At 44.9% G+C, this 70,436-nt stretch overlaps 1 protein-coding gene across 2 annotated transcripts; it reads left to right on the top strand.

Moving 5' to 3' along the window:
- Positions 1-11,518: 11,518 nt before the first annotated feature.
- bcam (basal cell adhesion molecule (Lutheran blood group)) lies at positions 11,519-63,375 on the top strand. 2 transcript variants are annotated; one of them, XM_071535532.1, is made up of 16 exons: positions 11,520-11,776; positions 47,059-47,186; positions 47,770-47,983; positions 50,110-50,183; positions 50,297-50,393; positions 51,247-51,429; positions 52,508-52,629; positions 52,947-53,091; positions 53,668-53,783; positions 55,224-55,365; positions 56,188-56,312; positions 57,779-57,920; positions 58,233-58,259; positions 60,079-60,220; positions 60,877-60,976; positions 63,214-63,375. In XM_071535532.1, the coding sequence occupies exons 1-16, from the start codon at positions 11,713-11,715 to the stop codon at positions 63,214-63,216; spliced, it is 1,824 nt and encodes a 607-aa protein (XP_071391633.1). In that variant the 5' UTR covers positions 11,520-11,712; the 3' UTR covers positions 63,217-63,375. The 2 variants fall into 2 exon arrangements, with proteins under 2 accessions (XP_071391634.1, XP_071391633.1); XM_071535533.1 differs by lacking the exon at positions 58,233-58,259 and having other exon boundaries at positions 11,519-11,776.
- Positions 63,376-70,436: the final 7,061 nt, after the last annotated feature.

Below are 70,436 nucleotides of genomic sequence, written 5' to 3'. Positions count from 1 at the left end.
GTGTCCCCCCTCCACCTTTTTCCCTAAGCTTTGGCATATCGCTCTCTTGTTCTTTATCTTCCCCCTCTTCAAGCGCTTCTATGTTTCTTCCTCCTGATTGTTTCTTCTTTCTCCAGCCTCCCTCCTACTGTTTGCGTGTGTCTATTTATCCTCCTCTCCACTCATTCCATTGACACAGTTGTTTACAGATTATGCATCCTTGAGCTCAGGAAACCTTCAGTGTGTCAGTGGCCCCCTGTTAGTCCTATCTTACCTCCCCGAAAAGATAGATAAATCTGCCTATCCCTCACTCTTGTCAATGGACTACTGTTCCTGTCTTGGCATGTGGTTGTGTGTGTGTGTGAGAGAGAGAGAGAGAGAGACAGAGACAGGGAAGAGATTCTGAGAGAGAAAGTGGAAATAGAAATTCCTATAAATTGCCTGTGTAAATGTGTGCGTGCAAACACAGTGTGACAGGGAGGTGAGGTCGTGTTAGCGGAAATCATATTAACCGCTGAGCTGCTTTCAAAGCTTCCTCTCCTCTCCTCTTTTTTACCCACAGTTCTCTGTCAAAACATCTGCTGAGAAACTTCTCTCACTCTGCGCCGCGCTCTCTCTTACCATGAATAAATATTTTCACAGCCAATGCAAATCCATTTTTTCACCAGCCTTTCATCTGCCAAACACTGATTGTATACATTTATGTCACCTTTAGGAAAGCTAAACTTGTGATATATTCCAGTGTCACATGTAATACCGTCAGATAGGCTATATTGCAGTGGCTGTGGAGTATTTTGAGTCTTGATTGGGTGCCATTTGGGACCCATTGGGAGCGTGACTTGAGGGCATGAGAGGCGCTGAGCCCAAAACGCTACATTTGACCGCTGACAGCAATCACGGGACCCGCGCGTTCCTCCGTGAAAACTCAAGGCGAACCGCGGGGATCCATCTTCCAAGAGTGCATTTAATTTGACTCTCCCGTGTGGCTGTGGCAGAGGTTTGGTGCAGCATTAGGCTAACATTATGCGTTAGCCTCAGGGGCTGCCGAAGACAGGCAGGGAGCAAAGCACAGGGTCACGCTTTCCCGGCCCCCTGATAGAGAAATTGTTCTCCTGGTTTCACTCTCTCTCGTTATTTCATTTTTTTCCCATTTTCCATCACACAGTTTCTCTCTCTCTCTCTCTCTCTCTCTCTCTCCCCATCACGCTGTTACAGCTGAGGCCAGTGCCACCACTCCGTTCTCACCATCTAGCACCAGGACACAGGAATCTCATGAATAGCAATGTACCGAAGTGGCAACCCCCAAGACATTAGGAGAAAGTGTGTGTGTGTGTGTGTAGTGTGTGTAGTGTGGACTGTGTGAGTACATGAACATGCTTGTAAAACTGTGAGCAAATGTGGCATACATTCAAGTGTCCTTGAATGTATGCCTAGATCAGAAATCCCAATGTCTGCATCCAGTCCTCCCAATCAATGAAAAGTGAATTTCCAAAACATTATGTAGCAATTTTGTAAAATAATAATTACCTTAAGTTCTATGGAAGTTGAGAAGTGACATAATTCAAATGAAATCATGAAATAGAATTGCAATTTCAATTCCCATTGACAGCATAATATACGACAAAATGAAAATGAAAATTAAATAATCCAAATTTCATTTTCATTACATGTATGAAAAAGCATTATTACTGCCAAAAAGAAAATGAAAACTCCATTGACATAAAATTTTCCATGCACTCCTAAAATACATAGGATCCAGTGAAAGTTTTATCATTTTGTCAATGAAGAGCTTAGGAGCTACTACAATTATTTGTTATAATTTTGCTATCAAGTCACTTTGTGAAAGCTGGCAGGTGTGGTGGATTTCTCATTTTGAAGTGAAAATCTTCCAATATTTTTTTAGCGCCACTGCGATATCTCACTGACACGTCTCTTTTTCAGCGTAATGAAACAATACGGCTAGTGTCCTCCTTTTATTTTGCACATATCATTCAGATAAAACTCATCTATCAGAGGGACGTCACATCCCGGTGGATTGTGTAGCGCAACGTACAATGCTGCACACACAGTCATTTATCTCTCTGCCAGTGTCTGTCTGCCTTTCCAAAGCAGCTGCCGAGGTTCAAGGTCCGGCCATGGAGCAGGTCGGCCCGAGTTTAATCACATGAAACCTGTCTAGCCTATTAAAGCGTGTGTGTGTGTGTGTGTGTGTGTGTGTGTGTGTGTGTGTGTGTGTGTGTGTGTGTTTGTGTGCGTGCACCTTTGTGTCCCTGCCTTTGTGAGGGAAAAACATATGCTGTTTTTGAGACAGTCTTGATGTAGCTGTGTTGCATGTGTTGCAACACAGCTACACACACTGCTTTTACAGTAGAATATTCAAATGCTCGGCCATGTCTTCCCTCTAAATTGCCCATACTTAATTTGTTTACTCTCTTTCTCTTCCTCATGTCTCTCTCTGTCTCTCCCCACTTACTCTCACTGTGTGCTTCTGTCTAACTGCTTCCTATGTTTTCTCTCTTAGCCCCCCGCCATCTCACCCATACCCACCTACCCATTTCCCTTTTCCTCTCTCTCTACTCAGCTGGTGGGCCAGCCAGGAGGCAGAGTGTGTGTTTGAGGAGCGTAATCTGCTCTTTCACTCCTTCCCATTTCCATTTCAATCCCCCGTTCACAGCTGGAACCAAGGCGCTCTGCATGCAGATGAGCAGAGAGTTGACTCTCTCTAGAAAACAGTGGCAGACAAGAGACGGGCAGGAGATGAGGAGGAGGAGGAAGAGGAGGAGTAGGAGGATGAGAGGGGCAGCGGAGGTGAGATGAATGAGAGATTATGTTATGAAGTACAGGAACAGTTGATGACAGAGGGAATCCATTCAACTTTATTGTCAGTCAACCTTACACAAGTACACCGCGAAATGTGGAACTTTTTCATGGGTCACGGCGCCTTCCAAACAAGAGTGAAAACAAAACAGTACAAAAGACAACAAAGTCCAACAATCCAATAGTAGGTCATGCCACATTCAGAGTAAAAATAAAACAATACAAAACAGTGCAACAAGGAAACATAAAGGTAGGTCTTGACACATTAAAGTAATCAGAATTGTTATTATTGCAACAATAACAGTAATGGTGTAAGTGACTGATATTCAGCATAACAGAATCACAGAACTGGAGTATTTGTCAGCAGGGATTGCAAGGTGCACGGCAGCACAGAATGTAAGTATAAAGTTAAAAGTATCTCTTAGAATTAAAAACATTATGAAGAGGATGGAGGACATTTTTGATGCCGCCCTCTTAGAAATTCAAATCACTTTAAGGCGAGAAAACTTTCAATGTGACCTCTTTTGAAATAGTGCTCCGATTCCGACTCAGATGGGATTAAAGAAATCTCTAAGAATTCAAAATGTTGTGAAGAGGATGGAGGGCATTTTTCAGCCCTATGTTCTTAGTGTTTCAAAGCACTTTGAGGGTAGCAGCTTTCAACATGACTCCTTTTGAATAATCAGTGCTGCGCAGAATTACACAATCCATAGAGACTCCGAAGCTGACTCACTCCCTCTACAACCTAAATCAATGCACCGGGATTCAGTTTCATATGCTTCCCGGCCAAACCATACGACACGATATGATCAGAGGCAATCTCTGTTCATCTATGCCCACAGTCAAGTGCTTTGTCACCCCTCCAGATCCTGACAGTGATGACAAATGACCGCGAGGTCATCACCAAGCACATGACTTAACAGCCAGGCCAGTGTTGATGACATCAGCGTTCTGGCAAACGGAAGAAGAGACGTCAGACTGGAGTGGTGACCGGTGAATAGGGAGGTTTGTAGTCGGCTGACAGAACACAGAGGGCTTTTGGCTGTCATACAATCTGTCAGCAGCGTCCATTGTAAGGGGGCAGATATTAACACACATACACATACACACACACACACACTAATTGATGTTATTGTTGTGGGACGGGACCCCTAATGCATTATGCTCATGTACCGTACAGCCAGGCACTCAAGTTTCAGTCGAATCCCATTTGTAGCAAAAACCATCTGCTGCCGATTGATTACAATAACAGATATTGATTTGAATGGGCACACTCAGAAGAGCAAGTAATTCACTCATAAGGAGGCAATGAGGCGTGACAAAATACGCTGACCACTTCATCTGGCTGTTTAATCATTAATGCCGTTACCCACTCCTTGAATTACCACGTGTTCCACAAATGCTTTGTCCATGTTTATATTTTCCCCAAATTACAAGTACTAAGAGAGGCATGCTCCATATCTGTGTGGGTGAATCAGCTAGAAGTAAATGTGATTAAAACTTCTGTGCCTCTCTCTCTCTCTCTCTCTTGCCACACGTGGCTGGCACCTCTTGCTCTGCCACAGCGGTGTGATAAACGGCCCGGTTCCCCTTGGCAGCTCACCACAGAGATGCATTAAATCTCCTCATGCCAAGCGGTCTGCCCGGCCCAGCAGGCCAAGCTAGACAAACTGCGCGGTCGGCCAGAGGGGGCCCACCGACTCGCAGCGCTCACTGCCGGTTTTATCAACAGCCGCCTACTCGCTCTGCCTCTCTTTCCTCTTTTCCTCGCTCTCCATCTCCTGCCCTGAGCAGATTTACAGCGGTCTCAAACACATCGGTCTCTCCCTCTCTTCCCCTTCTCTCCATCACTTTCTTTTGATCCTTGTCCATTTGCCGCACTCACCACCCCCCCCCCCCTCCATCTTTCGTTTTCTCTCTCTTGCTGCAACACTCCCAATCCTTTAGGCATCTAAGCCGCCCACTCTCTCCCTCCTTCTTCTCCGCTCCTTTCCTTTTCTCCCTCCTTACCACCAACAGCCACCTACTGCTCTCTCTTTTTACCCCATCCTCTCTTATTCTTGAACCTCTCCTTTTTCCTTCCTCTTCCCCCCCTCCCACCCCATGGCCCCCCTGTGGATTCACAGAGGACTGTATTGATGCCAACACTTGGTCATTGTGCGTGAGCGTGTGTCACGGTTCCTCAGCCCCCACTGCACAGTCATTGTGGCTATAATGCCATAATTACCCCCCATTATGGGCAAGAGAGGGAGAGAGAGAGGTAAGTTAAAAGAAAGAGAGCGAGGGTGGATGATAGACATGTGAGGAGAGACAAGGGGGGGGGGGGGGGGCGATCAGTCAGACGGCGAGATGAGAGAGGGAGAAACAGGAGGGGAAAGGATGTTGGGGTCTGACAGAAAGAGGGAGGGAAGGAGGGAAAGAGAGAAGATGTTTGAGGATTAGCCTGCTGGTCAGGAGATCAATAGGAAAGAGAGGACGGACGGATGGTGGGCGTCTGGTTGTGTGCGCATGCTTGTGTGCATGTGTGACTGTGTGTGTGTGTGTGTGTGTGTGTGTGTGTGACCGTCTGGGGCCGTGTGTCTCGGGGGAGGCCCTGCCCTTGGCCCCACTCATGGGGGGCCACATCAGTAGAGATGTAATGGTTCAGGCTTCACTAGACACACACAGATGGGTCCCCCGCTCAGAATACTGTAGACACACACACACACTCACACACACACACACACACACACACAGGTGGACAAACAGAAATCAGGCTGCACTAAAGAGACATGGAGACAGAAAGTTGGAGCTCAGTGAACAATCTGGCTGTCGACTTGATTCTGATTGAAAGTAACTCCAGACTTGTGTCCAAACTGCTGGACACCAAACCCACAACATATCCCACCTACTAACAAGCTGGCAAAATGCTAAACCATGCTGAATGCCTTGTTTTGTCCTCTGTGTCTGACTAGTATTTACATTTTTACATTTGGATGGAAAGAAACATCCATTTCATACATTTAGAAGGAAGTATCCATTTTTGAAAAAATCTGAGTTTCAGCAGTCAGTCACTTTAGACGATTTATAACTTGAATAGCATCCGAAAATGTGCTTTACTATCATGCCAGAAATCATTTCATCAGAGTAGGTATCACTTTTTTTCTAATACGTGATGTCTCACGTTGGATAGAAACATATTATTCTTGTTATGCTCAAAATAAACAATCTGGATGCCTGGTTCCACAAGCGCTTGCGTGTTTATTTGGAGAATGTCCACAGTGGAATAGCATTTGAATTACAGAGCAACATTGCTCTGGGTCACATCAGGAAACCCACCAGGACAGTGTAAACATGCAAATAAGGATGCGCTCATACATGTAACCACAGCATTTAAGTTGGGCGTTCACTCTTTGGTATTCCTGCTGTAACCTCGGGGCAGACACACAGGATGCAAGCGCCTGCAGTTCATTTAGTGGTGATGGATGATTAATATTCTATAAAATGGTTTATGTATTCATATACTAAGCCTGAGGGGTTGAATGCAGAGGCGAAGCCAGCGTTGAGTTAGTGTAGGCATGATGAAGTCCACACCGCCCAGCAGGCATGGAAGATAGTGTGTGTGTGTGTGTGTGTGTGTGTGTGTAGGCAGTAGAAAGTATAGTGCAGGGAAGTTAGAGTTTGGAGGCAAAGAGCTGATTCCTAATTAATTTTCCTCTGAAACCTACATTTACATGCATTACAGAATAAGACGTCTGAAGAAAAGCCAAGTAGTTCATCTTGGCCTGCAGGAGGGTATAAAAACACATGAATTTATAGCTTTGTTAGGAAACTCATACTTCATAGTCTTGCACTTGAAATTCTCATTAAACACGTCAATGTTCCTTTTCCTTTTTACAGGCTGAGTTCATTTATTTAAGTAGATAAGTTTCCATGTGTAATTTTATATCAGATTACTACTAGTGCAAGATACTGTAGCAAGCAGAAGTGACTATTGTGAGTTTATGTAAGGAATTAAACAAGAATCTCAGGTTGCATTTCTACACTTCTTCAATTAGGGATTAGGATTTAATCCAAATTAATTATAGCTGCTCAAAGTAAAAGCCATGCTTGAAATTGTCTGTTCCTTCATGATGCTCTGTCGTTACTGCAGTTATTGATCATTTCTCTCATTTGAATGCCTATGACCAGCCAACGTTAAAGCCATGTAAACCGGAGTGGATAAATGGGATTTGTCTCATGCTGGGTATGATCCAGTTCTTGTTAAACGTACTACCGGCAGTTGACCACAGATAACCTTCCTGACACAGTGACCTGCTCTGTAGGCACAGGGCCCGGGTGTGTGACTGTCCATATTGTTCATCAGCATTTCCTGTAGCTCGGCCCTGCCCCTGTGCATCGTGGGTATGACAGACTTCCCTCCCGCAGAGTTACTGTCAGAGTGGGTGGTACATTATGCCTGGCATTCAGTCAGGCTGAGCCCACTGTGATAGACGAACACACACACACACACTGAAGACACCGCCCCAGTGAAACTCTGAAGGAGCCATAAACAAAGCTGCTGCTCGGTTTATCCTGCATGTGGCAGGACCGGCAAATCTCCCCTGCCTGGAGGACACAACTCTCAGTGTTTGGCCCGAGGAGCGATATCATAAATCTCAAAAGGCGGGTAAGGCAACTGGGATGGAAAAAGAGAAAGTGATGTTAGGATGAGTCATGACTGATGACTGATTTCAGTGACCCAATTGGCGGTCCTATTGATCATCGGGGCCAATTGGCAGCAAGTGACAGTGCTCAACATTACATAGTGTTGAATTCTCAGAGAATGGCTACAGCGTTATGCGCAAATCGTGAACTGTGACTCACGCTCGACTGACTCTATATCACTGCCTGGAAAACAGCTGAGTGATCCTCTGTAATCCTGCCAAGAAGAGAGAGACAGTCAGAACGAGAGCTGGAGCAAAGTGGAGAAAAAAAAAAGGGGGGGGGGGGGGGGGGGTTGCAATAGAGACATAGAGAGCGAGATTAGAGTGGACAGATTTGGAGGGCACACAGAAAGAGAGATAGGCGTATAAACAAGAGAGTAAGAGAGAGGATGAAACAAAGGGACAGATCAAAGAATGATGGAGGGAATTGGAGGATGGCGTTTCAGCTCGTCTGTCATTCATCCTCCCCTCCAATACCGCTACCAGACGATGAGAATTCATTAGAGATTACAGCTTCCTTCTCTCTCTATCTCTCCCTCTCTTTCTTCTCTTAGCCCATGTATTCCTGTTATTCCCCGCGGCGATATGTTACCCATCCCCTGACTTTGGAATTAAAGTCCACCCCTCCTCCTCCACTTCTAATCTGCTCTCTTCATTATTCTTTCATTACACTTCTCTGTTCCCTTTGTAGTGCTTCCCTGTCTCTGCCTCTCCTTATCCCCTTTGCTTTAGGCTGACGTGTCAAATATTCTCTCTGTCAGGTAACCCGCTTTTGACACGGAGCGGAGACTGTAAATTGTGTAAGAACAAGAGGATATACAGTATAAGCTGCAGTGTCTTATGTGACTAAGTGATAATTGAAGAGATTCATTCCAAAATGGATGTCCACCTTTTGAAAAAAATAACACCTCCTCTTACAAAATGATTAATAACACATCATAGAAAAACTTTTACTTTTTAGAGGGTAGTAGGGAACTTAAATCCTTGTTTGACATATTGATAACACTTTTACAGACACAATATTTTATATATTTCTCTTTGCCTCCATATTTTAGAGATATTGAATGATGAATAATAGGTAGGCAATTTTTAGAGGCAACAGAAATGGTCAATATTGCCATCAGTAGGGACTGGGATCGGCTACTGGGACAAAATCCATTCAGCTGAAACACTTTGGCTGTAAGGCTTCATGAAAAATACTCAGTTATTGACAAAATTGCCCATCTATTGCCTCAGAATGTTGCCCATGTGCCATTGCCTTTAAACCAAGAGAGTGTTGGTGATATTTGGCATGTTTTTCACAATAGTACCTTAACAGTGTGATATCAACACAATATTTGAACGAATATAACATTGGGGCCAAGTTGCTTTTGGGAAACAGGGCGCTGAAATAGTGTGGTAGTTACGTGAAGATTGCTCTGCATTGGGTGGATTATGGAAAAGTGCACAAAAAACCCAGTCTTTCTGAAGAGAGGCTGAATACCCTGTCATTTTAAAACTACTCTTGTCTGACAACACTTGTTCAAATCTATTCCAGAGCTGCCTCTTTGTGACAAAAGGTTCACCCACCTACACTCCACTGTGACAACAAGTGCTGCCATTTGTCACCGAGGCTGACCTCAGAAAACTCTGTCAACTTGGAGTGCGTTCAGTCAGAGGACTGGAGGACCTGGTGCTCTCCTCTCCCCACCTCCTCTCTCTACTCCACTTCTCCTTTCCTCACCCCCTTCCTGCATCTCCTCCCTTATTCTCTTTCATCCTCCTCCTCTCCCTGTCTGCTCCTGTCCTCTTCCGTCCTCTCCTTTCCTCTCTTTTCATATTCCGGTCCACCTCCTCCTCTCCTATTCCCTTCATTCATCATCTCTTCTCTGTTCCTCTCCTTGTCCAATCTCTCCTCTCCTCTTCTCATCCCTCCCCTATCCTCTTCCATCCTCTTTTCTCTCATCTTCTCCTATTCGTTTCCATTCTCTCCTCTCCCCACTTCTTCCATCCTTGCTTGTCCTCTCCTCTCCTCTCCTCTCCTCTCCCCTCCTCTCCCCTCCTCTCCTCTCCTCTCCTGTAGCTCCATTAGGTAATGAGCCTGTACAGTAAATCACAGCCACAGCTATGACTAAGGTCTTACGTAAGGCTACCCTACGCTCTGCTAAATCACTGTTAGCCGCAGCTAAGGTTATGCCTGCGCTAAGTCCTTCTCCACGGGGGGGATGACTTGTTATAGTGGATCTCATGTCTCTCCTGCGTGGAGAGATGATTATGACTGGGTCGATATGTGGGATGAGTGGCTGTATGGATGTTAGATAGCCAGTGGGAAGGCGCTTTCCCCCCTGCCGTCACGGATGGGAAGAGAGAGAGAGAGAGAGAGAGAGAGGAAGAGAGAGAGGGTGTAAGAGCAAACTAGCTGCCTCAACCCCCCATCAACCTCCAAGCACCTTCTGCCAGTTCCCTCAGTGTGTGTGCAAGTGTGTGTAATGTGCATGTGTGTATTCCAGGGGCAGCTCAACTATCAGACCCCCTCCTCATTGGGGGGGTGACTGCTGTGTGTGTACTGTAGCGGAGCAGGTTGGTAGTATCGCTTCTCCACTTCCAACGGGGGCAGAAAAAATATTAACCAGCTGTTTTGGAGCAGCTATGCCTGGAATGTGTATGTTTAAAGGCAACTGGTCTGCAAGGGACTATTATTACCTTCAGGGTGTGCCGATTATTTAGTGCTGCCCCACAGCCAACCAGTCTCCGGGAGAGGAATACTACAAAGAATACATGTTCATATTGTGTACTTAGAAGGGCAATGCTACGATTAAGCCATCTTATAGCTGACTGACTCGTGTTTATGCTTCCCAACTTCCCAGCTTATGGGATTTGGCCCGAATCAACTCCATAGGTCACAGAATAGCCACTCCAAACTCTCAGTCTGGTATTATAGTGTTTTGAATAAGCCACTTAGCCCCCCATGATAACTGCATATTGGGTCTGTAAATACCCAAATAGCCTGTACCATATACCCAAATAGACTCTAAAGGGATTACATGTCTAGGAATGAATGGTATGTCTGTCACTGACGCACAGCTTATCCTGCTCCCAAGAAACGACCCACTGTTGAAAAAGAAAATCATTATTTGTCGCATACACAAGTTGAGGTGCACCCATGTTAAAGATCTGCCCAGGACAGGAAATTTGTCTACTGCTCATAGTGGCTGAAGAGCAGCAAAATTCATCAGCCACTTTGACTATTTTACCTGTCAATTAGATGTTTCAGTGAGAACAAGACCTCTAAATGGTGACTGGCCACCTGCCAAAGTGTCTGGTAGATCAGACTAATTTACAAGCCACTAACCAACACTAGTGGCTAGTGCTAATTTCGCACCAATGGAAAAATATCTTGAGTTTCCCAATTAATTACCAGTTAACTGTCCTATTGCCTATTTAATTTAGGCTATTATGGCTTTTGAATGTGATGCTGTTACTCACACAGAATCAGTAAGTCTGCTGTGTTGATATAATTTGATAAAGAAAAATCACAAACATATTCCTATTGGGACTTATTGCATAGTCAGTGCTCAATAGTCAGTTTACAGTGACCTATGGTATCACTGTAATATACTCCTAGATAGGCCTACTTGTAGTTTTGCTGTGAAATTGTAAATGTTATAACGTTATTATAGAATTACTGTAGTAATTCTATAATAAAATGACTGTAGTAATTCTATATTGGGGAAAGTTTTTGGGGTTGATGAGTCAGATAGCCTGATGTTGGACAAAAAAAATCTCACTTTTAAACTCTTTTTTTTTTTTTTTTAATCCAGCCGGCCCCCACAGACATACGCGATTAGTCAAGCAGGTCTTTTCATTGCAAGTGAGGTGGAGAGAGAGAGAGAGAGAGAGAGAGAGAGAGAGAGAGAGAGAGAGAGAGAGAGAGAGAGAGAGAGAGAAAGAGAGAAAGAGAGAGAGAGAGGAGGGTGTGTGTAGTTGGGAGGGGGGGGGTCACCTTTTGTGCAAATATATCAACCAAGACTGCCACCAGCATCAGATTTCTCTGTGTGTGAGTGTGTGTGTGTGAGAGAGAGAAGGGGGCACTCAGAGAGAGAGAGAGAGAGAGAGAGAGAGAGAGAGAGAGAGAGAGAGCAAGAGAGCAAGCTGTGGAACATTGAAAGAAGACTTGCCGCTGCCAGATTTACACACTCTACACCTAAACACAGACCGAAGAGATTTACTTAAAAAAGTTAGAAAAGGAGCCATGGACGGGATAACATTTGGACGCGCGTCGCTCTTGTGCACCTTGCTGCTTTGGGCATTGCAAGGTAAGTCGCTTTGATTCTTTCCGCCCTGTTTTTCAGTTTACACCCCCATAAAAAAAGTAACTTTATCATGCTTCACCCGCCGTGCTGGTTAGTTTTACGTGGCTCCAGGCTGTAGATTTCCTCCTTAGGCTACTTTCCTCTTTCACCGACAGTTTGAGAGGTCCGGTGTTTGAGGATCAACCTGTCTGTAGGCTACATGCCTCAGATAGCCGCAGCTCACCAGGCTTTACCTTACTTTTTATTTTATTACACGCTTTGCAGTTATGTGTAGCCTACTGCTTTCTTGACTGATGTGAAACAACCTGTTTGTGGTTACTTAAACAAGTCGGCACAAATGCCAATAGCAGGTGGAAGAAACGCATTTCTCCGAAAACATCGGCACTTATTTGATAAGTAAATGTGTTTCGGTCATTTATCGTTAAGCAGACTGACTCTTTGCCACCAGCTTGCTCAGAGCAGACACAATATACCTCCGTTGGTGGGATGTTTCAAGGGTTAATCCTGGCTCTTTGTAGTTGTGCGGGAAGCCTCTGCTCCGCACTTGAGTGCACTTCTGAGCGCACAGACTGCTGCGGTGCACCGCTACTTCCCTCTGGACACCTCTGCCATCCACACAGGGTGAAAAATAAGATTAAAAACTGCCACAATAAAGCCCTGATTGACCAACATATGTCGAAGTGAAAATAAAACATAGATATCTACTGTAAAAGCTTCCAAAATGATCTGTAGGCTATACCCTGATACATAAGTAGCATTTTTCCCCTCAATAGTGCAAATGTATAGCTTTTATTTTGAAGGCTATAGGCTGCTGCCCATATTCCGGTCTCATTCTGGCTATCTCTGGCTGCCTTGATGCAGTTGCCAGCGCTTTGATCTCTGATCTGCGGGACTGTGTCTCCTATGCTGGCAGTGCGCCTCACCCTCAACACCCCTGGGTGCCACTGCTAGAGAGACTGTTTCAAATGCACATTTGAGTTTGGTATTATACGGCTGAAGTCATTGAAGTTTTGCTTTAGTTTGGGCCCCTCCCTGACCAAAAACCTTAACATTCCTATAATATACAGTGTGACTGTACTCAATAATGAGTTTATTAGTGACGTAGGCTATACAGTATATGGTGTGACTATAATATTCCTATAATATAATATCCTTCTACAATTTATTATAGGATTACTAAAGTAGTTTTTCATGAGGTGCTCACATTTGTGTCTTATGTGAAATGCACTTGTGTTTGCCTGTCTGCAGCCTGCAATGGTTTGAAAAAGGCTGTGCTGATGGGTGGGGCTGGGGGGGGCTGGGCGACTCCCCTTGCTCTATTTTCTCTTCCTCTTTTTCTCTCTCAACCCCACTCACTGCACCACTCTATCCCTTTCTCATCACTTTTGTGCCCCTTCATCATGCAACAATCTTTTTTTTTTTTCCGTCTCATAAAAACTTATCTTCCTCTATCTCAACCTCCACCTCCCTGAGTTTACCTGGTTTAGGGTTTCTCCCTCTCTCCCTCTGTCCCCCCTCCTCTGCCCTTTCTTTCCCCTCCCTCTTTCTTTTAACCTCTTCCTTACATCACTTCATCCCTCAGATCTCCTCTTACACTTTTTTTTTTACCTCCCTTTCTTCCCTCCTCCATCCCTCCCTCCCTCCTCCCTCCCTCCAGACCTCACCTAGTCTCGGAGACAGTTGTTGTGCTCCGCTGTCTGTCTGCTGGACGAGCAAAAAGCCCTTCATGGAGCCTTTTAACAGGTGCCCACTAAAAAGCGCCCTGTAATTGGAGGACGCAGTATACATCACACATCCCTCCATACAGCTGTGGTGCATTGATTTAAAGGCTGAGCTCATCCCCCTCCCCCCATATAAATGAGCTCTGCTAAAGATGTCAGCTGTTGAATAACGATGAGGAGAATGAAAGTCATCTTTTCACTTTGGTGCGACGCACTTTGATTACTGCGGAGAAAAAGTTGGACAAATCCCTCTGTTTCTCAACTCTCTCCCTCCCTCTCTTCCTCTTTTTAGCCCAGTTTAGTCTAATAATAGCAGCTCTCTGTGGGTCTCAGTGGGATTCAGTCACACAGACCCACATTCTCACAATGACGGGTCACACACTTGCAACTTCCAACTATGTCACGGTGCACTAAATAGCACCGCGGGACACATAACACCCAGATGTATTTGTGTGGTTATCTGTCTTTGCCTGCAGGCGTGTCTTTACCTTTTTGTATGCCTCTATACTTGTAGCCGTAGAGATGTGACTCACAGACATGAGGTGCATGGCAACCCAGGGCGCCCCAGGGTGCTCGGCATGCCTGTGTCCGAGGCGGTGCTGACCTTTTGACCAGGTCAACCCCACAGGTTGGTAAACAGCTCCGCTTCCACGCTCCTGAGATGCCATGCCAGTTTCCCACTGCTTCACAGGCATCAACATTGCTGAAGTACAACTTCATTTTAGGGACTTAAAGTCTGTCAGAAATTGGAAACACTATTGCCGAGCTGGTGATGAAGATAATGCATTGCACTCCCTCTGTTTTGGAAGGAGAGAGTCTTACCCTCTGAAGTCACATGTTGTGTGATGTCGTGCCATTTGGCTTTGTTCTGCGATTTCCAGTGTGCGTCCAACCAGTGTTTTTGGAGTGATTTCGGAGAAGCAGTCAAACTAGAACTGTGTCAGCTTTGCCCTTATAGTGTGGAGGTGTATGAGGTTTGGGATGAGAGAATGAGAGAGAGACAGTAGAGAGAGAGAGAGAGAGAGAGAGGAGAAATGGGCGGATGAGTTGGAGTTAAATTGAAGAGACTCCAAAGTAGTCAGGAGGAGGTGGAAAGAATCGTCGTGACAAGCATCAGCTGAGTTCAAGGTGTTTGCCTTTAACACGGAGCGTCAGCCTCTTTGTCTATCGCGGCCTTAATTCCCACAGTCATTTCCTCACTTTTAATTTCTGCCCCCCCCCCCCCCCCCCCCCCCCCCCCGCCAGCGCAGCATCAAAAGTGCACCCCCTGCAGACATGTGTAATTATTATGGTATTAGGCCAGAAAAAGAGCCATTTAGCCAGGAGGAGATAAAAGCCAGGGGGTCTTCTTCCACGACTGTCCTGGGGCACTTGGTTTTAGACTTAGTTTTACACATGCGCACCCACATACACACTTGCACACTTTTTCATACTCTGAATACGTGAATGCATACCTATGAACATGCTTGCACAGGTACACATAGACAAATAAGCACACTCACAAACACGTACATACTCACACGTAAATATCTAAGCACAATTCGCACACGCATACACACGTATACATGCACACACACACAAATAGAGCCCCTAACCACAGGGTCGGGCATTGCGTAACAATGGAAACCTTAGCTCCTATGGCTGTGAGTGACAGATTGATAGGGGCCGCTTTGGGCGAGCGAGTCCGTGTTTGCCCCCTTGTCATTTAGCCCTCTGGGGGAGTGGGGCTTGGAATGGTGTGGCTGTAATCATTGAGGTGATTCATGCTCCTTGTGTGTGTGTGTGTGTGTGCGTGTGTGTGACAGTTACGGGGTAAAACACTGAGACGGAATGAGTGGCATTCCTGTGGGCACGTTGGAGCTCGCTCAGTAGTGTGTGTTTCAGTGTGTATGTGTGTGTGTGTCATCACAGTGCTTCAACTTATAGCGAAAAGGGCTGCCATTCTCCCTTTCAAACCCCCTCTGACCGCAAGTCACTGTTGGTAATCCGCCTACAAACAAGCTGCCACAATGCGGCCTCCGTTTCACCACCAAGAGGCCGTGTTACATGTGCGAGGCTGTGGTCCGCTTCACAGCCGGGGCGCATTCTTGAGGTTTGACTGTGGGTTTCGCTCAGCCGAACTTCCAAAAGAAACAGTTAAACATTGCTCAGTTAATATAAAGAGCACGTTCAAGCGAGTTAGTTCAGCCCGACTTACTTCAGGAAGTCCATTTATTAATCATTGAGCTCAGAGACGGGGATTTCAGCTTGTAAACCTTTTTGATACCCACTGGTGTTTCTTACTTTGATTGCGCACGGTGAATTACACATGAAACTCAAATAGGCGAGTTTGATAGTGTAGCGAGGTTGGTGAGCTGGCAGTCGGCGCCAGCGGGCAACTGGGCATGACACGGTAGGCTGCGGGCACGTGGTTAATCCTGGTTTGAAGTCAGTTAGCCAGAATGATGTGGTTCACAGAGGAGACTGGGAAATTCATCCCACTGCTTTTTCATCCTCATATCCCCACAAGGTCTTCAAAAGAAGAGCTAAAGCTGTGATTACCGTGTACACACACACACACACACACACACACCATAGGTACTCATACATAAACAAAAGGTGTATTACCCCAGATTAGCTTTGTCTATGTTCCCATCTCTATCTCTTATCCTGTCTGTCTCCGTTTCTCTCTCCCTCTCTTCTTCTCTTTGTCTGTCTGTCTCTCTCACTCTGTCTGTCTCGGTCGGTCTCTCTTCTGCCCTCCCCCTTCTCTTTCCTCTGCCCACACCCTCTTTCTTTTTTGTCCTTTACAATGACAGCTCAGAGTCAGTCATTGATGTCTGATTGTGTGTGTGTGTGTGTGTGAGTGTGTGTTTACAGAGATTTACCGTGTTGTCGTTGCCGGTGTTGACCACTGTGCCTTTGTGCGTGGTCCACAGTTAATGACCCTGCCTTGTATTAGGAAGAGTGCCTGCTATGTGTTAGAGGGAGGAGGCTCTGTTGTTTTCAAGTCCATCCCTGGTGCCATTCCACAGCAGATTTATGGCCACTATTGATGATCTTAAAATAAGGATGACCATCCTTCAATCCCCCCCCTCTCTCCCCCTCAGCATACTCACAGTTTCTCTCTTTCCAAAGCAAACATTCCAGTACGGTGTGTCTATCTGTCGCTGTCCGTCTATCTCCATCTCTCCTTCTGTGAATCTCGGTTCAGTTTACTGCATTTCCAAGAGGCTTCATTGGCCTGAAAAATGCAAAGAGCAAGAGTACAAAACACATTACCAATACATCTCAGTTAAAATTAAACAAATAACCAAGCAAACAAATAAACACATCTATTCAAATTAAACATGCAGGAATGTAATAATTAACTCATTAAACTCCTAACCCCTTTCCTGCAGGATCGTTAGAGGGAGAGAGAGAGAGAGAGAGAGAGAGAGAGAGAGAGAGAGAGAGAGAGAATACAAGGGGGAAAGGAAGCTGGCTACCAGTTCCTTTGATTTGGTTGAAGGCTGTTGCTTTGAGGCTGCCTTGTCTTGTCATTAGTGGGGGTTGGAGGGAGGGAAGGAAGGAAGCGGAGAGGGAGGGATGGAGAGAGAGAGAGAGAGAGAGAGGAGAGGGAGATCAAGGGATGGGATGAGAGGTGATTATGGCTGACTATTTTGTTGCCACCATGCAGCCTTGTTTTCCTTGTCTCAGGGGAGGAAGATGATGGTGATGATGATGGAGCTGAAGAAAGAGGGGGCTTATGGGTAATTTCAAGCGCAGCCTTGAAAGCAGGCTCTGTGTATGTGTGTCCTTGTGGGGGGGGGGGGGGGGGGGGGGGGGGGATTCTGGGTTGGAGGAAAATTGAAAATTCAAAAAGCTCTTGGGGGAGACGAGGTTAAGTGCTGCCAATCCATTTAGCAGGAGAGTGCTGTAGCAAGATGTGACTAAGAGCCTCTATTTCCCAATCTATGCAGCTTTGTAGGAATAGACAATGCAGCAAAATTTGGCCTCCGTTTTTTTAAAGCCACACTATGCACAAATCTGTGTCATCAGAAAAATGGCGAGGAAATATCATGGCCTACATGTTTTCTCTCTGCCACAGGCTTCTGGTTTATTCACGAAAACGGCCTTCACAATACTCCTCTTCTTGTGGCTTGTCCAGTTGTGCTGATCAATCAAATAGATGAGAGGGTGGGGTGGGGTGGGGGGGGATAAGATGAACAAAAGCGATAAAGGCAGAAAACGGGCAGCGGTGGAGAACAGACAGACGGAGTGCGTCAGGATTGAGGAATACCAATTAGGAATGGGGAATGTCACGGAAAAGCCTGGATCTGTGGCCAAGGGGATCATTTTCCTGGCAGTGGAGGAGAAATCCTAACCCCTGCGCCCCTCCAACCCTAAAACCTCCGTCTGTCTGTCTATCTGACTGTTGGCTGGCAGAGGCTCCTCTGGGAGCCCCGCAAGCTGTTGCTCCTCAGACGTCAACAGTTGCCTCAACAGCAGTTGTTGAACGCACCCCTCCAAGAAGCCCTCCTCACCCCTCCTCCCCTCACACACACGCACACTTGGGTTCCATTACCACCTCATGTCTTTCCACACCACTGGCTTGATTTGGCGCGGGGGAAGGCGAGAGTAAAAGTGTATGTTTGGTGCTTTGAACACACCCCCGATTTAGGTTGTTTGTCCCTTCAGCCAGTGAGGAGTAGTTTGGCATTTGTGGAAACTGTAATCTGAAAAATGTACTGTACGGGGTTTTGAACACTCCCCACGCTACTGAATTACAATCAAACGACTGCGGTCAGCTTTTTGAACGCACCCCTGACCCAGTATTTCTTGCTTACCAAGGAGCCTCAAGGGATTCTTTTCCTCTCTTATCTCCATCGCACCAGGAGACAAGGGTGACTTGAAGTTCACGAGGTTACAGAGTGCCCTGTGTTCATTTGTGTGTGTGTGTGTGTGTGTGTGAGAACATGCGCGTGCACGTGAGCAAATTTACACACACCGCTCCACAAAGGACGGCCGAAACCACGCTGATTACTCCTGTCTCTTTTAAACCACTTTTCATGTCCAATCTCTCTTTTCCGTGTGTCAGAGAACATTCCTGTGCTCCCTGTCTTGCCCTGCGTTTTAATCTAGTTAATGGTTAAGTAGCGGCGGTTAACCTCTTCAGTGAGGCTGGTCACTGTTTGACAAAAGAGATCTTATTGCTTTAACCGGGCCTGGGGGACCTGGGAGACTGAGAGGAGAGCAGAGTGTGTGAACATTAATTCTCCACGCTGCAGAAGAGGAGGAGAAGAGGATGGAGGAGGGGAAGGGTGTGTTGAGATTTGGGTTGGGGGGGGGGGTATTTACATTACAGCGTGTTCATACACTTCTCAGCTTATGTAAGCGCTTTTGTTCCGAGTGTGTGTATGTCTGTGTGTGTTTGTCCATGTGTGTGTTTATGTGGCTTTGTGTATTTTGGTGGTAAACATGACTTCATGTCTGAACGTGTGAGAAAAGGGGGCGCCCCACGTTATCCGAGAGCTGTGATAGTGTAGCATCACCGAACGGATCCAGTGTCAGTTTTCAGGGCCAGCTAGTCAGGTGACTGGCCTAGGGATACAACTTGTCTTTGTTTTTTACTGAGGTGTCGCTTACCCGCGCTCCTCTGAAACAACGACCACGACACCAAAGTTCCCTTTTCTCCTGCCCAGCTCTGCCTGTGTGAACTTGACTTTGAAAGAGTAGCAGGGTAAAGTTACCGTGCCAAGACTGTTAATGTTCTCCTCAAGTCACATCATGTTCTTTACCTCAGTGTGTGTCTGTTTTTCTCCGTCTCTGTCCTCTTTTATTTTCTCCCTGAATTCCTGTATTGGTCTATTCATCACACCCTAGTTTTCAACCCAGCCCTGGAAATCATCACATTTATCTCTGCGTTTCTTGTTATCTCTTCATCTCTCTCTCTCACTCGCTCGTCTCTCTCCTCCTCTAACCTTGTCTCACCCTCCATCCGTCATCTGTCTGTCCTCGCTGCCAGAGACGGATAGAAGATGCATGTGTCCTCCTAACCATGTGTTGTCTAATAATCATCACAATAGCCTCAACAGAAGGAGCCAGTGTGGAGGGGGGGTCTTAGATCCCTTGGGGGGGACAGGCCCGAATTAATGTTTTTTGATTGACAGTTCATCTAATGACAGTAATCAAGCCAAAAGGTGGTCGACACACAGTTAGTTCCCACTGATATAGGGGTGTTGCATTTTGTGAATTTTTTTTTTTCACTAAAATCGGCAGTTTGGCCGATCAAGATGTTGGTTCACCTGTGGAGGAAAGCCTTGATTCTTGTTGCAGATACATTTTGGCTGCTAGGGGATGCATAATCATTATCAATTCTCTGTATTATTAAGTAGCTATACAAGGCTTTCAGTGCACTTTGAGTCTGTATTCTCATAATACAAGGAGAGTCAAGTTTCATAGCTTCATTTGATTCAATCTAGCAGGAAAAGTACAAGCTTGCCCCCGGTCCGCATGAATATTTAATCCCAAATCAATAGTATCCAATTGGGTTATGACTCCATCAGGCTAAATGATTCCCAATTACATGTCTGTGTGATCTGCAGCACAACAAATGTGATGGATGGTTATTATGAGGATAATGCTTGCCTTACAGAGTACCTAACTGATTTAGTCTCTTGTTATTAAGGGCTAAAGTAATTATAACCCCTGTGTTTTGCCACAAGAGCATCTTGCTTTCTCCTCGGGCGGGCATGTTGTGACAGCAAGACTGAATTCGGTTAACAATTATTCCTACTAAAGGATGATCAAGCAGGAGTCTTTTGAGCATATGTTTACCTTGTGGTAGGTGCGAATAGTGAGTCAGGTGGTCATTTGGTCCTCCCAGGCGGCCTGACGGGGTGTTGAGAGAGGCACAAGGGTCGAGGACAGGCAAGGTTAGGCTGGAACAGCTTGGAGGACCCCCTTTGGATCCCATACCCCACACACATTGCACACACACACACACACATTTTGAGGGGGTGTCCCTGTGGAGAATGATGAAAGGCACGCAGACCCTCCATGTCAATTAGCAGTTACCGAGTGTGTGTCGTGTGTGTGTGTGTGTGCCTGTGCATAGAGTGCAATGTGAGAGGGCGGGGCTGGTTAATGATGGGGGCAGAGAGGACACATGTTCAATAATAAAGCCTGACAAAGGAGGACAGGCGGAGGGAGGGAAGGAGGGAGGATGATAGGGCATTGAGGATGCCACAGCTTTTCATTGTCCCTTCCTCTTCTGCTGATTAAGCAGCATGGCTGTATGGCGATCTGTCCTGTGCATCCTGTGTTGACAGACTGTGTGTGTGTGTGTGTGTGTGTGTGTGTGCGAGAGAGAGAAATGGTGAACGATATTTTTCATCCGTGACAGTGTATGTAATTGTGAGTGTAATTTTTAGAGATTGCCCTTGAGTGGGAGAGATATAATGAGAGGCAGCTGTTTTCCACTCAGTGTAAGGTGCCTCGATCCATACGCTCTTTAGCCCTGGGACTACACACTGCAGCACTTTTTAATGTATTTTTCAGTGAGGTCTCCCCCCTCCCACACACTTTATTCTCTCTCTTTCTCTCTCTCTCCCTCTCTCTCTCTCTCTCTCTCTCTGAGTGTGTGTATCTCTACCTGAACAGGGCTACATTGTTAAGACATTCCTGTAGGCTGTTGGAATGCAGGTATTAATGCAGGGCTGATTACACACACAGCAGAGAGAGAGAGAGAGAGAGGGAGAGAGAGAGAGAGAGAGAGAGATGGAGGGAGAGGGAAGGAAAGGGAAGGAAGAGAGAGGGAGGAATGGAGAGGAGGGGAGGTGTGGAGTGAAGGGAGCGGAGGAGGGAGGCACATTGAGGCACAGTGAAGGGAGAGCCTGACTAACCGCGGGGCTTGTTGATGTTTAAATTGTGTGTGTGTGTGTGTTTGTGTGTGTGTTTTGTGTGCTTCTGCACCCGTGCCTGATTGCATGTACGTGCGTTTGTATGTGAAATGTGTGTATGTGTTACAATATGGATCTGCGTGCCAGTAGATGTGTCAGAAAGGGATGGTCCCACCCCAGTTTTGAGTGTTTGAATGTGTGTGTGTTTCGTGCGTGTATCTGTGTGGGTGGGTGGGTGTTTCGAGTGTGTGCGTGTATGTGTGTGTTGACATTGTGTGTCTGGAATGCATTCCCCGTTAACTGAACTAACATAGCTGTGTGTGTGTGTGTGTGTGTGTGTGTGTGAGCGTGTGACAATGGGGCGAGACTTAGCACTGGGTGTGGGACAGGCCTCTGCTGTGTGTGTGGGCATTCGTCAGTTGTAGCAGTCGGGGCCGTTAAGAGCATGTGAACATTGCTGCTGCAAACCCAACCTGAACTGGAATCCGGATTTAACAGGGGTTATAAATAGGGGTATGTGTGTGTGTGTGTGTGTGTGTGTGTGTGTGTGTGTGTGTGTCCTGGGGTCCTCTCCCACGTCGATGGCAGTACCAGCTGGTGATGGGGTAGTAGTGGACCAGCAGGGTGAGGGCCCAACAATCTGTTAAAGGGGCCTCACTGCTTCCAACCATCTCTTTTTTCTTTCTCTTATTCTCTCTCTCTCTCTCTCTCTCTCTTTACCCCCTCTGCTAATATATTTGACCAAAAAGAGGGAAGTCTGCTTTGATTTCCTCTTATTCCCATTAAATAACACCTTCGCTTCTCTTTTATTCCTCTGACCGCTCTCATTTCTCCACAATAATCCATAATGATAGTGAGTGTTTGAGTGTTCTGTTTCCTCATCACTCTTCCTCTCTCCCTCTCTCTCCCCCCCCCTCTCTCTCTCTCTCTCTCTTTCAAATTTTCTCCTGGTTGTTTCTCCCCCCCCCCCTCTGCATTGTGTCATATTGTGCTGCCATGGTTTCAGCTCCTGGTTGCCTACCGCCCAGCTGGTGGTATATGATCCAGACTGTCAGAGCTAGAGCCTGCTCTCCTTGGCAAGCGCAGCGTCAACCTAGCAAGGTGGAGCTAGCCAAAAATCTACCATCTATAGCCCCTCACCCACACACACACACAAACCCCGACAACCCCCCTGGCTCACCCCATCTGTTTATGTGTGTGTGTCAGTTTGGCGCCGGTTTAGGGGCAGTTGGTCTAACGGTTCAGGAGAGTATCAAAGCCTTGCCTACCATCGGCATGACAGGGCAAACTCAGTTCAGGCCAAACACTGTATGTAACAGTAACCCCTAGCTAATGCTAACTACATTAATAAATCAGTGAGAGATGCTACATGCTACGAGCAGTTTGAGGAGATGTGGACCTTATGGCTGCACTGGTAGCAGCCAAACAATGGCATACTTCTCTTCCTGCGGCTACCCACCTGTTCACTCCTCCCTCGCTTTCTGTCGGACTCTGTGAGAACAAGACCTCCTGTCCTTCATCGCAAACTCTCTCCTTCCTCCTCCGCGCAAGATCTCTGCACTGCTGGTTCTTCATTTTGCTCCCCGATTCCTTTATTTTACCCTATATGCATCTGTCTCTGTTCTTTCTTTCTTTCTTTCTTTCTTTCTTTCCTTAACCCATGCTCAGTGCTAGCATAAACAGTACAAAGAGGGCATGGTGGCAGGGACTGAGAGAGGAGGAGAGACAGCTGGACAGTCATGGACTCTAGATCAGGTTGCACACATTCACTGACAACACAGTCTGCACCTTCTCTCTCTCTCTCTCTCTCTCTTTATTTCTTTCTGTTCATTTCTTCGCTCTTGCCTCTGTCTTTTTTTTTACAGTTTGCACAAAACGTATATATAACATATTTTTTCTTCCAGGATTTTTGCTCCACTCTTCTTCTTGCTTCAGGAACATCCTCTGTTGTTTCTACCGCCTCTTGTGTTCTTTCTTTCTTTCTTTCTTTCTTTCTTTCATTTCTTATACCATACCAGCTCTCCCTCTCTGCCTGTTTCTGTTTGTTTTTCTCTCTCAAGTCTGTACCCACTCTACTACTGTGGTCAGGGCCCAGCGGTGGATTATCAGTCAGTTGACTTGCAGAGGGCAGCCAAAGCCTCCAGTACAAACATGAGACAATATCCAAATGATTGGCTGGCCGGCTGGCTCTGGACCGTGGAAACAAGCCTCCATATCAGCCTGAGCCAGGCTCGGCCCCCAGCTCTGCCCATAAACCATGCTAGCCAGCAACACTGACAGACTGAAATGTGGATTCAACAGTAGTTCTGTTCTGTTTGCGGCAGCTGGCTTTGCTATGGTTTAGTAGGATCCAAAATGCAATGAATTATCAGATAAATACAGGAGCTGCTATCAGTTGTTTTCACTTAAAGCTGTATGAGCCAATTTCACATGTGGGTGGCTCCGAACGGCAGCAAGAGGAAACTGTTTGAATTTTGAGGACTTTGATGCTCAGAAATCATAAACTGCACACTCGTCACAACTAAAAAAAAACAAAAAAAAAAACGAACTACTTTTCCTACATTTCTTCTTCTTCCTAGTGGGGGTAGACGTAATAAGGAAAATCTTTTTGCAGCAGGTTCATTTCTCATTGGAGCAAGTTTTGTAATTCCTGATTCATCACTTTCTGTGTGAAAGAATTTCCTGCCAGTAACCATACCTGACACCAAAATAATAATACTAGTAATTTGGGCAAATAGTGTGAATCTGAATCTCAATGAGGAAGAATTGTAGGCTCTTCTCATTTGCAGGCTGCCCCACTTTGTGATTTAGGCTAGTTTTTACATAAAAATCTTGCCTAGTACAGCTTTAATGTTACAGCTCCCATTATGCGGACATTTTGCATCTCATGCATTTGGCTTAATTCAATTGAGGATGCAAAATAGTATGATTGAAAGCAGCCAGATGGTGTGTTTTATGATAGTAGAGGGTGATGAGCATCTGAGTAATATAATAATAATGTATATAATGCTTCTTTAATCTGGAACACATTGCCACAAATCTACCGGGTCTTTCGAGCCCATCTGCCATAACTAGCATGGCTGTAACCTAAACCGAAGTGTTACCTCAAAGAGTTGCATGTGTCTCCCTCCCTCCCTCCCTCCATCCCTCCCCTGCCAGCCTGTGGTTCACAGCTCATTACGGAGATGCATTTTACAAGGCTGACTCCTCTGCCCCCCAGCTACCTTCCTGCTTCTCTGGAATGGAGAGCTGCCGTCATGGAAACTTCTGGAGAGCCCCCGATGATTGACAGCTTCCACGTCCCCTGTCCGTCAACGCGGCTTACTTCCCTTCCCCATTCCTCAACTCTCAGTTCCTTGCTCCTTCTCACCTCTTCTCGAGTCTGACAGATGCACCCCCTTCCTCATTTTGCCGCATCTTCTCGTCCGTTCCACAATTCAACCCCTTCTCCTCTCACTCTATCCTCTCCTGCTGTGTACCTGTATGGACAAGCATTTGGCCGCCCCTGTAAACCCCATTCAAACACACACACACAAACACACACTCACCCTTCCCGCAATAAATGTCGAGATTAGCCCTAGGGCCCCCAACCCAGCCGCAGAATGTGTGCCTAACTCTGTAACCTTGCCATTACAAAAGCCCGCTGTTCTCCAATGACATTTACTGACATACAAACTCGGAGGACATTCTTTGTAGCGCTCTCGTATTGGTGACTCATGTCAAAACAATGAGGAAAATAGTGGAAATGTAAATTGATCAGCATACGCCTGTGATTTTGGACACATTGTATTATACAGTAAATAATAGATGAATGATGCTGATGGGAGGTCCAGCTACACCAGGCTCCTGCCTTTGAGTTCATGTAATTGAAACAAGTTCAAAAGTGTCATGTCTGCTTTTATCTTTCCCATTCTCTCTCTCTCTCTCTCTCTCTCTCTCTCTCTCTCTCTCTCTCTCTCTCGCTCTCTCTCTTTTATGGAAATAAATCACAGGCTGACATCAATAAATAGAGCCATAAGATTCACAGATGTTCAGTGATATATGGCATACATTTCATTCCAGCCCTCTGTTTTCATTTTTCCCTTTTCATTTTCAATTCCCTTATTTGTAGCCACTCTGGCTAATTTGTCGTGAGCTGCTTTACATTTTTTCTCTCTTTTTATGTCTTTTTTTTCGAAGATGACTGAGAATGTGAAGAACGCTGGAAGGCAATTTCCCCTTTTTCATCTTTATCTTTATCACATTAGTCTCCAGCCCACTATCTTCCGTCCCTTCTTCCCCCTCCTCTCTTTACCTCCCTTCCTCCTTCCCTATCTATCCATCCATCCATCCATCCCTCCCTCTCCTTCCCTCCTCCCCCTCGTTTCCCTCCCTCTACCATCACATGCTCAAACGCCTCTATATCATTGCCAAATGCTTGGATGAGGAGGAGGAAGAGGAGAACTACGTGGGAGGAGGCAGAGGAGATTGTGCCAGGATAGTAGCGGTGCTGATAGTTAAGCTTCAACACGCTGCTCCTTCCAGAAACCCCCTGGCACACATTCACACACACATGCACACACACACACACATGTTGTCTTGCTTAGCACCAGACCATAAGTTATATTTCCACCACTGACCTAAAGACCCAGTACCTGAACGCATACCTTGAGCGCCTGCACCTGCAAAACGCCGGCCAACAAGATTCATCAACATGGACAACGTTTTACTCTGCGTCCGCTCAACAAGCTGTGTGCAAATAGACAGCCTTGTGTTTGACAATTCTGTTATTGAACACAAGGTTAGACTAGTTTTCAAGATAGGCGATAGATACATACTGCAGACGTCAGATGTTTCTGAGACAATTGCTATCAAAGTTGCGATAACATCTAACACGTAAATGCACATGTGTGGTGTGTTGCACAGGCAGCATTTACACTCTAAGCCAACACTATAGGTACTCTACATGTACATTACACCTAAATGAAAGACATTACGCCAACGTTACACCTACAGTACATGTGTCTAACACCTGTGACTCCACTGTAAGTCTATATAAATTATTGGTGTATTACAGGTTTAATTTGGTCAGATCTTACAGGGTTCAGGTAGGTGTTGAAGGTACTACTTTCTCTCTAGGATATTGACCGTCTCCATCCATTGCGAGAATGTTTTAACACCCTGTTAATTAGAAGAGAGGAACAACCACATTAAAGTCAAACCACTCTCTCTCCCACTACTCTTCTCCTCACTCCCTCACTCTGTTTTGCTTCCCTCTGTCTCTCTCTTCATACTGTCTGCCTCTGTGGTATGCAGTAGCTGCGATTAAAGTGATACCGGGGCACTCTGACACACTTCTTTCTCATGCTCCTTTTTCTCCTTTGATCCTGGTATGCTGGCGATTAGCATTACATCCTCGTGCCAGTTTTGCCTCGTTCACTTTGTGCGCGTTTTTTTTTTCCCTCTCCCTCTCTCTCTTCCTATCGACGTCCGTCACACTTGTAATCTGTGCCCGTCAACCTGTCTTCTTCTTCTCTATCTTTTGTTCTTTATCTATCTTCTCTATCTATATTCCATCTCTGTGAGGAATCTATTGTTCCCCCTCAGACGGTATCTTGAGCGGGGCACGTGGTTTGTGTGTTTGCATAAGAATGGGAACACACTGGCGCAGTTTTTATCAATGAGGCTGAGATGTATGGATGTATTTTAGGTGGAGGAGGGGGAATCTTTGTCTGTAGTGGCAGGTTGTCCCAGCAGCTATTTAACGGGTCAGCAAGAATCTCAACCCAAATGGTCCACCTCTCCTGTCACCTCTAACCCTCTTTGAACCAGTCTCCTTTACTTCCTTATGGAGGGCAAGGCTCCTGTTATTAAGGCCTGGTTAACAAGGCTCTCTTGGCTTTCACTGGCCAGTTGAAGAGGTAGGCAGCATCAACAGATAATGAAGTCCAGAGGCAGCACTATTGATGAACTGTCATTGGGACACACTGACCCTATAGAAGTGTAAATGTGTTTTATTCAAATTAGGATGAGTTGTGTGTGTGTGTGTGTGTGTGTGGAAGCATAGCCCATAGGGTCACGGACCTCTCTGGTGTGAGATCACAGCTGAGGCCATCAAACTAAGTTGTTGTGTGAGCTTGCGTGCATATTTAGGAGGAGAACAGTTTGTTTCCTGGAAAGCAGGAAATGGCCATTGTGTTTGGGTTTTTTTTAAGCACAGGAAGCTATAGCGCCCCAAGGAGTTAATAAGCTTTTGTGCCCAGTGGGTTGACAACAAGAGAGAGAAAGAGCGACAGTTGAGTGGTTCTTCAAAGTGCGTCATTTTTCATTCATATTGGTACGACTGACCTTTTCCCCTGTCTCCCTCCACCCTCTTCCCCTCTCTCCCCATTCCTCTTGCTCTCCTTCTGTGTCCATGACGGCTTCCCACTGTTTTTGTTTTTTCGGATTGGTGAACTTTTCCATCTCTCTCAGCACACCCTCCTGCCCTCACCTGCTCAACCCCCACCCCCAACTCCCCCATCCATCCACTCCCTCCTCACTGTGTCACTCTGTCTATCTTCCATCTCCTGGAGGCGCAGGTCTGTGCAGGTTGAGACGTGTGTTGTTTTGTCTCTCTCAGGTTTCACGCATTCCAGATAATATCGCCAGGCTCCGGTTAGCTTAGCTGATAGCCATCTAGACAGTCAGTCACTGGCAGACAATGACGGATGGTGGCCTCTGCGCCGGCCTGATGCCCACGGGTGAGCGGCCTGCGCCAGGCATGGCAGTCATTCACCCTTAACAGGATCAAACCTTGCCTCGTCTCCGATGGTTATCGCCACAATCGTCTTTGTTCGCCCGTACAATTATATTGTCTCTTTTGCATTGCAAAGACATCAGACAGCCAGTCACTTCTCGTTCTGACTGATTCTGCATGTTTTAATCATTGTTTCATTTCCCCAGTTACTTGGTCTGTTATCTCCCATTTCTTTACTAATCACATCTTCAGCCAAGCTATGAATAATAATTTAATGAAGGCTTAATGAATGTGAAAAATTTACTGGGTAGCAGATTAGAATTTTATGAAGGTTGGAATAATGCACCTTCTGTAGGTCTCTGCTGAGCCTTGATCTGTAAATGAATAAGACATTTTTGGTGTCATTAACTAGAAAATACTCAATTTGTGAGGTATGGTTCATGGAACAAAAAAAGACCTTGGAATTGAAATTATTCATGGTAGACATTTCTATCTATTTTCTGTCTTTCACATTTTCAAGCTTTCTGTCTCCAACCCTCATTTTACCAGGTAACCCATGGACATTAGTCTCTTTGTAAGTTGCCCTGTGTCAGTTCTTTGCTGAGCTCTGTGTGTGTGTGTGCCTGTGTGTGTGTGTCTGTGTCAGTCTGTGTATGCATGTACGTGGCTATGTGTGTCTACCCACCTATAATCCAGCCTTGGGCAGCCTCTGTCCCCTGCAGGCTCAATGTCAGCAGTCTGACTTTGATGTCATGGCACAATTTATTCCTCTGTCTCTGCGGACTCCCCTGCTGTCCACATAATGTCAGGCAATCAATAATAATGTGACCTACCTCCCCTGCCTGCCTACTGCTTTAGTTATTCGCCCCCTGGCCTGCACTATTCCAATCTGTGACCTGCCCCTGCCCCGAGAAAACCCCCACCTCTGTCCTTCCCACTTTTACCAATAATGTTTCTATCCAGCTATGACAATAACCTCTATGTCTGTTGCCGTGGAAACATACAGCCCCCCCCCTAAAGCGCACAAATACACACAAACCACCACTACTCCTGTTTAAAAAGAAAGAAAAAAAAAAGACCGCTGACCGTTCCCTATGGAAACGGAGAGACAGAGGGAGGGAGGAAGGAAAAGAGAGGGCGGGGGGGGGGGGGGGGAGAAAAAATGAGGGAGGGGGAGAGAGAATGGAGAGAGAGAAATGGAAATGTCGGGTCTCTTCTCCATCCCTCCTCCTCCTCCTCCTGTACCCCACCCTTTGCCAGCGGAGGTATAGAGAATGGGAGAGGACAGGTGTGCCATTATGGAGCAGATTAGCAAGGAATGCTGGGAAGTTAACACAGTGGGGACTCAGTACGTGTGTGTGTGTGTGTGTGTGTGCAAGCTCATATTCCCATGGGTTTACATTAGAATGTGTGTGTGCATATTACGTGATCTGCATACCAGTTTTGCTATGTGTGCGCACTCTGTCCATATGCTGAATGATATTTGAAATATGCTCACTGGGTGTGCGTGTTTGTGAGCGTTTCCATGCGTTCATGCGTGCGTGTGTGTGTGTGTGTGTGTGTGTGTGTTTGTGCATACCACAGCTTTCTGCCACCTCCTTGCCCTTCCCATATAGCAGCTTATCTGCCTGCCTGTCTTTAAGTGCCGGAGCAGAAAATAGAAACTACTTTGTGGGAATGCATTCACTTACTTTTCTGTAAAAAAAAACAAAAAAAAACCACACCTTACGCCCAACAAAATACCATGAGACGGGTAAAGATAACGCAGGATGACGCGAGCAATGATTGAGGATGCTTTTAACTGTATATCATGAGGGAGTTTTATCTTTATTATAATGAGTTATATGTGTGAGAGTACAGAGTTGGCGTTGGCATGTGTTTGCGTGAGAGAGAGAGAGATAGAGAAAGATACACGAGGCAGTCGTCTGCATACAAATGAGGGTGTAGCTATGCATATCTATAAATATATTCCTATTTAGGTGTGTGTGCACACAGGTGTGTGTCTTTGTGTGTGAATGCGGTATTTTCCCAGCCCAGCTCGCGGTGTAGTAGGTGGTTGTTAGCGGGTACTTCCAATCCCCAGCTTCTCAGCCAGTCTAACCCCAGCCAGTCAGTCAGACAGCCATGTGGTCCCCCTCCACTCTAATTAAACTCACTGTGGTTCCAACCCCAACCAGAAAGACACAACCTCAATGCCAGACTCCATGTCAACTCCTGCCAAGACCTGTGCATGTGTGTGTGTGTGAGAGAGAGAGAGTGAGAGAGAGAAAGAGCTCCTGCACAAACATATTTACCACTCATTTTATTCCGTCAAGGCACAGTATAGAAGAATCTGAATTGGCAGCAGAGGAGCAGAGGAATAAAGAGGGAGTGAAGAGAAAGAGGGATTGAGAGGGATAAACAGCAGAGAGTGGTAGACAGCGGATTCAAAATGGGGGCATAAGCAAGGCAGTGAGGGAGTTTAGTGGATTTACAAAGCAAGAGGGAGAAAGAGAGGAATGTAGGAGAATAATAATTAACATTGAATTATTCTATCTTTGAGGGATCAGAGGGATTAATAGGAGCTTTGGTTTGGATTCTGCACATTTCACTCTATTTCAGCATGGGAGTCTGGCTGCTGTATGTAAACCTGTGTGTGTTTGTGTGTGTGTGTGTGTATATATGTGTGTGTGTGTGGGCGTCTGCATGTGTCTCGCTGTACTCCAGAAGGCCCATGAGTCTGTGCCAGTGTGTGTGACCGTGTCTGCCAGCCAGCGATTGTGTGTGTATTGATGTGTGACTTTGTACCCCCCACTTACTGAAGTTCATCCAAGCATTATAAGTTAATCCGCCATAATAGGCAAAAAGACAGAAAGTGAGGGAAAGTGGGAGGTAGGTAGGGGAGTGGAGGAGAAGCGGGGGGCATCGGAAGGTAGCGAGAAAGTGTGCGCGTGTGTGTGTGTGTGTGTGTGTAATAGCGTCTGCTGTGTGTGAGGTATGCTAGGCAGGAGAATATGGATTTAGGGCTAGACGGAGCGTTCTAAATCTCCGGCTTATGTCCTGTTTTGGGACAGCGAGTGTTGATAGCCCAGGCAGGCAGACAGCTCATGTCGTTTAGATGAAATCACAGCCTTAGCCACCCACTATCATAACTATAAATCTACCTTAAATAACATAAAACCCGTTGATTTAAGAGCCAGGGTACAGAGACGGGGCGCAAACATGTTTGCAAGAATGATTCATTGACAGAGTATGTATGTAAAGGTGAGAGATAAGAGGAGATTTAGCATTTAAGTCGACACATTGACTTGAGGTCACGGGATTAATTAGCATGGATTACTGAAAGAGTAAAAAACACACAATGTTTAAGGTGTGACTTTTGTCAAGGGTATGTTGTGTGGCTAAAAGTCACGTATTCCCAGAAACTCACTGAGTGAAGTTCTTCTTTTAGCCGGAGTTTCCCGTATCTCTCTACCTCCCACCGACTGTTGCCACTGTCAACACTGTATAAGACTGTTTGTCCAAGAGGGGGAGGGAGTGAAAGAAATGAGAGAGAAGGAGAGAGAGAGAGAGAGAGAGAGAGAGAGAAGAGGGATGTGGGGGAGGGAAAGCCGGGAGGAGGGACAGAGGGCAGGTGCAGGGTAATTCTGTGATGGAGGAGGTCTGGAGGCAGTGACCCGTACTCCGAATACACTGTCTCTCTCTCTCTCTCTCTCTCTCTCTCTCTCTCTCTCTCACTCCCTCCATCTCTTAACTGTGCTTTGATTTTTTTTTATTATTTTATTTTTTGCAATGGTCTTGCATGAATTCAGCTGAGATTTACAAGCTCCTGTTAACACACATGTACACACACACACACACACACACACTTTTCCAGCTTCCATTTCCACCCCTCTCCTCCCCCTTTTCTTTCTCCATTGCTCTTTCTCTCCACCACTGTGTTTACCCCTTCCTCTCTATCCCTCTATCTGTCTCTCACACGCGGGCTTTACCGGCCTGCTGAGCACGACGGCCTGTTAGGGGTAAAAAAAAAAACCCAAAAAAAACAAAACGAGGGATGGATAGATAAGAAAACAGCAGAGGGATGAAGAGAGAGGAAAGAAAGGGGGGATGAATCGCTGTGTACTCCAGTGGCCTGTTATCTCATTACAGCGGTACCGGCTCGTCACGCCCGGCTGACTGGCCCCCTAAGGAGCGCCCTCGCCCCCTTCTAAGACCCCCTTTATTCAGCAGGCGCTCTCGCATTTCAGCCCGGGCACAAAGGAAGGGCAATTCTCCCTGGTTTCTGAGCTGTCCGCACCAGATTTCGCTCGCATAGACACATTCGCACATATATACAAACACACACACACACACACACACACACACACACAGGGACGGGGACACGGACACATACACTGAAGCCTTGTTAGCCGCTGGTTATGAAATGATGTTGCCGGGTAATGGAGGCTAATAGGGAGAGCGAGTATCCAGTTTTTTCCACCATTTTCTCTCAATTCCACCCCTCTCATATAGCCCCATGTGGGTATTAGGAGAGGGCTTGAAGAGGGAACCGCTGTCAGCTGAAATAGTAGAAATTGTGCTCCTCTCTCTCTCTCTCTCTCTCTCTCTCTCTCTCTCTCTCTCTTTCCCCCCCTCTCTCTCCCTCTCTCCCGCTCTGCTGCCAAAATGAAGGCTCATTAGAAGTGAAGGGAGGGCTGTTTCTAAATGAGATGGGCAGAGTGCTACTCAGCACTCCTAGAGAGAGAACGAAATTGAGGGATAGAGAACAGAGAGGGGGGGGGGGCAGAGAGAGCAGGAGAAAGAAAGTGAGACAACGGAGTGAAGAAGGACATAGAGAGATCAGAGACAGAGAGTAAAGAGAGACTGCAGAGTGGAGGAAAAAGACACAACCAAGAACAACCCCACCATGTTGAGTAATACATCACTTAAACACAAGGATGAGAGAGTCATGCGAGGATCTATGTACCAATTTATCTCCGCAGGAAGCGGGAGCAAGGCGACGTCTCGGTGTTATTTACCCATAGGCCCTCTGTTCTCTCCCTCATTGTTTACCCCAGCTTGCTGTGTGTGTGTGTGTAACCCATCCACCCAGGAATAGGCCCTTTGTCAGGCCAGCAAAAACACCTGGGTGCTACAATTCAGGAAAACAGAGATAGAGGAAAAAGTTGATGCTGGTGGGATGGTGGTGTGTGTGTGTGAGGAATTGAGCTAGAGCTGTTGAGGTATTGAGGGCAAGCAGGTGTGTTTGTGCATGTGTGTGTGTGTTTGGAGGCCGTCGCTATGTGCGTGAATGTTAATGTAAAAGCAATCATACTGTAAATAGCCTACTGTAAATAGAACATGAGATGAAGTTCATCCCTTGACTCATCAGTTTTAAAATATACGTGGCTTGGCAGGACAGCCTGTTTCATTCTTCTGTGTGTGTGTGTGTGTGTGTGTGTGCATGTGTGTGTGAGAGTGAGTGTGTATGGGAGTCGGGTCCAGGAGGGAAAGCTGAGACACGCAAGAGAGACATGTTGGCCTAGTTTCACCTTTTCTTCACCTTACAACTTATCAAACATCTGAAATCTTATTTCCCTTCCGGAACAAAACAGTTTTGTCTGGCTCTGTTTTTTTTTTAATCTTAATCAAACACACAGTAAGCTCCTGTATCCTTAAAGACACACACACACACAGAGGCGTACACAAACACTGGACGCAATGGACACGCTCCAATGGGTATTATTACAGTAAATGGGCATAAATGGAGCTACCTTACGCTGTGTGTTTATCTGTACAGTGTGCAAGGAAATGACTCGCAGAATGAGTGGATTCAAGGATAGAGGGAGAGAGGAAGCGGGAGAGAGGGCAGCACTTTGTCCTAACCCTTTTAGTGAGATTAGCTGTAGCCTTAATGTCTCTCCCCTTATTTATCCTCTGAGTCAGCCTTTCTCCTCTCCCTCTCCCTCTCTCTCTCTCTGACAACCTGTCTTGACTGTAAATTATGTCCAGTGACATAACAGCGGTGTCCCTGTGTTGCGCTGCGTTGTTGTCAGTCATCCAAGACGGCGTTGGTGCCACTTGAGTTTCACCTTTGATAAAGACACAGTGGAAGGACAGTGGATATCTTGAGGACGTCCTCTCTGAAAGACATCCTTCTTTCCTCCTCTGTCTGTACCAATGGTATCCCGATACGCATTCAAAAGTGATGGACCACCAAGAATAAAAAAAATCCTTAAGGAAATTGAGTAATAAATATTGAAGTGTATAACCTGCCTTCCCAAATATTTGAAATAAACACTGTAAAATATCCAAATTACAACAGCCCTGAGAAAAAAAATCTGCTATTGAAAGATATACAGAAGATGAATTATCTTCAACCCTGTAATGTCTCGAGCTGCTCTATCTCCAGACAAGTTTATTCACCCAGGTGTACATCATAAAGACGTGTTATGGCACTGCAATCCATTAAGGTCCCATGCAAACGTAATCAATTCTACCAAAACTAAAACAAGTCGTCGGTAAACATGTCGTCCCTCACGGGCCAACAACTATGTCGCCTGGTTTTGACCTGTAGCTGCACCAGTCCGTGTTATTTTGAAAATGCTGTGCAGTGCAGTGATGAGATGCATCATTCCAAAAATACAATCAGCAGTGTGAAACCATACAGATGAAAACAGCATACTGTAGCTTGCCCCACCTCTTTTTATCGATTCCTTCATCTCCATCCATCCATCCACCCACCCATCTGTCCATCATTCATTTACCTCTCTTTCTCTCTTGTGCCTCCCTCATTTTTAAACGCACCTCATTAGGAAGCCCCATTATGGACGCCAGCGACATTAGTGGCAACATATGCAGGCAGATTGCCTCTGCCAAACAATGCATATCATTCTGGCCCATTAAAGCAAGTCATTTACCTAGGTAAATAGAGAGAGGCAGGGGGGAATTGAATAGACACACAAGGGACCCTCTCCCTCCCTCGCTCCATCCCTCTCCTCCTCCCCTCCTTCCATTTTTCCTCCTCCATCTATGAAGTTGGGGTTTTTTTGCTCTCTGTCTTCTCCTCTCTCTGCCGGTTCCTTACTTTTCAGCTCTCTAGCCTTCTCATCTTCTTCTTCACCAAACTTTGTTCCATACTGCTCAACGCTACCCTCGACAAGCCCTCTCTCTTCTTGCATTTTCCGCCTATCCCTCCCATCCTCCATTCTCTCTCTTCCCTTTTCCAAATTTCATTTTTTCGCCCAGGGCTCCTTTTTAAGGAAGGAGAGAATAGAGAGAAAGAGAGGGGAAGACAAGGACAGAGTGTGTTAATTGGAGTGCCTGGGGCGAGGGAGAAAGAGAGAGAGAGAGAGGGAGGGAGGGATGGAAGGAAGAGGGAAAAGGAGGCCCAGATTCGGGGCCCCCTGAAACATTAAATATTAACATTTTTTTTCTCATCTCTGCCCCGTTAGTGACATCCACTGATTGGGTTCTCTCTCAGTCAGAAAGGACACACACACACACACACACTCATACGCACACACACACACACACACACAAACTCCAAATTGAGTTTCCCCTGAAAATGAAAGGCAGCCAGGAGGAGACATATAGTGCAGTAATTGGCAGGACCCTCTCTGTTTTGTGCCCCTTTGATTCGGAAAGTAATGAAATTCTACTTGATATTTTTATCCAACCTCGCATGTCATTCACCGGTCGGGCCTGGCTGGCGTTTTTTTCTTTGTTGCCGCCACTGTGTAAGACTCAACCGTGAGCTCTAATGGGAGCTAGACACTGGCTATTGTCGTGCTAACTTACTTTTAATGGAGCCACATACTGTATAATGGCACCAGATTGTGTCAGCTGAAAAACATTAGCTTTATAAATGGCCTAGATATTCAGTGTGAGAGATGAGTTCAATTTTACACTGCTAACTCTAATGGGGAAGAGCACTCACAGGATCCTTCGGTTTATCAGTGAGACTATATATCAAAGCTACTTTTGCAGAAGCACTTACGCAGCACTAAAACTCTGAAGAATCGTGTATTCATAGCTCTATTTATAATCTTTTTACCCCTCCGTTTGTCTTTGTTTTTTATTTTTTCAACCGCCGCTCTCTCTCTCTCCGGAGTGGGGCGGAAGACTGCAATGTCAGCTGTTCAAATTCATATTCAGCTCATGCACTCTGTCTCCGTTTTTTTTGTTTTTTGTTTTTTCTGCTTCTTGTTCCTACCATCTATCCTTGTCCTCATATTCTTCCCCTGACTCACTGGCTCATGTTCGGAGAGGACAAACACACCCACCCACCCACACACACACCTACACACACACACCTACACACACACACACACACACACACATCGACCAGACAGCTCTAACTCTCTTGCCTGAATGGGGTTGACTTCTCACCCCGTTGCCAAGACAACAGGACTGGCGAGGGGGAATCTCTTGGTAGACAAAAGAGTGTGTGAGGGGCCGACCTTGTAGCCCACTTCACACTGTTTGTCTTGAGCCCCTAAACTACTACAAGATGGCACACACACACACACACACACACACACACACACACAAACACCAGTAAAGCTGTGATTTATCTACTGAAATTGCACACACTGTGATGTTACCTCTCTGCCCTCCACTCTATCTATCTAGCACAGCAGACACTGTCACTTACACACACTGTGCACACACACACACACACACACACACACACACATACATACACACACACACACACACACACACACTAATGCACACACACACAGGGCTTGGCAGGCAGACATCATTTGCCGAGTCATTGAACTGACTTGGGGTTCTGCATTTTATTGCGCTGAGGAGGATGCGCAGATGCTAATATTGTTAGTGCAGCCATTGGGTTTATGGCTGTGGAGAAGACTGATGTGTACCCAGGCTAATTGCTAATAGCCTTCTGCTTGATTCAGCTGCATTACGTCAACGTCGAGTCCCTGGGAACGTCAAACTTCCTCCAACTTCACGTCCTTGTTCCCTCTCACTGCCTCTGTCCTCTAGCTCTCCTACCCTCCCTCACTTTAAATGAAGTTTAACTTATGAATATAAATTAAGTTAAACATGTTTCAAATTTAAATCAGATCCAAGTTACTTCAAGTGTATTTTACACAGACGCGCCCCACTTCACACAGACACTGAAATGTAAAAAGAGAGAAAAGAGGTTAATGTGAGAATCATAAAGCCATAACAAAACAGACAAATGGAACAAATAATAATAAAAATAAACAGAAAACAGAATAATAAAAGCTAACAGCATTCTCACCTAGCAAATAATAAAATGTATTTCCACTCTCCTCTCTCCTGTCGCCTGTTTCCTCTCTCCAACGCTAGAACAGACAAACAGTAGCTGGTGTGTTTAGTGCCCAGAGACTCAGTCCAATAAATAAACTGAGTGGTCAAATAAAGTATGGCCGCCTCTCTCCTCCGCTAGACTCAGATGACCCTTGCCACCAGCTGCGACCTGCATCTGTGTGTGTGTGTGTGTGTTTGTGTGTGTGTGTGTGTGTGTGTGTGTGTGTGTGTGTGTCGCCACTGCAGGGTCCCAGGTGTGAGCTGCTAGGCATTTTGCCATTACCCAGGTGGTACATTGGAACAAGCCCAGACAGACAGACAGACAGACAGACCCCCCATATCCTGTAATTGCGGCGCGAGGGCTTAGCATGTGGTATTTCTACATCCGGGATAGGACTATCTCACCCTGAATCATGCCACCTCCCCTGCCCCCAAACACACACACACACACACACACACACACACACACACTTCTACACACACAACCCTCATAAAACTCAGCCAATCCATTAAAAACCAGCCCACATTGGCGCCCAGTTGCACCAAGAAATGAAATACGAACACCGCAGATAAGATGTTATTGTGTTTGACTCCAACTGCAGTCCCCGATATCATCTCTACCGCACAATAGACCTCCACTATCGACCGCAAGTTATGACTGAAGAGGCTTTTGACTGGCCTGAGAACAATCAGATTTCCAAGTTTCTTTTGTCTGCCGCTCAGATTGCTCTAATTGGTTCTTGGGAGTGCTGCTGCTGCCCGTGCGTCATTAGGCAGAAATAAAGTTGTTTTGTGCCTCCTTGTGAAGTTCATCACAGGCAGACAGACAGACAGACAGACCTTCGCTGTTTGTTGTTACAAACTCTGAGAGAGTCTCTCATCTCTGAACCTGAAGCCCTCTCCTTGGGGAAGACGCAGAAGCAGACTGGCCACTCCTGACTCAGACTCAGAATTACTTAACCGGCCAAGGATAATGAATGTACAGGAGTTTGTCTCAGTAACAATGGAGCAGTGACATGTTTAGTAGAAGTAGTGCTTCGTTAATTCGACTCACACACAATGCAACACAGTACCATCGCACTGGGAACAAAATGGCCGTTTGAACCTCTCTGTAGACACTTTGTGAAGACTAAACCTATTACTGAAGCCTCTCCTGTGGTGGAAGTGGGTGATCTGTGTTGTCCAGGATACTCTGAAATTTTACTAACTGATGTAGAAACATTAGTGCACACAGACACACAGGTACAGCACCTCACATTCAGTGCAAGGGGACGATGCAAAGACATTAGACATCACATTAGACAGCCGTATTTGCAGTGGCAGTTACAGTAATGGAAGTGGAAATTGGGTCTTTTGGGCTGTATTAGTGCTGTAGTTGTTTATGGCCTATGCAAGGTTTCAGGTAAAGATAGGGATGTGTAGAAAACAAGTGCAAGTTGAGACATAAGTTTGTGTTTAGGCTTCACTTATGGCCTTGTTTTAGATTTGACAGGCTCTTTACACAGACATAAATACCCCCTCCTCCACTCTCTCCCTCTATCCATCCATCTCTCTCTCTCTCTCTCTCTCTCTCTCTCTCTCTCTCTCTCTCTCTCTCTGGCCATTTCTCTCTGTTATCCTAGCCTATGGGTAAATGTCAGTGTGCTCCTAATTAGCATCAGATACATATCAATGCTCTCTCCTCTCAAAGGTCAGCACTTAGCAGGACACCAACAACAAATCACAGCACTTAGGCTAATATGGTTCTAGTATGGATGCACATGTCATTCAAAGCATACAGATGCACACAATGAGCAATATATCTATTTCTGTGTCTGGTTGTCACTGTCTCAGTACGTTTTTCCTTTTCTTTTCCTGTCTCGCTGGTTGCTAAATAGTTTCACTTCTTCTCCAAACTTGTTGTGTTCTGCATATTCTATTTTATTCTTGGGATTTAACAGTCTCACACCTTAATTGCCAAACTTCCCGTCTCTCTCTCTCTCTCTCTGTCTGCCTCCCTGCCTATTCCCTTTTTTCTGTATGGCATGTCTGTCTCTGACTATATTACTCTTTCTGCTTCTGTCTATCTCGCTGTCACTGGCTTTCTCACCTCTCTCTCTTGTCTTCTTTATGTGGCTTTCATTGTTGGGGAGCATTTGTGTGTGTGTGTGTGTGTGTGTGTGTGTGTGTGTGTCTGTGTGTGTGTGTGTGTGTGTGTGTGTGTGGTGTGGTGTGTGTGTGTGTGTGTGTGTGTGTGTGTGTGCCAGCAGCTGCTGTTCCTGTGCTGCACCTGTTCCTGTCTCATCAGGCGGGTGTTGACGGACTCCAGGCCTTACATGGACCCACCCTGACACTGGCACTCTGACCTGACTCACCCCCCCCCCCCCCCCCCCCCCCCCCCCCACACACACACACACACACACACACACACACACACACACACACATACATGCAGCCCACCATGCATCTCAAACATTCAGCTATTCAAACTATGAGAGGGAAGAGTGAAAAACGACTGAAATTTCACACTTCCTCCAGCTTTGCCAGACAACTAACGTCATGGCACGCTCACTATGTGTTACACTTACTCTTTATTTCTCTACACTCTGCAGCACAACTACAACTTTCTACCACATGACTGCTGCATTTCTAGTAGATGATGCAACATACAGCCTGAATTCATTTGGGGTATTTTTAATCTCATGAGAGTGACACCCTCTTTCTCTGCTTCATTCTTGCTTTCATCTTTGCTTGTTTGTTTTTGTATATCAGAGGCTGGATGTTCCCCAGACATAATCTTTGGATTTTTAATTCGTCCAGCATAGATGAGGAACTGAAACCCAATTTTTTTCTGCAGACAGCCATGAAACACCTGCACTACAAGGAGTTAAAAATCAGATTTTCTGATTGCCATGTCACCCCTGTCACCCCTTCAAGGCAGAAGGCTGCAACATGTTTCGATCCAGTTATTGTTGGAGTATTCAGTATGAACTAACAAAACCATTGTAATTTCTCACTTTAGGAAGAGTTTCCTCAGGTCTTGTTTATTTTTTTTCCATCTTATAGTACACACATCATTTTAAACACATCTGTGTTTCCAGCTTGTGGCAACACACATTTGTGTTACTTTTCAACTCAACACATTTTAACACCACCATATGTTGTGTCAGTACTTGTTGCTATTAACACGCGTTGTGTTGGAAAGTAAAACAAATGTGTGTTGCCTCCAAATAGACACACAGATGTGTTGAAGATGACACATCGTTTTTAATACATCCCTAGCACATCATCCATTAGTGTGAGCACCCACTGAAGAGCCTTTTCTGTTTTTCTGTCCTACATTAGATACTCTTGGATAATTTTCTGAGATGGGCCAAGTTTGTCTGACAAATTGAAACTGACTGTACTAATTGAATTGTCTGAGAAGTGCAAACCCGGCCCATCCAGCAGGGCAGGAAGACTAAAGCGAGCGGTGAGCGAATGTGAAAGGTTCGTAAACAAGAGTTTGAGCCAAGTCCGATCTGAAGCGTTAGGGGGCCATTACAAATGTCAGAGAGGCTGGGGCACCCAGCCACGCCCTGCTGGGACACACACACACACACACACACACACACACACACACACACACTAATATACACACAGACCCTCAGCCTCGTGATGACTCCCATGAGTCAGTGACATTGTGTCTACGGTGATAGTATCACAACATACGGGGGGGGCTGCAGTGTCAGCATTGTTGATTAAAATAGAAAGCAACTATAAGGTTATTGGGAAATAATGCCAGACATAATGGAAAAGCTGCTGATTAGTGGAAAGTGATGAACTTTTAATAAAGAAGTGATATATATTTTTAGGTTGTTTTTTAGTGGTGTGGTGTGGTGTGGTGTGTGTGTGTGTGTGTGTGTGTGTGTGTGTGTGTGTGTGTGTGTGTGTGTGTGTGTGTGTGTGTGTGTGCCCCCTCGTGCTGTAAGTGACTCAGTGCTGGTGACTTTGAGACTGTGTCTTCTGCAGTAGGACACTGTTTGCTTTGCCAACAGTCAAACATACTAATCCTGTTAGAGGCCAAGGATGATTCGGGCCACACACACACACACACACACACACACACACACACACACACACAGTACACAGGTACACAGGTACACACAGACACCCACTGGCCTTCCCTCGTCCATTACGTACTACCTTGCAGTCCTCTTCCCCCTTTATCCTTACAACATAATATTCACTTCATAGATCAAGTCTTCCATACGCACCTCGTCACAGTGTTGGCACTGGTGCAGATCTCTGTGCTCTATCTCTATGACGCATGAGTGGAGCAGCTCTCTCCCGCCCCTACCACCATCATCACGGTGTATACAGTAGACTAAAGCTATGCTACCCAGACCATCCATCACACTGCGGCCGAGCGCTGTTTGGTTTTGCAGGGAGGCAAATACTGTCAGTGGAAGGGGGTTCATACTAGAGTCATAAAGAGGCCCTAGTTGGTGAATAGGGGTGACACACATGTAGGCTAGGCTTAATACATGTACATTTGGGTTTGCACACAAGTACACACATGCTCACACACATGCACTGTCTCTTGTTCTCTTTCTTTCTCTCACTCTCCCTTTCTTCCCCTTTCTCACTGATTCACTATTTCTTTGTGTCTTCTCATCTCCATCTTGCATTCTCTTCTTATCTCTCCTCTCTGTCTTTATTTCACACACACACACACACACACACACACACTCACATAGACAAGAAACACAAGCGAGTTTGTGCCCAGGGTATTAAAGAATGCTCTTTGAGAATAAGGGATAAAAAGAGGCGAATCGGAGAGAAAGAGGCGCCGAGTTTGATGTCCAGAATACAACAGTAGGTGAGGGGAGAACAAGAGAGAAAAAGAGGACAGGAGAGAAGAGGATCCAGCTGCTTCTTTTCATAATGAGGGGCACCCGCTTGAGTTGTGTGTGTGTGTGTGTATGTGTGAGAGAGAGAAAGAGAGAGACGGAGAGAGAGAGATGGATGCAGGCAGACAGAGAGTATTAAAGGTGATTTTACATTAACTTTTCAGTAGATGTGGGACTGAGTCGACTTTCCAGGTCTGCTCCACAGTGCTTTAACTGCAGACCATGGATTGTTTTTTACACACACACACACACACACACACACACACACACACACACGCACACACTATACTTACTATACTGTGGCTTTTCAGCACGGGTGGTTTTTGTTGCTCATAAATATCCCATGCATTATAAATATACAGTGAGCGTATGTGTGTGTGTATGTGTGTGTATGTGTGTGTGTGTGTGTGTGCGCCTACTGGTCACAGTCTGACCGTCTCGTTCCCATCTGTCTTTCTCCCCCGGTCACGCACCCCATCACACACCACCTCACACACACTTTCCCTCTCTTTGGCTAAATCCGATTATCTGGCCTGCGTCAGCTAACGAGACCCCCATGTAGCAAGACCCCACCAGCAACCCCCACCCCTCTCTTTCACTCCTCTCTCTCACCCCTCTCTCACTCTCTCTCTCTCTTACACACACACACACACACACACATTCAGACAACCAACAACCTCCCTCTCCAAATATACAAACACACACACACACACACATACACACTGCTTTAGGCTCAGACTGGATGGAGGACTCCCTAATTATGCTTTAATTGCCCGTCTCTGTCTGTCCAGCTGCCTCATGGGTAAAACCACAGAACAGCAGCCTCATTGATCAGCCCGGACCAAAACATATTGAGAATGACACCGCATGACGTACACAAAAGAGGAAGAGAGGCTGAGAGGGAGGAGAGAAAGAGAGATGGAGGGAGAGAAAAAAAATCAAAAGAGAGCTTGGGAGGGGGAGAAAGAGAGGGAGATGCTAACACTTTATTATACACTGTTTTGAACGAGAGTAGGCGGCTGAAATGATCTCAAAAGTGAGAAAACGAGTACATATAAAGCAAAAGGTTAAGTTATTTTAAATGATGTTCAGCTAAGCGTGGCAGTTTTGTGTAGGAGGTTGGCTCTGCTTTCCCTGCATGCATGGGAAGAGAACGTGGTGGACGATGGGAGACTGTGCAACTATAAATCACTGCGCAAAAGATAAATACATGGTTGCTTACCTGAAATAGTTCCAAAAATAAGCCATGACTACATCAGCTACACTGAGTTAATAACATTTAATCTTTAAAATGTAGGAATCTGCAAGCCCGATATAATAAAAAAACACAAACAACTTTTTATTACTTAAAGGTCAGTGTTCTTACTTTGGATTACTAGTCACCTACTATCACTCAACATATAGTGTATGCGAATTATCTACTGGGGGCACACAGATGATTTTGGTGCCTGTTCTCATAACGGGCCAAACTCATTGTGTTCCTTTAAGGTCAGGTTATTTGGGTTAAGCTACTTATCCGGGTTAATGTTAACTGAGTTAAGGCATTTACACGCACCGTTCCAAAACCAGGTTACTTGAGTAACCGGGTTAAGAATGGAATCCTCTGTGAATGTTAACCAGGCCAGTGAGTCACTTGAGTTAATGATGCTGTGTGTGTGTGTGTGTGTTTTTCCCATGCAGCACTTAACGGGACTCTTAAATCCTGAGTGCTGCTTAAAACCATAGCACTTGGTTTACTCACACATTCTTGTACGTTTGCTTGTCTGGCTAGCTGTTTGTGTTGGCCCAGAAACTGAGGGGGATTTTCTTTTGGGCCGCATCCCTCTTACAACTCAGAACATGAGAGTAGGCTTGCAACAATACTGTTGGTTCACTTGAGAGCTACTTAGACAATAACACTTACTACTTAGAGAGAGAGAGAGAGAGAGAGTGGGGTGTTGGATAGGGACAAAGAGAGAGAGAGAGAGAAAGAATCAAAGGAAATAAAGACGGAAGGAAAGCGAGAGACAGGGCGAAGAGAGAGACGCGGGAAGTGAGAGCGTAAATAGAGGAAGTGAAAGAGTAAAATGGGACATGGCAGCGAGGAGAAGTGGTGGCGTTGGAGGAATGAGAGAAATGAAGACAGAGAGAGTGAGATCTTTTCATCAAATGTCAACACCCGACTGACCTTTGACCTCTCTGTGGTTTGTGGGTCACGGTGATTCTCGGTGTCTGACCTTGGTGGAATGTCTCGATCACACACACACACACACACACACACACACACACACTAAACTGACACAAACACACACACACGCACACTCTTTTCCACATCACACAGGTATACACACACTCATACACAGAGACGCACTTAGCACTGAGTGACCAAAGTGTGTATTTTTAACATGCCTCTCTATTTCTCATCTATATTTACTTTCTGCTTTCTTTCTCTCCTCCCCTCCATCCCCTTGCTCGCAGCAGTGTGGCCGCCCCTCAGCTCCACTCAGCTCTCCTTAGACACGAGCAAACACTCTTTCATCTTCCCCATCTTCGTCTCTCTGCCCTGTTATTAAGACAAGCCTGACAGACAACTACGATTCCCAGAAGCCCGTCCTCCGCACCCTTCACCGTCTTCTCCTCACAACAAATAAATTATTGAAGTGAAGATTTTGTAGTCCCAAGATTGATGATATGATTAATTCATGTTATATACAGGCCTGGGTTGTTCATTAGCAACATGTATGTCCACAGTATGAATATTAATTTGAGTGTAGATTTCTTGCTTCTAATGATCCTCAACTTAACTGTTTGTGTTTGGAGTGTACGCAGCACAGAAAGGTTTTGGTAGGAGTTGTGTGCTGTGTGCTTCCCTTATGCATCCATTATTTACTCCACACACACACGCACACACACTCACACACTTCCAGTTGACTTTTCCATGGCAGTACTGTAGCTTACAGTAAATACGGCTCCATTCCCACAACCCAGTGCTCTTTTACTGGCATACCAGCTAATTTTGTCTAAGTATGTCTGGCAAGCACTATCCTTCATGTAAGCCTGCCAAAGTGTATGTGAGGGCTGCATTGCACTTATGTATATCATATTGCATACAGTATGCAAATATGCTGTCCATATGCTCACGGCTTACTTTACTGATTTGATAGGCGATGATTGTAAAAATTGATTTGGCAATTTTACCTCAGTCAATTAAACAATATTGTCCCATTCTTTGTATCAGTCCGGTGTTTCTATACGTTAGATAGTCTAGCAGTCACACAAGGCTGTGAATGGCAGCGCCTTCATGCATTACTGTACCAAAGGATTTATGACACTGTACATGCTGCAGTGACTTCATTAGCAGAAATGGAGTTCCTTCCCTTCCTCCCCGTTCTCCCCCCCCACCCCCACCCCCCGTTCCCCCTGCCTCCCTCTTCCCACTCCTCTCTGTAATCCAATCGCTGTCCCTCCATAGCTAGATGTACAGACACACACACAAACACACACAGAGTTAGAGAAGCTATAGTGTTCCCTATCCCCACAGGAGCCATTCTGTGTCCATCCCGCGCCCCAGTTGCTTACTCTCCCATTGATATCCGGTACACTGTGTGCATCCTAATGTTTCTATTGAATGGAGAGCACCGACACCGCTAGCCAGGAGGGTCACTGAGGGCCTTCTGGCTTCCCACAGGGTCCCTTACCATTTTTTGCTGCTGTTCATTCACCTTTAAAGTGCTAAGTTTACACCGAACTCAGAAGAAGAGTCTGGGTTTAAAAAGAGTAACTAACTTATTGTTTGTGGTGGAGGATTTGTGGTAATCTGTGTGTGAAGTATCAGCCTGTGTGTGTGTCTATGCGTGTGTGGTCTGTGCGATTATCCTCTGGCACAGCCACACTGTGTATCTGTTTTCTGTCTCAAGTGTGCAGGTGTGTATTGCGTGCATGTGTGTGTCTGTGTACATGTTTTTCCATCGGGGGAGGCATTATGCTTTAAAGTGTGGGGTAATCACAGACCACGGCCTCTTGTTGCTGTCTGTCTGTCTATCTACCAGTGTGTGTGTGTGTGTGTGTGTGTGTGTGTGTGATGAGTGTTATCAGCCTTAGGCATCGCAGGAAAAGGCGTTCTCCGGCCCTGATAAAGTCCCACATGGACGCCACTTGGCTGTCCTGGTTCTCCTAACTCTCTGTTTAAACAGTCGGAAGCCCTGAGGCTATTAAACAAACACACAGGCTTTCAATCTAATAACAAGGAGACAAGTTTTAGTCACTACCTTTTTATTCTTTTATCCCTCCCCTTCCCACTCTCTCATCACTCCCCCTTGTCCTCCTTTGACAGACAAGTACTGTATGTGTATTTGAACTTATTGCGCAACGTGGCCTTCAGACTTCTGGCTGGCTTTCAATGGCTTGATGTCTTTTATTATTACTTTTACTTTTACTATTGCTGTGAATATTACCATTACTACGATGCTGTGCTATTCTAATATTGTCCTATCCTTTTAGTGCTGTATTGTCAATAGGGATGTATGAGAAGTATTACTTACTTACTGTCAAAGAAATCACAATTTGCAACCAGATATCTAGTAATGTGGGATCTAGTAAAAAATAAGCTTATATCTCTATTCTGTGCTGGACTTGTCCAACCACTGAATGTCAGTCAACAAATAGTTTTCTCTAGTTTTATTTCAGCATAATACAACTTGTCATCATGATACCAAACTGGTATTGGTGTCATGGGGTCAAATTAAATCCTTGTGTAAATCCTCAAAGCCCTTATTGTTGCACATTGCTATCAATCCCTCTGGCTTCATAGTTGAGGAAGTACCTCCCTGTTCATATTCTCCTCTCTGTGTCTTTGTGTGTCTCTCTGCAGTGTGCAGCGGGCTTGTGACCGTGAAGGTGACTCCTACAGTGGAGGTGATAAAAGGAGAATCGGCCAGTCTGCCCTGCACCTACACCGTCTCGCCCTCCTCAAACAACAATGTCGTTGAGTGGTTCATTGTAAGTCAACTCTGGATATGGATTTTCTTCGAAATTCAAATATTGAAAGAAATGACCATTGTCATTGCTTTTCATTTCAAAGCTATGAAGAAATTAAGAACAGATCTGTCAAATGCTCTGTCAAATGTTATGTTATCCAAATTGGGTTTGTAGATACTGTTTGATTTGGTGAAACCAAAACTGAATTAGTCCCTGTTATCTCTCACTCTCTCTTTTTGGGGAATATTGTAGAAAAAATGGTGTTACTTAAGTCTTACAGAATGTTTACATTTTTGTCCTTATACCTTATACTCCCTATGTAGGTGTAATGTTTATATACTAGAAAGGTTCTGGTTGGGAAACTAGCAAATAAATTAGATTTTTGAGAATTATTAAAATTAGATTTTTGAGAATTATTTCTTCCCATGCTCCCTTGCTGCCTTCCAAACCTCCAAACCTGACATATATTGTCTTGTCTCCTCTTCCAATCCCTTCCTTCCCTTCCTCCCTCTGTCCATCTCTCCCTTCCTCCCTACTCTCCCTTCATCCATCCCTCCTCATATTTCTCCCACCCGCCTCTTCCTCCCTCCGTCTCCTCATTCAGGAGCAGGAAACCAGGAAGCGCGTGGCGTTCCGCTCCCAGAGCGGTGACGGGAAAAGCGACGAGGGCACGCCTCTGTCCGGGCGCGTCACCATGGGCGAGGACTACACCCTGACCATCTCCCCCGTCCAGCCCGCCGACGAGCTCTCCTTCTTCTGCCAGGTCACCGCCGGCCCCGCCGGGGTGGGAGAGGCCGTCACCATGCTCAAAGTCTTCTGTGAGTCCGCCGGCGCCCTTCAGCCTTTTTATGCGACCCCACTGTGACCTTTCAATAGCGACTCCCCCCCCCCACTTTCCAATCTGTTTCTGAAGCCTGGAATTTACAACTTGGTTTGTAACTGTCTGCCACTAAAGGTTTACGGCCTTAACCAGATCTGTGCGTGTGTTCATGCATACTTTCACTTAGAGAGGGCTTAATTGTATCTAAAGCATGTAATGCATTTTGCTGATTGCAGTTTGCATGTGTTTGAACGCCATGCAAAACCTATTCAGAGAAATAAAGTGTCATGATGGGTCATTTGTCACAATTTTCCACATCTGTCAAGAAATGAAGCGGATTTCGCATAATATTGTGACGTCATGTGCAGGAGGACTTTTAAGGCTTTTCCATAGCGTTGGGTTACCAATTCCCGTTGATCAGTTCCCCAGAGGTCAATTAAGCACAATCTAATCACTCTTGACACAATTGATGAATAGTTCAATCCCACCTGTCATGTCTCATAGATCTCACCTTAATCACTGTCCTGATTTATCACCATGGTGCTGACGGCTGACCCTGGGCTCCATGTCCTTGCCCCTCCCACGAAAACCCTGTACAGACATCAATCACACTTTTAGCATTTAGGTACCGTGCCAAAATGAATAGGACCCATTTGCATTTTGGATTGGACTGATCAATCACTCTAAAGAGGGAGAGAGTAGCGTTGGAGAACAGTGAAACGATGCTTTCCTTAGTTAAGTTACTATTCGAAAAAAGGGCTTGTAAGTCATTCATTAACATTCATGCACTCAAAAGGCTCTGGACTTTAAAAGAATCTCATAAAAGAGGCTATTAATTGTGAATGAGCCAGACTATTGTGCAAAGTGCCATCTTAGACAATACCTCAATGAAGTGCTGTTTCACAAAGGCCTTTTTTGGATGGAGTTAATGGCCGGAGTCCTAAGACTACAGCCTGTCTCACAAAGCAACATTTATTCTTTGTCCGCGTTTGGCCGCTCAACTCATTGGGAATGAATTATAGTGTGTCTGTCCTCTCCTGACTTAATGCGGCTGAGTTATGATGTCTCTCCCCGCGAGGATTGAGCCGTAGCAGTGGTAGTCTGGTCTCTCTCCAGGGAGGCCCACAGTGGAGAGTAAACAGTAATTGCTGAGCAGAAACACACTAGTAGAGAATGAAAACAGTGACATCCTGCCTCCTCTTCCCGGTCAGCAGCCGCACTGTAGGAAGGGAGGGGTTTGGCGGTGGGTGGGTGGGGGGGGGGGGTACTTGTCCTCTGTCTACCTCAGTGTTCGTTATTTTCTCTCTCAATTTTTCAATTTAATCACCTTTGTCGGGATGAAGCGAATTTATTTCTCTGAACGAGGCGGTGAAAGAGAGAGGGAGAGAGCGAGGGGTGAAGCAGAGACATTCAAGTTCAGAGTGAGGAAGGCGAATGAACCTGCCTTTGAATTTTAACTAGTCCTCGTCGTGCAACTAAATAAGAGTGCTTACAACTTGCTTACGGCTGCCTGCATTATATATAGCAAGGGAACGGCTATAAAAGAAGGCTACAACAGTCCTGGGACCAATGTAACAAAGGACACTAAAAAACAAAATCAATGAATTGAGTAAGTGAGACAAACAGAGAGCGAGAGAGAGAAAGAAATAGAGAGAGAGACCCACACACACACACAGATACCCATCCAGAGATATTACACGTCTGCTGTTTATTTTTATAAGTAGCCGACAGCTGCGGATAGTGATAGCATGACCTTGCATGTGAACGAGTGAGCAAGGGAATAAAGGAGAGAAGCAGAGGGAACACTCACACCTGTGGTTGTGTGTGTGTGTGAGAGAGAGAGAGAGAGAGAGAGGTGTTTTTTTTTCCTGTGATTTGACCCTTATCAGCACATGTGAGCCAGGTCACAGTGGAATAATGTGAACTGGGAAATTTACTGCTCACCTTAATTAACAAGGTCAGCAAGCATGCGGGTTGGAATACATATATGGTAGTGGAGAGTGTGTGTTTGTGTGTGCTTGTTTCTCAGGGTTACTGTTAAATGCTTTCCTTCCAGTGAATCATAATGATATAATGTCTCTCTCTCTCTCTCTCTCTCTCTCTCTCTCTCTCTCTCTCTCTCAGATGCTCCTGAGAAGCCAGAACTCAAACGGCCGTCCAGCCAGGGCATTTCTGTGGGAGAGACTACCAGCTCTGAGGTGTGTGTACAGTATGCATGTGAATGTGTGTGTGTGTGTGTGTGTGTGTATGTTTCCTCAACACTTAGATAGTTGATTGTAACATTTCTGTCCTTCCTGTGTGTGTGTATCAGATCGGTACCTGTGAGACGATGAACGGACACCCACAGCCCAGAATTATCTGGTTCAAAGATGAACAGCCCCTGCCGGAGGTCAAGGACAAGAAAGAGAGTAAGTCCATCCTCTGCTTGTTGTGGCAATTAAGGTGGGGAAGTAACACAAACACAAGCCAAATCCTCGTGAATCTGGTGAAGAGCTATCAAGATTATTTCATGATATTTTTAGTCAAATTATCTCCCTGCACTAGCAGATAATCTTGCTGGTTTCAATACATTTAATTTGATATGTGCGTGCCAATATGACTTCTTTCAAGAAATCATCATAAAACAATGAAGAAAATCTTTCTCCAAGACAGTGAGTAAAAAGTAAATGTAAATGTGCTGAAACAAGTTACATTATCCTGAAAAAAAAGTCAAATTTGTTGAAAAATAAGCTGCCAGTGCAGTAAGATGATTTCACAAAAAAAAGTCTGGATACAAGAAAAAATGACTTGACAAGTCTGTCGGTTTTTGCAGTGCTCTTGAAGTCAACCATCATTTGGAAGTCCTATTCTATTCTAAAATTTATACATTTATAAATTTTGGGATGTATTTGCTGTCATCATGAAGTGTGAGATGGATGGTGGACAAAAAAAAAGGTGTCCTGCCCTGGGTGGCATCCCTCCTGAAGTTAATCATTCAGTATCATTAAATTATAGATGGTTCCAGTCTGTTAAAGTTTTATCATTTTGCAAGAGTAGGTGTCACTTTTTTTTTTTTTTTTTTTTTGAAAATGGTAGAAATCTCGTCTTCACACACTGTACACAGCAGGCGATGTTCTGTGCCCTATCTGCAGTCAATCACTCATTCAATCAATGGATCTTTCACTCAGTTAGTAAATCAATTGGACCTACTTCAGCTTAACAAATTTTTCCCTCCATCCCTCCTCCTCCTCCCCTCCTCCTCCTCCTCCTCCTCTCCCTCAGAGACCTACATGATCCCGTCAGTGGTGAAGGAGGCCTCGGGTCTCTTCACCATCAAGAGCACCCTGTACATGCAGCCCACCAAGGCGGACAAGGACTCGGTGTTCCAGTGCACCGTGGAGTACAGCATGCCAGAGGAGCAGATCATGAAGAAGGAGTCCGACACCATCACCATCAACCTCAACTGTGAGTGGAGACGAGGGATGGGAGTGCAGCGTTAGGGGGGGGACTGTATCCGATGAATCTATGAATCCAGTGGTTCTCAACGTGGGGTCCGGGGACCACCAGGGGTCCTTGAGGGGGTTCCAGGGGGTCCCCAGCAAATTGATGAAGTGTTAAACTTCACCATTATTTAATTTACAAGAAGTTAACACAATTAGAGAATGTAGAAGAATGACTATTTTGATCATAGTTTCACTGTTATCTCTCTACAATACAGATGGAATTCTGGACAAAATCATATCTAACAATAAAAATATTCTCAGATTTGGGTTCAAGAGACAACATCTCATCAAATAGGGGTCCATGGCTCTAATGTGGACTAAATTAGGGGTCCTTGATATGAAAGAGGTTGAGAATCAGTGTATGAATCTATGAAAATGAATTGAATTAATCTGATTATCTGTAAGCCTCTCTCTCCGTCTATCTCTCATTCTGCACTGACTTACCATTTAAAGGAAGAATCCCCCCTTAAACACTTTAACACTAAAAACACTGTTTTGTTGTTTGGTGGTGTATTTTTCTCATTTCCGCGAATAACTGGCCAAATGTAGACGACTTGACGTCACCTTAAGATAATTCCAGCGCAACTACAATGGAGTTTAATCTACAACATCAACGGTAAACATCAGGTTTCGGTGTCAGCTCCTCAGAGTCAAAGAACAAGGGCTTCTCTCTAGACTCGCCATTTTGCACCAACGTTCAGCAATCATACAGGGAGGAATCCTGTAGAAAAAAATCGCTATTGCTCTCTCCACTCACACGTACTGAATTCAGCAAGTTCATACTCGTTCTCTGGGAAATGTAGGAAATCCCTACTTGAAGTAGAAGTACATGAGGCAGGTTGAGGGGAAAGTGGGTACACCAAAAAAGTACATTACATCACACAATAATTCCTGGAACGTCTCGAACATCAGAGATCGATGAGATCTAACCGGTGTAAGAGTATCCGAGGGTGGATTTTTTTTCTTCCCTTTAAGCATCAACTAGCTAGTTATTCTCTTCTTCTCCCTCTGTTTTATTTCTGTCTGTTCTTTCCAACCAGATCCCTCGGAGACGGCGACCTTTTCCCTGCTCAACCCTGACCCAGTCAAAGAGGGCGATACTGTCACTATGAAGTGTGAGACGGACGGAAACCCTCAGCCTGAGTTTGACTTCAAGAAAGATGTATGTGGATGTTTTTGTATGTGTTTGTGAGAGAGAGAGAGAAAGATGGCAATAAATGGTTTTCCTATTGCTATTTTTTATGTTATATATATTATATTATATTATTGTACATATTATTTATGTTATTTTATATATTTTTATGTAACCAAAGTTCCTATGGTTGTAACGGAATTGCATGGCCTGCCTCTTGGTTTACTGCATCCTGCTTCTTCAAAAATAAGATTTTACTCTTTGTTACTCTCTCCCTCTACCCTTATCCTCTCTCTCTGTCTCTCTGTCTCTCTTCCCCTCCCTTCCCTTCTGTCTGGACTGTCCAGGGGAAAGACATCTCTGGTGGTCAAGGTGGACTCCTGACTCTGAAATCTGTCAAGCGCTCGGACGCGGGCGTGTACAGGTGCGAAGCCACCGACTTTGATAACCTGGACGCCGACCTGAGCGGAGAGATCACACTCGCTGTCAACCGTGAGTGGGACACAAACACACAAGAACACACACACACACACATGCACACAAAGACGGATACACACAGTCACACACGTGCACACAATTTACCTCATCCTATTCTTTAGCCTTTGCCGTACGCCATGCTTTCAATCTGTAAATCATAGAAATAAAGGGATTAGGATTGAATGGAATGGGCTTTAATGGAATCCTTTCAGCTCAGCGATATCCAATTCAATTATTCACAGTTCATCTGTTTCTTTAATGTTATCCCTGCCGCACTCCCTAATTTGATTTTATCACACACATTTAGGGGATATAGCCTAGAAACAGCGTGGAATTGCATCAAAATGGGTTCCACTTCAGACTAAGTGCATTAGCTTTATACCATACAAAAAATATCAAACGTTCTTCAGCGGTTCTGCACAGTACGGTACACTTAAGAATCTTCATTTACATGATTCTTTGGCTGACTAAAAGCGTTTTATTCCCTTAAAATGTAGAAATCCAGTCCTTCATCCAGGGTTTCATCTGTCATCATTTTCCCCTCCTCTCTCATTCTGTTACTCTGTCATTCACTCTCTCTCTCTATCTCAGACATGGACCCGATGAGCGTGACCCCGGCCGGTCCTCTGTTCGCCAAGCTGGGAGAAATGGTGGAGATGCAGTGTAAGACCAAGGCCTCCGCTGCACACACTGTTCAGTGGAAGAAGGTGAGCTCCATCTCTCTCTCTCTCTCTCTCTCTCTCTCTCTCCCTGACCCTCTTTCACTTTCATGTACAGGCAGTTTTCCTAGTGCATGGATCGTCCCTCCCTTGCTCTTTCCCTCATCTGTCCAAGTCTTTATGAGCGTTCCTAGATCATATTTTGCTGTCACATAATTAAAAATGGCTGGATTTTGCAACATCAGCCGCCTCAAGGCTTAGGTATTCAGAAATCTTTCGATTCTGATTGGTCTTCCAATACCAATACCTTTCTTTGTTGAATAAGAGTAAATTATTCTCTGTGTAATGGCCAAGCTACACTGGAGCCATCGAGTGAACGTGAGTTAAGTCAATTGGCTTGCGTCTAATGAGCCAAGATTTGCCTACATCCAATTCCCATGAATGAGTAAAGTGAACAAGGCAAGATAAATATGTTGTTTCTCTTGGCATACCATACAATTATTCAGCATAACGACTGTTTCTGGCGATTTAGTTCATCTACAATCTGTCTACCCATATAATAGCCAACCGCAATGTACGTCTTGTATTTTCAGTTTTATGGTAACTGGAAATGTTATATAACCTGCTGCACAGATTATGATGATTTACATAGAATCCTTTTAAACAATGTTATATATGCATAATGAGCCAGGAATAGCCAATGAAATCAAGGCAATGGATAATCAGAACGCTGTGCAGTTGCTGCTCTGTGTTTAGCAGGCAGAGCGTTGCAGCAACGTGATGCTGAAGGCAATGAGGGCGCTTCTGATTTGTTTCTGCAGTAAACATACCAAAAAACTGGAAGAGGGTTTGATTGTTTATTGTAAGAATCTATTTGAAGCTATTCAATACCTTTTAATACCTTTTGTTACTGTAAAATTGATATCAATAATGAGTATGATACTAATAGGTATTGTGTTTGAAATTCAAACCTGCTGGACCACTTGTTATGTGCAGTGCGTTCCTCTGGCCCCCTTGTGTAGCCTGTGTATCTATTGTTGTGTCTCCTGGGTGTGATAGAAACACGCTGTTTGCTGGCTTTCTGGGTAAAGTATGTGTTTGCTCTTGGAAAGGAGAATTCCTGTGAGAAGAAGCTGAGAGGAGTTGCATTTAGTAGAAAGAGACAGGTGCATTACGGAGGACTGACTTTGATCTGTTTTCACTGTGCTTTGGAACAGTGTGTGTGTGTGTGTGTGTGTGTGTGTGTGTGTGTGAATGTTTTTCTGTTGCTTTCCCAGCATAACAATGGACACTCCAACTGGAAGTGCACAATGTTGTTCTACTGCTCTCGCTTTCACGCAAACAACTCATATCATGGAGAGTAAAGAGAAAGACATAGAGGGGTAATAGTGCGAGTCTAATCTGTTTTGTGTGTGTGTGTGTGTGTGTGTGTGTGTGTGTGTGTGTGTGTGTGTGTGTGTGTGTGTGTGCGTGTGTGTGTGTATCCAGGGCTCTGAGGTGCTCTCTCAGACTGGCGTGTTGTCGATTAAGGACGTTTCCTATGATAATGCTGGAGAGTACATGTGTGTTGGAGCCGTGCCGTCTGTGCCAGGACTGACAGCCCAGGCTCACATCAACATCACCGTCACAGGTAACACACACACACACACACACACACACACACACACACACACATACATACATACACATACCCACAAGCACAGACATGCCTTACAAAAATTAATAACACTGTGTTTGGATAAGCCTTTGAGGAAGAGTTTAATAATATCAGTGTCAGACAATGCTCTCTCTCTCTCTCTCTCTCTCTCTCTCTCTCTCTCTCTCTCACACACACACACACACACACACACATACACACTACGCAACCACATTCCCACACTCATGCATACACAATAATGTATTTCCCTCGCTAAATTTACATAGCCTTTTCTCCAGACATTCACTTTAGGATGTATGAACGTGCCAGGCCTACTGGTTAGGAGGTGTGCAATAAACAGGGCTTCATAATGTATTATGTAAGCAAACTAACACAACTTTAAAACACACACACACACACACAAGCTAATAACAATGCCCGGTATTGTTTTAAGCTGAGGGAGGAGATTGTTATATTTTCAGATAGTTGGAGGAAGCACCTGAGAGATTGTGTCGCTTCCTACTCTGTTGATTAGCTAGTATGAACATCAGATGGAATCTCGATTAGTGTGTGTGTGTGTGTGTGCGTGTGTGTGTGTGTGTGTGTGTGCGTGCGTGTGTGTGTGTGTGTGTGTGCGCCCTGTGTGCGTGTGTGTGTGTTTTGAGTTTGTGCCGCATTGTGTGTTGGTTTTGTTTATAATAAAAGATCCTCTCGCTCCGTCTCCCCCTCTTTTACCCTCCCCCTGTGTGTCTCTCTCTCTCTCTCTCTCTCCCTCTCTCTCGTTGTCTCTCTCTCTCTCTCTGTCTGTCCCTCCAGGAAAGCCAATGATCGAGACTCCAGTTCACGGAGAGGTGGGGAAGGAAGGAGACATGGTGACTCTGAAGTGCTCAGCCCACGGCTACCCCGCCCCTCAGTTCACCTGGAAGCCCTCAGGAAAAGAGGTACGAGTGTAAAAAAAGACAGACAAAAAAAAAAAGCCTGCGGTTGTATTTTATATATGGACAAAAATCAATCAAAATATATCTCCTTCAAAAGTTTTAAATTTACAGGAATCGCTTCCAAAGCAGATGGCATTAGTACCTTGCTAGTAGGGTTTGTACCTGCAAAAATAAGCCAACATGGCCAACAATTTCTCAGTGACTGTGGTGAACATACTGTATATTCCAATGCAAGCAAACAAACACAGCTATCGCCATTACAGTGTTTTTATTTGGGTCAGTTAAGGGAAGTTTGTGGTATTATTTTTCATAAAATCAAGATAAAGTTCATAAGAAAACTCTTTTCTGGTAGTCTGGTATGTTAAACTTCAAAAGCAATGGAAGAAGGAGAAACAGCAGCAGCTCTCAGGGGCGAAGGAAAGTGATACTTCATTCAAATCTTTCATATTGCTGTGATATAGTTAGAAAATAGTTAAAAAATCCCATATGCAGCAGCTTTAAAGAAACTTACAGGATGAATTAAAGCTTCACAACTGTAATAAGATAAGATAAAATAAGATCAAACAAGATAAGATGAAACTTTAATGATCCGTGTGGAAAACTGGGTCATTGCAGAAGCAAATAGTAATAGGATATAACAGATAAAACACGGGGGTTATATAAACATACGCAACTGGCAATTTAAACACCAGTGCTCGGCAGTGTTTGAACGAGAAGTATGGGGAAATATATAATATGGATTACAGCATTATTAGGATGCACAAAATCACAGCAGCAGGATCGAGGGCAGAATATGTGTGATATGGGAATATGCCAAAAATTTAAGATACAGAATATAAAATAAGAGAATATGCCTAATTTAAGTCCTGCTTCACTTCTTCCCCTTGTCCACATCCCTCCATCCCTCCTCCTCCCTACCTCTCTCCCTCCACCCTACCTCCCTCTATCCCTCCTCCCTCCCTACCTCCTTCTATCCCTCCTCCCTCCCTACCTCTCTCCATCCCTACCTGCCTCCTTCCCTCCTCCCTCTCTCCTCCCTCCCTTCCTCCTTCCCTCCCTCCCTCCCTCCATCCCTCCTACCTCCCTCTCTCTTCCCTCTTTCTCTCCTCCATTTCTACCTCCCTCCATCCCTCCTCCTCCCTTCCTCCCTCCCTCCTCCCTACCTCCCTCCATCCCAACCTGCCTCCTTCCCTCCTCCCTCTCTCCTCCTTACCTCCTCCATCCTTCCCACCGCCCTCCTTCCCTCCCTACTTCTCTCCCTCCATCCCTCCTACCTCCCTCTCCCCTCCCTCCTTCCCACCTCCCTCCTTACCTCTTCCATCCCTCCCTCACCTCCTCCATCCCTCCCTCCCTCCCTACTTCCCTCCATCCCTCCTACCTCCCTCTCCCCTCCCTCCTTCCCACCTCCCTCCTTACCTCCTCCATCCCTACCTCCCTCCCTCCCTCCTTCCCTCCCTCCCTCCTCTCAGTCTGTATCAGTGGAAGGTAACAAGATGGTGAGCAGCTTGACCCTGGAGGCCACGGCCGAGGTCATGAAGGACGGGGTGACCTGCGAGGTGACCAACGAGCACGGAACAGATACCAAGAACTTCGCCATAGCAACCAAAAGAGGTGGGTGTCAGGAGACGACGATGACGACGACGATGATGCCGCTACTTTATCTCCCTCCCTCCACTCCCTCCTTTCATCCTTTGACGTCCAGTATGACACCGCTAGAAGTTTTTCAGTGTTTCAGTCAACAATTATTTCTGCCTTCCTCTCTTGATTTTCTCCTCACACTCACACAAGTTCACGCACCCAGAACAAGCGTAGAACAGAACAAGCACTTTCTTGCTTTCTTTCCTTCTCTTTCTTTGTTTCTTTGCTCAGTAACACAAACTGCAGCCTAAAACCTGTCTTCTTTTTTTTCCTCCTCTTTTGCAGCAACTGACAACAACGCCGCTGACAGAGGTAGAGCCTTCTCCCTCCTCCTCCTCCTCTCCTCCCTCCTTCTCTCAGGACTCTTTGTTGTACAGACCCTGTAATTTAGGAACCCCCCCCCACCCCCCCACCCCACCCCCTCCTCCCCTTCCCCCGGCCCCCCAAAACACACACACACACACTCCCCCCCCCCAAAAAAAAAACCCACCTCCACTGTACTGTAATCTTGTATATTTACCCTCTTGCTACCGAACACTGTGGATATTGTATATTGTTACTCTTCTTCTTCTCTTGTTTGTCACCTTTGTATGATGTCTGTCCTATATTTTGTGGATGCTACTACGACTTTTTTCTGGCCCCTCGGGGACAATAAAGGATTCTATTCTATTCTATCCTTCTTCTCCTCCCTTTGTTTCTTTGCTCAGTGTCTCCTTTTTCGTCACCTCTTCCTTCCGACTGCATTCTTGTCTCTCGCCGCTCCCTCTCGTCGTTTTTCAATTGCCTGGGCTCTGTGCGTAGGATTATGTAACCTTAGCATATATATATGTGTGCTCCTCGTGGTGTGTGTAGTGGGTTGGTGTAGTTTGTGTGTGTTGTGGTATGCGCTGTTGCTTTGCTTTGCCATGGGACTGAGGAACTCTCTTTCTTTCAAAGTGCTGCTCTCTGGGAACCCTGTGCTTAAGTCAGGTCTGTATTGCTAACCCTGTTGTTGTATATGGTGTTCGTTTAACACTGTAAGTCTCTGTGTGTGTGTGTGTGTGTGTGTGGATGTGTGTTTGTGCAAGTGCACACATGTTAGTGTATATGTGTTTATGAGAGCCAGTGTGTGTCTACTTGTATTACTATAATTGTGAGGACTGATTTGATATCTAGAAAGACTTTTGGTGAAAGTGAGGAAGGTTTGGCCTATTTGGACCTTTATATTTTACATTGTAGGAATTTAGCTGATGCTCTTATCCATAACAATTTAAGGGTTAAAATTATGGTATTGGCCTTTTATTAAATGTCAGATATCATATATATCAGATATCCAAACACTGGCAAAAGTTCAGATTTAAATATATTAAAGAAAATTTGCACAAATCATCGTCTTGAATCTAAATATCAGTATCAACCCTCAAAAACTCATATCATTTGAACCCTAGGTAGAATTATGGTAAGTTTAAGGTTAACATCAGGCTTGCAGTTACAGTTAGGGAGTGAATGCTGGTAAGTGTAAAGTCCACACAAGTATAGTAATTCAAGTGTAGGTGGGTGGGTGGGTGTGTCTGGTGTTTTTCCTGGCTCTGGTCAGCTGTGTGGGATTATTTGTATGTGTAGGCCCCATTTATGGGTCCCATCACATTTCAGCCATTGCGATCAAAAGTTAAACTAACTCCACATCCCACTCCCTACCCCTGCTCCTTCTCCTTTCCACCTATCCATCCATCCATTGTCTCCCTCCGGACCCCACCCATCCCCACCCCCTCCCTCCCTCCCCACTCCCTCGCGCACCCTCTCCCTCACCTCCCATTCTCACCCTCCCCTCCCGTCCCGCCACCGAATCTCTCCCTCCCCATTCGAAATGATTCCCCTTCCCCTCCACCTCCTCTCCCCCTCGAATCAAACACCTCCTCCCCCACCTCCCGTGGATGCCTCTCACCCTCCCTTTCCCCCCTTCCAAATCAACAACTCACCACTCCTTCCTCAACTGCCACCAATCCCTCACTTCTCCTCCATCCGATCATCCATCATCCCTCCCCCTCCACCTCCCTCCGTCCTTCCTCCATGTCTCCCTCCATCATCCCACCATCCCTCCACCCCACCATCCGTTCCTCCCTCCATGTGTCCCTCCGTTGCGGCGGTGTAGCCGACAAGCAGCAGGGCGGCTCCAGCGGGGTGGTGATAGCTGTGGTGGTGTGTGTTCTGCTGCTCCTGCTGCTGGTGGCCCTCCTCTACTGCCTCAACAAGAAGGGCAAGCTGCCCTGCAGCAAGAAAGATAAGAAGGAAGTGTGAGTAGAGGGGAGGAGGGAGGGAGGGAGGGAGGGAGGGAGGGAGGGATGGGGAAGGAAAGGATCGAAGCCATTTCGCTGTTGTCAATAATCATCTTAGAATACTGACTCATTATGAAAATTGTCCGAGCTAGACAAATCAAGCAGAGTAAGCATGAAGCCTTTATTTGGTTTTGTCAAAGTTTCTGAAGTTTCTGTCAGGGTTTTTGAGTTCACATCACGTTGCGAAGAAATTGAAGGAAATAATCCTCCAAAAACATGTTGCCTTATTGTCACATCCATGTCTTTTTATTTTAACCTTTTTTGTTAGCCAGGGCAGCAGTTAATTTCAAGTTAGGTTTGACACAATAAAATTTGTATTTTTAAATTGACTAAAATTAGTAAATGTTGAAAAATCTAATTACATCGGGGGAAATGTAAACCAGACATCGACGTAAATAGGATGTAACTCCAAATGACACCGGTATTCTCCTTTAAGTCAAGAACAGAGCGTAGAACTCAAAATAGCCGCCAACATGTTTCAGCCATCTAGGGCTTCATCAGGGTGTGTCCACAGCAAAAGCTCAACTTCGCCGCGCACTTCTTCCAGGTACAGCGGCTTCCTCTTGTGTCATTATCAACTTTCTCTCTGTTTTTCTCTCTCGCTCTCTCTGCAGGGCCACTGGAGAGGTGAACAACGACATTGTGGTGGAGATGAAGACAGAGAAGGCCAACGAAGAGGCCGGCCTCCTCAACAAGAGACCAGCAACAGAACAGGTCAGGCCAATGAACAGACAGACAGACAGATACACAAACAGACAGACAGACAGATAGACAGACAGACAGACAGACAGACAGACAGACAGACAGACAGGTGTCAGTAGGGCAGGATTAATGTGTCAAATAGTTTTGGTTGGTATGGGCCACTGACCAGGTGGGGGGTTTTCCATGGACAGCTAGGTCTATATTAAACTGTCATGCTAGACTAGCCTCTAATGGAGGATCATAACACAGAGACTGTAGAGTTAAGTCAACATGACCACACTGTCATGGCCGACAGTGGTGCAAACTGGGGTGGGGGGGTAATGCAGGTAAAGTAGATCTAGTATGATCTCCAGCTGGTGATTACCATTGCGTCACCACCAATATAAAATAAACTCAATTCACTTTTGTTAAATCTTTGTTAAATCTTCAAATGACTTACATCAGTACTTTTACATTTGTTTGAGTGTTGATTAATGTACATTGTCCCTTTTTTTTTTAAATAAATTGAAATTGAAATCCTAGAAAAAAAAAAAAAATTCTAAAGCTTATATTGTTCTTGTTTATTATCCAATGGAAAATGAGTTAAACTTGGCTGGTTAATGTACACAAATAAAACAAATAAGGTGTACTGCAACACCACAAAAGTGAAGAATGGCCTCATAGACGTTTACCTTGCCTGGAGAGAGTCTGGATTGGAAAAACCATTGACTGTCAACTCCAAAATGCTATAGAGCTATAAGATCACACTGGAAATCAATTTTGACACGCATGACCATAACAATACCGTCAGCAGAAATATCTCTAGACACATCTATCATGGTGATTGAGTCTGAAAATAGTTTTTCCACAGAGAGAGCGCATTTGAAAAAAGCTGTCTCTGTGATGATGGTGTGATAGCTGCAGAGTTTGACACTAGTACAGAGTTTGTCCCAAAATGCCATCGCAAACATTAAACATTTCATGATAAAATTTAAAGCAGTAATGACTTTGATGAGCAAAGCTGTGAAATCCAGTTTAAGCGAGCCTTGTTCCATGTGATTAGTGGAAATATTGACAGTAAACTTTGTGACAGATTTCAGAGACGCGGGAAGATTGCAGAGACATTTTGCTTTGTTATTGAAATGGATAGTATGACGAGGAGCTGGAGGATCCTGTCTCTCCGTATGTCATCACATCAAGTGATGCTTCTGGAGACAGCATTAAAGAAATTTGCTGTTAGCATTTTTCTAAACAGTTGCAGCAAAGCCATAGACAAATTTTACTTAATTCTAAAGAGAAACCTTGACTTTGTTTTCCAAAATTTGACATTAGGTGTAGGAATGTTTCTCACTATGCCAATTCCCCACATACAAACACATAATGTAGTATATGCTTATTTAATGCCAGATGCAGAACACATGACAGTGACATATTATTGTGAAATATGATTTGATTTGATTTTGATTATGTAAAATATGAAACAAAAACAAATGGTTTGGCTAAGTGTAAGATCATGTTACTGAAACTCAACACAATAAATACTATCATCCTTGAAATAAAATCTGTCAAGAAGTGTTTAAACATTGTATTGGTTGAGGGGATTTTTCATACACCCCAATAAAATGGTTGTTTTGCCCATCCCACTGTGAATACCTGGACCTGTGTGTAGCATCTTAGAGGAGGATACTCATATAAGCAGCAGCTACCAAACCACATTGACAATTTCATTGAGTGTTATATTACATACGTGAATATTGTTAATATTCATGTTAATGTCATATTTCATGATACTTTTATCTCAATGCAAAAGTGCATCTGCAGTGTATCAGCACTCAGGATACGATGATAAATACAGACTGTGAATGAAATCTAGTAGGAATATTTATTATCCAGTTAAGGAGTATCTATTTCTGCGTGCATTTCCAAAATGCATTTGATCCATCTTGGAAATAAAAACCTTCATCTCACCTTCTTCATTCAGTATCTCTACTGAATGTTCTAGTCTTCAGTGATATCATTCTGTCAGCTGAACACTTAAGTTATCTATTGTTGTTGCTTTCAGTCACAAGAGGAGGTGTCGCATTGCCTGAATGGTGGATGTGATTTCATTTTAGAATGAAACTCTTCATTTGTTGTTTGAAACAAAATACGGGAAAGTAATAAATCCGGTAGTTATTAGCAGTGTAGGCAGCCACCATTATAAAATTGATGACACGTCGGTGATACTTATATTCTTCTGTTTTGTGTTTTCCTCTCTTTCTCTCTGGCAGTGATGAACCGAGACAACGAAAGTAAACGACAGAGGGATGAAGGGAAGGAGGAGGACAACAGTCATAACGGCAGCAGGGCTAGTTTTTATTTTTACGAATCAGCCTTTGAATCAAGACTGAGGGAGGCAACAAAAGGTGGAGTGCTTTGTATGGGTGTATACAGAAGGGTGGGACGGGGGGATGGGGTGGGGTGGGGTTATGATCATGGAAATGGGTTTGATTTGGGGAGCGTGGGAGGAACCGTATGTATGGCATTGGGCATGCTTGTTTTGTAACCTGGAGTAGACCTGTTGGGTGGAGTCTCTCCCTTTACAAGCTGCAGCTTAGCCCTAAAAGATGTAACTCCACCCATGTACACTACCCCAGGTTTCAAATCGTGCACACACGCAAAATCATAACATGACCTATTACATCACTGGATATGACATCATATGATTGTAACTTCTTATTCACCAATCACATCTTTTATTGACTCCATTGCAGAGTAGAGCCATACAGTAAAGCGTGGCCCCGACACACTGTCCAAACACAGTGGCAGTATTCTTCTTATCTACCCCAAATGAAACACAAAATGCCATTAAGCCACTGTGCCTTTCTGGAGAGTGTGTGTCCATGCCATGTTGCACTGCATGTGTGTGAATGAATCTCCATGTTTCTTAATTCTCTACATGGAAGTGCAACACTGAAGTGGCTATTCTGTCTTGGAGTCTGCACTTACCCAATCCTCTGCTCCCATGGGTATATTCGGGGGAAAAAATGATCACAAGCTGTCACGCTATTTCATTCACCCCAACAGCAAGTGATGATTGATTGGTTGCACACAATATTTAATCCCTTAACAAATAGTTTGGCACACACACGGCTGTAACATTTCAGCTGAAAGAAGCTCTGTGTTTGCTTTGGTGCTGTTTGTTTAATTGTGTTTTTGCCATCTGTGAATGTTTGTATTTCTTCCATATTCCTAATTAGTTATTTCCTTAGTAGCAGCAGCCCGTACATTCAATAATGCCAATCCTCTCTCTAATTCCTTGCCTTTTTAAATCCAGCTGAAAAGCCACAAAACAAGAAAAGCTATTGGGTTGTACAAATTTGTTTTTCTCAATTTCCAACGTACTTGTATATTATGTGTTATCACATCAACTGTTTATTTGTTTTCCTTTTTGCTCTCTTGTTTTCTCTGTAAATTTGAATACTGTATACCCTGTCTATCAAGCTCGAGGTGTGCTGTGTGTAATGTGGAGCTGAATGCGTCTGCGATTACTGTGCTGCTGGCCTGAACCCATTATCACTACCATTCCTTACCGAGTCTTTCACAGCCCTCAGTCTTTTTCTCCAGGATGAAACCATTCTCACAAACACAGCGCGCGGCGGTTCCGCTCAGAAAGCCCAATTACCGTCAGCCCTCGCTGGAAAATTGGAGTAATCTGATGAAATGGGGGAACATTTCTTTCCCCTGTTGACAATCTCAAACCACGGCCATCTGCGCTGTCGTTTCCCATGGCACCAAAATGGGACTTTCAGGGCTTTGACACAGTAGTCACAGATTCACCTGTTAGGATACAAGTTTGACAGAGGCAGGGGAGGGGGGGGGTGAAATGACGAGAAGGGAAGGTATGGGAGGCACTGGGGTCGGTGCCGGAGTGTGTAACGTACCTTTTATTTTAACCAAAATGCATTGAAGAGTTATAGAGTGTCATGGAGTGTTTCAGTGTTTAGGTACGCGATGCTGACATCTCTGTTTCTCCCTCACAAGTATTTTTTATGACACTGTCGGCAGGCCAGAGAGGTGCGATAGCGGGTTGACGTGCCCTTTAATCTTTTGTTGTACACTGGAACCAATGGCCTTGATTTGAAAAAAAAAAAAAAAAAAAAAAGGTCGCCTCAAACCACTATCTCTTCCCACAAGGCTCATTTTGTTTTTCAATGTATGTCTACTGATCTTTGCCATAAACTTACTGACTGTTAGCAAGCCTGTGATGGAGGGCGACGATAGATAAGTGAACCTTGAACTTGGAGCATCTTTTTTTATTTTATTTGTTTTATAAAAAAAAAAAAGAAAAATATTGTGGTATAAAAATTGTTGTTTTTTTGTTGTTTTTTTTTAAAGGGGGATTCTTACTTTTGGAACTACTGAGTTGTGTCATTTTTCCTTGCTTTTTCCACTAAGAGAAGAGAGAAATGTTTTTTTTATTTAGGATTCTTGTTTTATGAGATATTCTGAGTGCTTTACTTCTCTCTCTCTGTATACTGTATATTTTGTGGTACGCTGTTGTGAGCTCTGTGGCGTGTTGATGTATCTTTTTTTTTTTTTTGTTTCAGCTGTGTAGAATTTATAATGACAAAACTCAAGAAAAACCAACCACACCCCGTCATTCTCTGTGTTTTTATTCACGGCTCTGTGTCGGGTGATTTGAGGTAACGCTGTTTTGTTCATCCTTTGAGGAAGAGCTTGATCATATCAGTGTCATCATTGTTATCATCATCATCATAATTATCGTCGTTTAGCATTCTCCTCGTAACACCTGCTTTCACCATCATGAAAGGACAGAATGTCTCTAAAAAGATGAATGAGACTAAATGTGTTATAAAATCCACAGTGCGCACTCATTAAAATGCATGAAGAGTAAGTGGAAGTGAAGGATGGAAGCAAAGAAGTGTGTCTGGCAGTGTGATAAGGCAGCCCCAAATGTTACTCGCTATTGAACATCATCTCTGGAAGCTTCACACATCACAGCAAAAAGCGAAGGCCTATCAGAAATCAAATTTCTTCTGATGTGATTCATCCCTGCCTGGTTTTGTCTCACCAAGGGCCTGAGGAGACAAACACGATTCCTAGAAAATGACATCTAAATTGAATCCCAGCTTGCGCCATAGTTTAATCCCTTTGATTCAATCAGCATTATGTAAATGTCCCCCTGCATTGATTGATCCCATGATTTGTTGTGACAGAACCGAAAAAACGAGCAAGCTCATGTTTTGCATCGATAACTGCTCAAAGGATGAGATATTTCGAGACTGTATGATACAGTATTATGTCCATGAGCTTTCATGTTTAGAAATAAAGTAAAGCCATCAATCATCAGCAAAGTGTGCATTGCAGCTCTGCCTGAATCAATTATAGTTATAAAGATGACTTTAATCAATAGCAGCCATGATTATCATGGGTAATTTTAATATTCATATATCCACCCCAGCCCTAAATCATGACAGGTGAAGCTTGAGATCAAAACACTGGCAAAATTCTTCTAAAAATCTAAAAGAGGCTATTGATTTCATTTACCAAGTAGAAGACCTCCTTTACCTCTAGCGTTAAGCTTACATAACAGCATGCTCCAACCTTGCACTACTCCCTGATGATTTGGCCCATAACCATACATCTTACACAGGCCCTCTGGTTACGGGCCTATCAGCGCTGTTGTCCCGACACACCCCCTGCTCCGCCAGCTCCCCATTAGGAAATTAAAGGTCTCCCATCGATATGACCTGGAGAAATAGATCTGTGCTCGGAATATAAAAACGTAAAGAGGCGAAGGAGGAAGAGAGGAGTCGGGGAGTAGGGATGCATGAGGGGATAGAATGTATTTATAAAATGTAAATAAGAGTGCATGCTTGGCAAGGTGAGACCGGTATCGGACTGTTGATGTCGTCCCCTCTTATATGATGGTGAAGGTGAGGATGTGATTTTACTCAACAGCTTCAGGTGTGTCAGTCTGAAAACCTGCTACGACACCTGCCTCACCCTGGAGCTGCTAACCCACCTAAAACAATTTAATTGGTACATCCCATGATCATCCACATGCTGTTTCAGAAGCTTTTCCACAAAAACACAACTCTGGGGGACATACTGAATGCTTATTGAAATGTTCAAATTTAAAAATACTGAATATCAGCACAAAATATCGGCTCTTGGCAACTTCAATCCAAAAATGATGGCATCTGCCTTCAAAAATCCATATCAGGTTTACCACCCTTGTCCAATAATGCTCGAAAATATAGCAGCAGTGACCAAATCCTAAATGTTGAGATGTTTTTGCTGGAAAAAACGCTTATTTTAAAGATAAGGCTAGAGATATGATTTCAGTGATTTGCCTTAAGGTGATGAATATAAAGTAAGTCAGTGCAATATCATAAGTATAGGCAGTAAAACCAGACTCTGAATGTGTGTGTGAGAGAGAGTATTTAGAGTATGTGTCCATGTGTTTGCAAATCTGTGTGTTTTTGCGTGTGTCTGTGTGTGTGTGACCCTCTCACCCCTTGTTTTACACTTACTCTTTTCATCCTTTCAGTATTGCTAGCCATGAGGGGATTATTGTCACTCCTCCCAGTGTCCTTCCCTTCCTCTCCCCTCTCGCCCACTGTGAGTATTATTTCTGCTGCCTCCGTTGGGTTTAGTTACAGTAGCTTTAATCTGATTTAGCCATTTAGTGTCAACCTATTGAGGAATGACAGCCGCTGTCTGTCCCCGGCCCAACCCGGCCCTGATGGCCACTCAGTAGCTGCTGGCTAGGGGCCAGCTCGGTACACACACACACACACACTCACAGACACATGCTCTTTATGCAGCAGTGTTGAGATGGAGCCGGGTTGAACAAGGCTCTAGTGACAGTCTCGCTGACAATATGTGCTCCATCACCCTGCCTAATCAGCACACACACACACACACACACACACACGATATGCACGCCCGACCCCCAAGAGCACTGAAGCGAGAAAAAGATCACGGTGGATGTAGAGATTAATAGAGGAGTGGTTGCGTCAAGGGAGGAAGAGAGTGAAGGAGAGGATAATTGATAGACTTTTAAAAACGACAGAGGAGAAAAAGGAAAAAGGCAGCACAGAGTGAATTGGACACAGATTGAAAGTAGCTTTAAGGGAGAGAGAGAGAGAGAGAGAGAGAGAGAGAGTGATGCAAATTGATGGGGGAGACAGTGTGGTGGGCGGGGTTCCTGTCAGGACGAGAGGAAATGAAAGGGAGAGGTTATTGGTGGCGGGGGGAAAAAATAAAAAACAACAAAAAGTGCCTTGTTAAGATGTCATAAATCTGCATTGGCCCTTGGCTCTAAACAGAATAATCATCCGATTGCAATAAATAAAGATAGGGAGATGGAGGGAGGAGGAGAAGGAAGGAAGGAAGGAAGGAGGGAGGGAGGGAGGGAGGGAGGGAGTGGAGGTGTACAGCAGAGAGGTGGGCAGAGATAAAGAGTGAGTGTGAGTGTGTGTGCGATTAATGTGTTTATCTCCCTCGCTCCTAAGGTTTAATATCCTGTGTGGCCTGAATGTGTTTACTGTGTTGTGGGTGTGATTGTGAGTGTGTAAGAGAAGGGACTGAACAGGGAGATAGAGCCTGTGTGTGTGTGTGTGTGTGTGTGTGTGTGTGTGTGCCGCAGGCTTACTTAACGTGTGTGTGTGTGTGTGTGTCTACGTGTGTGAGCCCTGCATTCATTTGCTGCATTTTTGATATCTCTCACAGCACGGTAGATTTGTTTCATTGATTGTATCTGTGAGCGCGCTATTAAGCTGAGTGGCAGCCGCTCTCCAACTGTCTGAGCCTCAGTGTGTTTAGTGTGTGTCACCGAGGAGAGCCAGACCACCTGTGGGATGTTTGGTTATTATGGCACAGCTGGGTGTGTTTTCATTTTAATTAGTTACTCTGTGTTTTGTTTGCGTGTGTATGTATGTAAGTGTGTGTATGTGTATTATGTACAGGCACATTACAGTGAGAATGAGAGGCAAGTACAGCAGAGAGAGACAGGACTCCACCGCAGTGTATTAGTTAAAGAATGTAAAGCCTGAGGAATATATAGCATTGGGAGAAATTTATAGGGCAGTTTAATGAGAGCTGCTCCACTCCTCCCTGATCCATCTCAGTTAATGGAATGAGGCGATAAGTAAATCAACTCACAAGGGTCAAAGGTCACTTTAGAGTCTCATGACAGGCTGAGGTGAGCAACCAGATTCAGTTAGAAGCATGAAAAGCACAAACTCTGGACTATTCTGAACCAGAACGATACAAGTACAGAATACTGCCAGTCCACCATTTCATATCCAGAATGCACCCTTAAACACTTAAACACAAATAATTCTCGCTCCAACTAAACGTCTAACTCACAGCTGGATGCAGCAAGTTCAAGCCTGTTCTCTGGGGTTTGTCAAAAGTAATTCTGGGGAATGTAAGAAATCATTAACTGAAGTAGCAGTTGCCAGGCGGAGAGAAAATGGGTACAACAAAAAGGTAAATTAAAACACTTGAAAACACTTCATCACAAAATAACTCCTGGACGTGCACAAACATATCAGTGAATTCTTGTTTGTTTACCATTTAGTTGAACATGAACCACCAAATAAGTGACAGCTTTCATTAAAAAGTGATGAATAGCATAAAGTTAAAACTAATTAAGCTTCTTTTTATCGGATAGTCAGCCACTTAAGCCATTCAGAGACAAAACAATAGCACTTTTGGATCATTTGTACTTTAGCGATATTGAATAATGAATTTCATAATAGAATTTCATAATAGAACTCTTCAAGTCCTGTCAGACGAACATCTTAATGTGGAGAAGTGGATGCACTTTTTCCTGAAGCCTTACAGAACCAGACTGTCCTTCCTTTGGCTAACTTCTGTAAAAGCTTGTGTAAAAACAGAACAAGGACTTCTTCACTGGCACATGTTGAGAGGCAAACACTGTTAAACAACACTCATGCACACAACATGAGGAGTTACATTTAAAGTACTGCCAAAGGCGAAAAAAAACACCCACCTGGGGCCCACGGTCTGCAGACCAAGAAGAGCAAGTGAGAAAGAGAGCGGGAGAGAGAGAGAGAGAGAGAGAGAGAGAGAGAGCGAGAGAGAGAGTCAGAGAAGAAAGTCGGTGTTAAAAGAGGAGGAAAGAGACAGAAGGGCCTGGAGGAGCGGAGGAGCAGCTGTTGAGTGTTTCTCCTCAGAGAGCTTCTGTACACGCTACAGGCTCCACCCACTGGCGGACATTGCAGCACAGCAGCTGTCCAGAGGATAGAACACACACACACACACACACACACACACACACACACACACACACACACACACATAAGCGTATATTATCTGTGTTTTTGTAGGTGATACACGCCAAGACACAGACATAAATCCACCTCAATATATACAGAAACTGAAGTAAGGCACACACACACACATGAAGTTCCAATGTTGTGTGTGTGTATGCGTGTGTGTGTGTGTGTGTGTGTGT

Source organism: Centroberyx affinis, unplaced genomic scaffold, assembly GCF_046629955.1.
Source record: "Centroberyx affinis isolate AG114_WGS23_722 - 3 ecotype Tasmania unplaced genomic scaffold, CSIRO-AGI_Caff_v1 ptg002726l_1, whole genome shotgun sequence".
Taxonomy (NCBI): Eukaryota; Metazoa; Chordata; class Actinopteri; order Beryciformes; family Berycidae; genus Centroberyx; species Centroberyx affinis.
The sequence above is the reverse complement of the archived record's forward strand: the minus strand, read 5'-3'. Positions and strand labels throughout refer to the sequence as shown.

Excerpts from the sequence above, each read along its gene's own strand:
- bcam (XM_071535532.1), top strand. The coding sequence starts at position 11,713 with ATGGACGGGATAACATTTGGACGCGCGTCGCTCTTGTGCACCTTGCTG. Across the intron at positions 50,394-51,246 it reads GGTCAAGGACAAGAAAGAGA|AGACCTACATGATCCCGTCA; the intron begins GTAAGTCCATCC and ends CCTCTCCCTCAG. Across the intron at positions 55,366-56,187 it reads CATCAACATCACCGTCACAG|GAAAGCCAATGATCGAGACT; the intron begins GTAACACACACA and ends CTGTCCCTCCAG.